Raw genomic sequence first — 72,089 nt, forward strand, 5'->3', positions numbered from 1 at the left:
TATTTCCTTTAACATACGTCAAGGGTTATGCTTGAGTCAATGATAGGTGGTTAAAACACGGATATTGGATTGGGTAGTCAATGTGGTTATGGTGGGAAGAATGGACGTGGTGAATATGGAAAGGAAAAGACAATGGCTAATGGAATTAGGGGAATCCAAAGGGGCTCACCATATAATTAAGTAGGGTATGAACAAGATAAAATAATCGATTCAAAGAAACAAGACCCTCATCATGACATCTACTTTGCCCATGCCATCTTTTGACTCATACTTAAGGATGTACTAGTTTGGTATGTGTGGATGTCGTGATGTAGCGTGTGCAAACATGCAAAAGCATGAGAAAAGTAAGTTGAACAAAGAAAGGCTTGGGATTCTCAGCAAAGTGGTCATTTGAAGAAAAAGGCAAAAAAATAAATGAAGCAGAGCTAAATGGCAAATGTTAACCATCCTAACAAATGGTTAACCATCCCAAGCGTCATCATTCCGCATGCCAAAGCCACTATAACATATTATTTTTCTTGTCATGAAATCTTAATCTTATTTATTAGAGGTAGGATTTGGACTTGTGCTTTTGAATGATTTTTTCCCGCTCCATTCGGAAGAAGGGGAATATAAATGAATATATGTCTTTAGGGGAAGCTTTAGAAAATAGGGAGAAGGGTAGTTTAGGTATTTTTGTTTTTTTATTAAAATAAGAAGGCATTTCGGGAATATAATGTTCCCTTCGGAATTGTGTAGGGACAAACAAGTAGGAAGGGTAGTGTGGAACCTAGGCTCGAAGTGAAGTCTAGGTTCAACCAATCATGTGTAAGGCTAAAAAATAAGGTCTAGCACATAAATTGTCATTGGGCAACAATAGTTAGAAATAGTTGCCATGGGGTCAATAGGCTTATGGTATGCATTCTCTTGGCCTCCATCTTTGATCGAATTGGCTTCATATGAGCAACGTTGTTGTTCATAGTTCTCCTCCTCTTGCTTTTTATAGCTAGGGTTAAGTCAGCCTTAATAAAGGTTCATTTTATTTGTTCAAAGTAGCAACGCTAGTATTTTGAGCAAGATTGACCCTTTACATACATCCACATAATCATATTCACATGTACTTAAATAGTTTTACACTGACACGTATGAGCATGTCCACACACAAGTAAAAAAGCCAAATGTATATGAGAACCCCCTAGACTCATATACATATAATGTATGTGCACAATATAACACAAACACGTAAAAATGTGCACACAATTTTATCTAAAGACTCTTGCACTTGCAACATACGTACATTCACATTACACATAGAGGTGTACGTACATTTTGCCAAACACATACAATATATTTATGCATAAAAAATGCACATGTACATGTGCACCCACAAGTATCGAAGAAGGGAAATCGTCAAACAACAATCATGTGACAATGTACACACTTGGTTGTTGCAAAACTGCATAAGCAATGTGATCAAATCCAATTGCCCTTGTCCAATACCACATTGGTCCTGGTCTCACCTTTCACATTCTTCTCTCTTCACGAACTTGTTTGGCCATCCATGTGTGCTTACTAATTAGTTGAACCCATACGTAATTAGTTTTTACGCTACCATGGGTTTTTTAGACCTTGAAATTTGTAGTCTAGCTCAAGTGTGGCTTCGATCAAATTCGGAATTTGGTACTACAAAGCTTGCATTTCTCACACTGATGGTCATGTTGCATGGTAATCTTTAGTAATATGAAACACTACTCAAGTTGATAAAAAAGTCATTATTCTTCTTTGTGAACTTCCTGCCATGATTTTGGGTTGATTCATTTGGCATGAGGTATGAAAATGTTGATAAACTACAATTATGGATTTCTTCTAATTATTGATAAACTAAATCTACATCAGATTGCCCTGAATGCCTAGTGAATTATGGAGCTGATGATAAACTATGTAATAAGTTTGATTTCTTCTCCTTAGTGACCAACATAACTTATATTGGATTGCCCAATTCCCTTGTAGTTTCATTTATAATCTTAAAGAAAATACATACGTATCTCTATCAGTCTAGATTATTAAAAAATAAAATTATATAATATATATATATATATATAACTATGAAATAAATAGAAAAATCTATACTAACTAAATGTGTTTATGCACACCTTGGGGCACGTGTGTATTAAGGCCGACCATTAACTTTATAAATGGGTGATGCCTTTTCATTAAATGAGCTTGATACCTTATATATCTCACTCAGTCTTTCATGATTACTAACTGTTCCTGACTTCCATGTGTACTGCATAAAAGTTCTGTGTAAACAAAGCTCCCTCTCTCTTGTATCAAGTATTGATTAGCATTTGATTTTGTTGATTGTATAATCTTTCCCAATTTATTAATACAAGTTTTTAAGCTTAAACTCCCTCTTCTATATTAAGCATTGATTAACATATGATTTTTTTTGTATTCTAATATTCCCCAATTTCTTACAGCACACATTTATTTAGTTTTGTAGTGTGATGAATATCTATTTAGTTCGTTAATCTTCGGACGGTGTCAGAAAATTATGGTTATTTATTGGCATAGCCTCTCTGGTTTGTATGTGTTATTCTTGAAGCAATTTTTATATGAAAATTGTGTGCAATACATATGATATGAGAAGAACACAACAAACTTTCACGACATCATTCGGAGTTGATGGGGCTGCAAGTTGTGACACTAATGTTTACACTGATGAGCTCATGGGACACCTTTGCACAATGCTTGGTATGAGTACACGAGTCACTGCCCTATCATGCAAAAATATATGTGGGGCACTTCGTAGTGAAGAGATACATTGAAAGTCAGTAGATGTTGATACATATGCCCATGAAGTTCTTCTATTTGGTGACTTCCTTCGTATGTTCTACTACATTTCTTGAATTGAAGATTTGCACGCAAAAATGTTACATTGCTGGGACGATACCTAATGAGAATGTTTGTGAGATAATGTGGTGGGGAATACGTAGATACATGCATAAGATAGTGAATAAGGGATGAAATATCATGCATTTAATATGAAAGCGTGGTAAATACTAATGAGTACGAATTTTATGAGCTGAGTAGTGTAGTAAAAACTTAAGATTTGCTTTTGTTTTGTTCTTACACAACAGAAACTATGTGATTTGGTCTCTATCACTCGCTTCTCTCTTTATAACATGGATTGTGATGAATGTGGGACCCTAAAACCTACATATTAAGCATGCTTAAAAATATATGAAAATAGGATGTCAATGACTATAAATTATAATATTAAAAATATGATGATGATTATCGCTAGCATATGTATGCTATGATACCTTAATGCTTAGACAACTACAATAGGAAGTCAGGACTACGGTATAGCTCATCACAAATCTTTAGTCTTGACTATGCTTTGAGGTTGATTTGAATAACTAAGGACCATAACATGAGTGCAGATGAAGCCATTAGCCATTCGATAAACGAAAAATGGAAGCTCACTTGTCTCATTGGCATTAGGATCAACATGAATCTTGAACTTTAAGACAAAACACCGTCATTCCTTTATAGACCCCATAATATAAAATAACCTTTACAATTCCTGAAAGTTATTATTATTATATATTCGTCAAGCAACCAAGATTTGGAAGGAGGTTGCCATAGAGCGAATCAATTGTATGTTTAACTACGGTGTGGTATAGGGCTCGAACTGTTGTGTCAAGGAACATGATGGAGTCGGTCCACACGGCATCATCAATTTCTCCATTTGGGTGGACACAAGAGGAGAGAAACATCGTGAAGTCGAGCACGTGCTTCGATTGGCTCAAGCTACTTTGTGATTGATGGATGGGTCGCATGTGCTCCCAGTTTATGCCCTTCGGGCCACAGATTCAAACATAATGTTTATATGTATCCTGTACTTTGGCAACTAATTCAAGCATAATGTTTATATGTATCCTGTCCTTCGGCAACCGATTCAAGCATATGTGTTATGTGAGCTACAATGATAGCTAAAATTTTAAATTAAAGGTGACTCACTCACATTGGATCATCATGAAAATACTGGATCTGAGCCATTGACCTTATATTTTATCCTTAATACCAAAGGATACACTAATGTTCTTCCATCTGTTATTATAATTAGGGTTTGTTTTTTTATTAAAAGAAACCTCTCTTTTTTAGGGTTTAGGGTTTTAGGCATTTGTGAATTTCTTTTTACATATATATATATATATATATATATATATATATATATAGTGATAACTATTTTCTATTGTGTTTGAATTGACTTGACCTCCTTCCTTCCCCCCCTGCTCTCTGTTTTCTTCTTCTGCAGAAGTATGTAGTGTGTAATAAATAATAAATGAAAAAAAACACTTCCCCTGTTTCCTCTTCTTCCTGCTTCTTCCCCTGTTCCAATTCTTCCTTCTTCTTCCCCTGTTCCATATCTCTTTCTTCCTTTCTTCCTTTCTGCAGACAAATGATGACCCAAATCATCAAGTAGCCCACATAATCTACAGAAGGAGAAAAGAAAAAGTATCTTAACAAGAAAACGCTATGGTTTCTCCATCTCTGTTTCTCCATTATCATCATCTGAATCATATTCTTCTTCTCCTAATCTCCATAGCTACATTTGCCACTGCTATTCATCCCACCTACGGAGTTTCCGCTCAATCTCTGTCAGAAGAAGCCATGGCGTTATTGTCACTAAAAGCTTCACTTAGAGACGAGTCAGGAAGCCTGAAGGATTGGGAGGTTCGCGGGGACGAACTCAGCCCCTGCACATGGACAGGTATCACCTGCTCAGCAGGAGAAGGAGAAGGAGAAGACGATTACCTTCATGTAACCTCACTTAATCTCTCCGGTAAGAATCTGTCAGGATACCTCTCCATAGCCATAGCCAAGCTCTCCTCCCTCAAGCACCTCTCTGTTTCTGCCAACAATCTGTCAGGGGATTTCCCTTCTCAGATTCTCACAAACCTCACAAATCTCAGAGTTCTCAACATATCTAATAATTTCTTCAATGGCTTCTTCCCAACGCCATTAGGGTTTCCCTCTTCACTTTCCCAGCACTCCCTGGAGGTCTTCGATGCTTTCAACAACAATTTCACAGGCAAGCTTCCATTAGAGCTCAGTCTACTTGTCAACCTCACCCATCTCCACCTCGGTGGCAACTATTTCAGTGGCACCATACCCCCCCAATATGGAAACCTGCTCAACCTTCAATACCTTGCGTTATCAGGAAACGCCTTATCTGGTAGAATACCTCCCCAATTAGGAAACCTGTTAAACCTCCAAAGGCTGTATTTAGGCTACTTCAATCAATTCCAAGGGGGGATTCCTGTGGAGCTAGGGAGGCTAACTAACCTAGTTAGGCTGGACTTGGCTAGTTGTGGATTAAGTGGGCCAATCCCTCCTATTTTGGGATCTCTAACTAGGCTAGATTCATTATTTTTGCAAACTAATAGTCTAGTTGGCCCTATCCCTATCGAGTTAGGGAACCTAACTAGCCTCAAGTCCCTTGATCTCTCTAACAATAGGCTCACTGGATCCCTCCCAATTCAGTTGGCATCTCTAACCAAGTTAGAGCTACTCAATCTCTTCTTAAACAGTCTTAATGGCTCCATCCCTTCTTATATAGGAGACTTACCAAAGCTTCAAGTCCTCACACTCTGGGAGAATAACTTCAGTGGTTCTGTTCCACAACAACTTGGTAGTAATGGTGAGCTTTTAGAGGTAGACCTTTCTTCTAATTACTTAAGTGGCCCTATCCCTCCTCATCTATGTAAGAGCAGGAAGCTTCACCGGCTTATATTGTTAAGGAATCGATTTGAAGGTCCCATACCGACTGGGCTTGGGCTTTGTCCGAATCTAGTTCGGGTCCGGTTGGGGCAAAATTTGTTAAATGGGTCTATCCCTAATTCTCTCTTATCTCTTCCAAAGCTAGATTTACTTGAGCTTTCTTACAATAATCTTGATGGTTCTTTCCCGAATATGATCCCAATGCACGACACGAGATTGGGTAGTTTAGATTTATCCAACAACAAGATTGGTGGCACAATTCCACCCACAATCGGACTCTTCTCTGCGTTGGTTGATCTCGATCTTTCATCTAACTTCATCATTGGAACCATCCCTAATGAAGTAGGATCTCTGAAACACCTAGCTAAGCTAGACCTTAGTATGAACAAAATGTCGGGAGTTATCCCCAAGGTTATCGGTGAATGTTCGAGCCTCGCTAACCTCGACCTTAGTCACAACTATTTTGAAGGTGGAATTCCACCTGAAATCTCTCATCTTAATGTCCTTGCTTCTTTGAACTTATCAAGGAATCTCTTCAATGGGACAATTCCTGATTCTTTTCAAACCATGGTCACTCTTACTAGTGTTGATTTCTCCTTCAATAACCTCTCAGGCCTGATACCTACACAAGGCCAATTTGCAAACTTCAATTGGACTTCATTCATGGGCAACCCTCAACTTTGCGGGAAACAGATGATGGAGAATTGTAAAATCAATGCAAAGACTACTTCTAGTAGGCAATCAAGGTCTATCATATATGGAATGGGTGGCCTAGTTGTGGGTCTTTTTATACTTACCTTGAGTGCACTTATCTTTGTCTTGAGAAATGACCAAGACAAGAAGTTCCTATGGTCCTTGTTTAGGGCAAATTTCCTCGAGAAGAAGAAGAAGAAGAGTTGGAAATTAACCGCATTCGAGAGGCTTGATTTCTCTGTCTCTGATGTGTTACAGTGCTTATCAAATGAGAATATCATTGGGAAAGGAGGCTCAGGGACAGTGTATAAGGGTCTAATGCCAGATGGTAAAATGGTGGCTATTAAGAGGCTTCCCACAATGCGAAAGACCTCATATACGAAGGATGAGGAAGAAGAGCAGCTCGATGACCATGGATTCTCGGCCGAGATCTTAACACTTGGGAACATCCGGCATCGGCACATTGTACGGCTATTAGGTTGTTGTTCGAATCACGACACAAATCTCTTGATTTATGAGTATATGATCAATGGGAGTTTAGGAGAGCTATTACATGGCCCTCGGGGTTGTTCCCTAAGTTGGGCCTCAAGGTTCCGGATCGCCCTGGAAGCTGCGAAGGGTCTTTGTTATCTACATCACGATTGTTCGCCTCTTATTGTGCATAGGGATGTGAAATCGAATAACATTCTTCTCGATTCGAACTTCGAAGCTCATGTTGCAGACTTTGGATTGGCTCGGCCACTTCCGGATTCGGGGAAATCAGAATCCATGTCCTCAATTGTCGGCTCTTATGGCTACATTGCTCCTGGTAAGAAAACACAAGATATTTCCACTCTTTCTCTTCACAGTTTAAAATAAAACCTGACCCTAAAATTAACCCTTAACCACGAGCACTAGAGGGTGTTTAGTGCTCTCGTGCCTAAACTTAGCCCTAAGCTCCAATACCCCTGATACTAACCCTAGACCATCTGTTTTTAATTATAAATATAACCATGTGATACCAATCTCTCCATGTCTTCTAATCACTTTGTTAATACACCTTCAGAGTATGCCTACACACTCAAGATCAATGAGAAGAGCGACATCTACAGCTTCGGCATCGTTCTCCTCGAGCTTCTAACAGGACGACGGCCCATTGAACCCGAGTATGGAGATTGTATCGATATTGCGAGATGGGTTCGAAAACATGTCCGTGATTCGGCTGGAGTCGAAGTAGCAGGTGGAATGTTGTCGCTGCCACCATCATCATCATTATTAGATGTGTTGGATGGAAGATTAGGTTTAATTGAAGGATCAAGGCATGTACATGAGGCTGTGGTATTGCTTAAAATCGCACTAAGATGTTTGGCTGATGTTCCTGACCAACGCCCTACCATGCGAGATGTTGTTCAACTTCTTTCGGATAGTGTCATTAGTGTGGACAATGTGAAGGACATGTCACTTCCCCTAACAATAGAGCAAGGTGGCCCAGCAAGTCCTCCGCACTTGATATCTATTTGATTTGTTGGAGAGATGTTTTGTGGTTTATGGTTTGGGACTCAAATCTAAGTCTTGTAACCTTAGGCCAACTACCTCTTTTACATGCAAAAAATGTGATGGGTTGTATTCTTTTGCTTGTGGATTAAGCCTTTTTTCTCTTGTGCCAAAGCATTAATAGGCATATTTGATAATGAATGCCCTCACATCCAGAGCTCTAACAATGTCATATTGATTTTTTAACCACAAGAAGATAAGGTTGGCTTTACTTTTTAGTCTTAAACCAATCAACTGAATTTGGTAAAAATACCCTAAATCTTACAAATCAATTCACTGAAGTGTTATCAATTATTTTAACCAATAAGTAAGTTGTTTTAAATTTTATGATTCTTAAGAAGACATTGTTTCCTTAGCCTTAGAAAGGGCCACATATAAATGGTTCAAATAGTACATATAAGCACTTAGGAGGGGGTGATTGACCAAGGTTGTGCGGAGAAAGATTGAATAAGCAAAAGCATTTGAGTAACTATTTTAATTGTAGTGGTATTGAAGGGAAATTTTAAACGTATTTATTTCCAAAACTTACAATGTAAATAACAAAACATTGTTTAGAGTCAATTATATGAAAGTTTTGAACTTCTAATGTAACTTTTTGTAGAGGCACAGTTGATGTTGAAAGTAAATAATAAAACATTGAATGGAAAAAGAGGCAAGTGGACAAATTCAAATTTTAGGCTTTGGAGGGTTTTTGTTCCCGCCACTTGCCAAAAATGTGGCAACATCCAAATCAAAAGCTCTATTGAACAACAAAATCTTTTTGTTGGTTCTTATTTATCAACAATACCACATAACTTTGTGTTACACAAAGTTCATGTTCCTATTGATTATATTTGCTTTCCTAGAATGTGTTGTGCATTACAATGAGCAAACGAAATACATTTATAAGAGATGTAATTCTTTTCTTCACTTTGAAACGTGACATTACAAGTAAAACAATTATTTGTCAACCTAAAAGTGGGCATCATTCTTGTAAAGAAATGCAAATATGATGGATGGACCTTATGTTGACATCGTTGAATTGAACTAATTAGCAATGAGAATGTGGTTCAACTACAACAAATCACCTAATGGCAACCTAATTTAATACTTTGTACACGTTGCTACAATTACAATTGGCCATTCATGAGTGTATTGTTTGGTAATGTTAGGTAGCTATACTTCGCTTATGACAATTCCAATGTCAATGCAACACATTGTGAAGAATAAAAGAAGCTCATAAAAATATTACATTGTCAATGAAGAAGATTAATGTTTTAGTGGGAACACTTGAGATGATGCTAATCAATCATCACATGCTATGAATACCAATTGTTATTGGCCCAATCAATGAATGTAATTTGAAGACTATTTCATAAGAGTAAGAGCAAGAGAAAAATCAATTTTAATCTCTATGAACATTTTACCATTAAGATACATGCTAATACCAAAAGGTGATTAATCAAAGGGGATCGTTCATTATGCGGTTCGTGTTAGGGTTTGGATGTATTGTAAGGATGTGGATTAGATGTGTGATTAAATTAGAAAACCCTCTCTTCATCACCTATTCTGGTCATGTATGGCTACTAAATTGGTTTGGAAAAGGTTTTTACGTCTCTTGCATGATGTATATGGCTCTAGAGTATATACATGGGGGGCAATAATGTGGGTTGATATTAAGGGTGAGGTACAAGATTATGAAAAAGAAAAGGTTAACTTTGCATTATATACAAGAGGTCCATATGTTGAGGAAGGGTCGCCATGTATGCCTATTAATTCAATACAAAATGGGTTGGTTTGGGAGATTATTAGTTTAATAACCTTATTGGTTTTGTGGACTAGTGGATGTCAAAGGATATTTCAGTAAATTCAATGGAATGTTGTGGATGTGGTCGAGGAGATTTGGCTTACCTTCGTGCATACACTAAAAGGAGAACATGATGCTATCAAGGGCGATTCAAATGTAGTCTTTCGAAAAAAAGGGTTTTTAAGAAGAGATGGGAAATTATAAATGTATTCTGCATGGTTAATGGTTGTATATGTTGGAGATATCAGCCACCTCTTTGGGTATTTCCTCCACCAACATGAGGCATGTGGCCATGTATAACTATTCTTGGTAATGCTTTCAAATTGGGAGATATGTATATCTATGGCAGTCTAAGAGCAATTGAAAAGGTAAAAATCTATGTTGAAGTATCATGTAATCTCTTATTGGAAAAACAATAATAATGAATAGATGCAATTAAGACAATCTTCTAATAGTATGCTTAGATAACATAAAGAAATTGCATATCCAAAGTCTAACAAAGCTTGCTCGAAAATATGTTACAGAAGGTACATGGACAATCAAGGGTATTTGAGACACCCTCTACTTCACAAAGAAGATTTTTCGATGAGGTAGACCGAGATATCATTCATGACTTTGTCTAGACACGTATTATTTTGTGATGCTATGCAATCGTTGACACTCTAGATATGTTACTTTACTTTACTAAGGTCGTTGATTTTAAACACATATGATATATCACATATTGCCTATATACATCACTTGATTCCTCTTTGTCTTCCTCTCCTCTATTACTTTTTTTTATGAGATGAAGTACCACAAGATCCATGCCAGATGGATAGATGAGCAATTGCAGGATTGTGATAAGGTAAGCATCACATTGCTCTATTAATAACACTAATGTCTAGTGAGCATAAATACTCGATGTGGGAATAGGCAATTCAAGGTCGAGAGCAATGGCAATGAGAAGATCAAACTGTTTTTTGTGAAGTGTGAGTGAAGCAAGAGGTATACATTTTCTTTTTATCCCATATTCAAATGCAAGTTAAACCTTGGGCTATAAAGAAGAAAATATTATCCCTTGCAAGAGTGTACTATTCTTTCGCCTTTTCCTACCTCAAACACCTTAATCCTAATTTTTTGAATTGGGGAAGCTTGGATTGTCATTAAATTGAGCTTCACATTAGCAAATCTCAAGCACAACAAAATGGCAAACTGGCCATCTTGTATTATGACTTATAAAGCATCATGATGCAAGAGATTTGAAGATTTTTGTTATGATCGTGATGAAAGAGGTTAAATGATTTTTGTTATGATTATGTTGAAAGAGGTTTAATGAAAATTGATTAAATGTATTCGATCTTGCTCACTTTGTGCCTTGTTGTACACGAGATGATTGAAATGAGGTATAAAATGAACAAGAGGATTGGTCACATGCTCTCGGATGTCAAAGTTTCATCCTTGATGTAAAAAGACAATAGTTAACACGAATAGGAAATCAAGGAAAGTGGCATGACGTGGCGATTACAAAAAGGGAAATTGTTGTTTATCCATGAATGAGTTGTAGATATAGTTCTCTCACGTTAGTTTATTCCATATGCAAGCAACAATAGGAAAATGTAGATGGTCTAAAAATACAAATAATAGTTACCCATGAATTTCATTAGGATGGTGTGGCTTAAGCACAACAACCTTTTATTGAAGAATAGCGGGTACTAATCCTTCCAATGATCTAACCCTAAGATTCAAATGGTGAAAGTTGTTCCTCGTTTCTAAGATGCAACTTCCCACTATATAAAGGCTACTACCACATTTAATTGGTACCCTAGACTTGTGAGGTTATAACTTGGTTGAGCCATTTGAAAACATGAACATGTATTGACATGATGATGAGCCTTTGCACTAGGTACCTAGGATATAACAAGAAAAAAGTTCCTCAATGGACATGTTTGACGAAACAACACTTTTGAACCTCAATGGACATGTTTGGATCATGTTGGGATTAGTTGTCGTGGACCATTGCAACCCACGAGATGGGTAAGGTAGATTTTCTATTTGATCACTTGTACCTTAAGATTTGTAGCCCATATATATGTATATAAAGATGAAGGTGATATAGCCAAGTTTGTGTGTGGACTGGACGGGTTTCAGATATCGGAATGTGGAAATGAATCTAAAAAAAGGCTATTATGAGAAAAGGAAAGGAGTCATTTCTTTTGGTTTATCCCACATACAAGGGATTAAAGACCCGTGGGATATAAATAGGAGATATCAAATTCATCTCAAACCATCGGGATGGCGTGGGTTGAGCACAGAGCGAACTATTCTTTCGCCTTTTACTAAAGAATACCGTGTGCTCCTCCTACCTCAAACGCCCTAACCCTAATTTTTGGGATTGGAATTTCTTACGAGGTTCCACATACAAAAAAAACCAATGCAAGTCAATGTCGCTGCTGAGGGTTGTATCCCTCGCTGGCTAAGGGTGAAGTAGTGTCCCAGGAATTCTTTATTGGGTGTTTACCTGTATATTATTCCAATTAAGTTTGTTGAAGAAGCTCCCACATTGAATGAGCTTGCTTGCTACTGCAGAGTTTGGCTAGTTTATGGAAAACAATGTTCAGTAGTTTAGCGGATGTATACTTATTTAGGTTAGGGAAAACAGCAAAGGTTAAATAATGTATACTATATGCATAGCATGTCCAAGAAATCAAATTTGTTCTACAAGGAATAAGATGTTTCAGGCATGTCGACAATTGTTGGATGTGATTGATGAGTTCTCGGTACGTAGATGAGACTTGGGTGTTAAATGTCCATCGTATATACGACAATTTTACCGCCTACACTTGATTGAAAATAAGGAAATATGCAACGCTTCCTAGAGTTTAAAGTTATACGAAAGAGTGAAGGTTAAACACCATGATAGGATAGAAGTTTGCACAAAACACATCTCCTATAATGAATTAGTGTATCTTAAAACTTAACTTTTCAAATATATTAGATGGTTAACATAACCAATGTTGTACTTTTTCAATCAAAGTTCAAAATGGCGAGACTATTGTGTGAGAAGAGAGAGACAGAGATAACATGAATTTGAGTTGTTTTTTGTGGAGATTTTAAAGTAGGAGATCAATTCAGTTACGTATCAAAACCACATTTTTACCGAGAGATGTAATAAACAATATATTCTTGCATATTGACTGAATCACTAAAGGGAACACATAGGTTGGGTATTTGTTACAAAGAGCCACAAAGGTTGATAAAACAAATACTTTTCTCTCTTTGATTCATGAGGAATTGAAAACATATTGGGACAAGAATGGTTGGTATTAAGAATTGCAAGAAATCTTGGTAAAAGATTTTCCATTAAGGGGAGAAAATGTTCCCTTAATTTTTTTGACTATTTTTATGGATTAGTAGCTACTAGCTAGCTAGCATCTCTTATGGATGTAGTATTAGTTGGGTGGGAGGACTCCGTTGGTGAAACAAGAATTGCAATTGGAGAGCATAGACATTTTACCTTTCAAATTGAAAACTATAGGGATTTTCTAGTCAAATGCGTGTGTATTCCTATATAGCACGAACTATTGTCATATACTCCTTTTCTAGCATTCGGTGAACGGTTTTGATTGCATGTGGTAAGATTCCTCACACTCTAGTCTTTATCTATCATGTTGCATAAACAAAAAACATATTGGCTAGTGTGTCTCATAATACCTAAAGAAAAAACAGACAATCTCTGATATAACACTAGGGAAATAGAGGGATGATAGGGCATGAGGTGGTGATGCAAAGAAGAGATGGTATGTAATTAAACTATTGGTCATGCACCAAGGAAATAATGAAGGAGAACTGGTCTATTTCAAACGCTCTCTTGCAAATGGAGGTTGTGAGTTCGAATCCTTCTAAGAAGTCTCTTTCCCTATTTTATTTTATTTTTAATTTTGATGAATGGCCAAATACCCCATTTTTATTGTAAACCAATTGTCTCATGGGCCAATTTTGGTCTTAGAAGATGTTAATCTCTCTCTCATGTTTGTTGTTTATATATCCCACATGCAAAAAGACAATGTACTCTATAAAAAGCAATTCAGAGCTACGATCATTCTTTATCGGGATGGCGTGGGTTGAGCACAAAGTGAATTGTTCTTTCGCCCTTTACTAATGAATACCGTGTGGTCCTCTTGCCTCAAACGCCCTAACCCTACTTTTTTGGATTGGAATCTCTTACAAGCTTCCATTTACAAATCAATTTGAGTATATGATGTTTTACAGGTAAAGGAAGACTAATTATCTTTAACAGGAAATTTGTTACTTTTTACTTTCTAGGATTGATTCTTCACATTTGCCTTAAGGGTCTCATGTTGTGCGAGACGACAAAGGAATCAATTTTTTACCATCATCCATGTATGAGATTAGGAACTGATCCATCATATTCATGCCCAACACCAGAAAATAAATTAACTTTGATCAGACAAGTGTGCAATATGTTCATTAACAACCTGATCAATATACATTGAAAGTGATACTAACTTTCCTCGCTTTATTAGGATTTGGAAGGTGAGAATTTGATGACTAAGTAGCTATAATACGATGCTTACCAATGTACTATATAGCGAGATGGAATGCTCACCAATGCTAACTTTGGACTGGTCACTGTAATTTTCATGTAGTCAATCTATACCTAAGAAGATGGATTTTAGGACTAAATAGAAATCAAGAACATATCAATTTTGCATTAACTTGCCTATTCTCTTTCAAAACCTTGTTGGATACCATTGATCATATATTTAGTGCCTAAATGGAGAGGAAAAACTCTGATAGAGGACAAAAAACACATAAACAATGGTTGCAATAGTTCCACCTATACTCAGTAGAAATTCTCACCCTATAGTTAGAAAAGAAAAAATAATGCAAAACAAGGGCACAAGCCATTTTGGCCTTTTCACAATGCGTACATGTATCTATGTACATATGACAATCTCCCACTAAAAGGCCTAAACTAAGAGTACAAACAATAGAAGGTTGAACTATACAAGGCCTATACCTCCCACTTGATGGGCATGTTACGTAAGGCACTAGGTGATCCCCATCAAGTGACAACAATGCCCTAATGCATCTCGTGGTAAGGCCTTGGTCAATGCATATGCGACATTTTCTCAAGAAACAAGCTAATGCAACCATTAGCTAAGCATTCACGAATGAAATGGTATCACACTCCAATGTGCTTGGTCTTTGCATGATATACTAGGTTCTTAGCCAAAGCAATGGCACTCAGATTTATCACAAAACAATTTGGGTACATGTTGAGGTATACCCATGTCACTGGCTAATCGAGACAGCCAAATTGCTTCCTTACATGCCTCGCTGGTTGCAACATACTCTGCCTTTGTAGTTGACACTGCGACACATTCTTAAAGATGAGATCTCCAAGCAATGACACCACCCATAATTTGAAAAATGTACTATGAAGTATATTTCCTACTGTCAACACATCCAGCATAATCTGAATCTGTGTATCCGATGATAGAGACATCACCTCTACCCAAACATATACACTTATCTTTAGTGCCACTCAGATATCTCAATATCAACTTGATTGCATCCCAATGTTTCTTACCAAGATTTGACATGAATCGACTTAGTGCTCCCACTACAAATGCAATGTCTGGTCTAATAGCTGTTATGGCGTACATAAGACTACCAATAATAGATTGATAAGGAACCTTGGTCATGAATTCCTTGTCCTCATCATATGTGGGGCAATCATACGTGCTCAGCTTTACATATGTGGGCAATGGAGTGCTCAACGGCTTTGCATTCTCCATATTAAACCTCTTGAGTACTTTGGATATGTACTCAACCTCAGACAAGTAAATGCATCGTTTACTCCTATCACGAGTAATACACATACCAAGAATATGTTTTGCGTCTCCCAAATCATTCATGTCAAAAGTCTAACTCAAGTTTTTCTTCAACGAGGATAACTATCCTTGTTTTTACCAAGGATAAGCATGTAATCAACATAGAGTATCAAGGATCCCCATTGCTTGTAGTGCTCCCCTGAGTCTTCATAAAAGCATCAAACTTTTGGTACCAGAATCTTGGGGACTGCCTAAGCCCGTACAAGTTCGTACAAGCTCTTCTTGAGTTTACATACCAAGTGTTCTTTGCTTGAGACTTCATAACCTTCTAGTTGTTCCATATAGATCTCCTCATCAAGATCCCCATGCAAGAAAGCAATCTTTACATACATGAGTAGATCGTCTCACTAGTTGCTGAACCGGAGTTGGAATGTTCTTAGGTTGTACACATGTGTCATCCTTTTGAACATCCTCATATGGGTGAACATATGTAGGACTACCTAGCATAGGTGTTGGATTATTCTTTTGCACACTAATAGAGGGTGTAACATCTTGAAACACCACTATCCTCACTTCCACATTCTTAATTGGCTGCTTATGCATAATCTTGTCATTGAAAATGACATCATCGCTTCTTACTATAGTGTGTGTTCAGGGTCCCATGAGCGATATCCAAACTGACCATCTATACCATAGCCAAGAAAAATACATTTTTTTGCTTTTGAAATCTAGTTTTTACCTTAACTGTTTTGGAACATGAGCATATGCTTCACATCCAAACACTCTAAGATGATCATGTTGAGGGGGTTTTCCAGTCCACAACTCTTGTGCCACTTTCAAGCCTTTGGCAGTACTAGGTGATAAATTAATCACATGAACAACAATTAGAACTGCTTCTGCCCAAAAACCTTGTGGAAGGTTTGCATGATGCAACATAGAAACAACTCTGTCCTGGATGGTTCTACTCATTCTTTCTACTACACCATTTTGTACAAGAGTGTAGGGGGTAGTGTACTCTCTACGAATGCCTCTAGACTCGCAAAAAATCCTAAACTCATTAGAGATATACTCACCTCCATTATCGGAACGTAAAGCCTTAAGCTTTATTCCTTTTTCAGCTTCAGCCACGAGGCACCATTCTCCAACCTAGCTACTACAATCTTCCAAGCTCCACAATAGGGTTTCCCAACGCTCGGATACCACTGTTGTAAGTCGGTGGAGCAGAAAACTGCAGTTCTTCTCAAGGGTATGAATGCAAAGACAAAAAAAATGGAGAGTTTTTCTCAAGGGTATGAATGCAGAGACAGAAAAATGGAGAGGAAAAACTCGGATAGAAGGCAAAAAACACATAAACGATGGCTGCAATAGTTCTGCCTATACTCAGCAGAGATTCTCACCCTATAGCTAGAAAAGAAAAAATAAAGCAAAACAAGAGCACAGGCCATTTTTGGTCTTTTCACATTGTTATAGAGTGGCCTTGTTAGAAGGATGTACACGTTTCCACTGCATATTTTTTATGAACTGAAGAATACCTAGGATGGATTCTTGAGTTTTTACTGCGAAATAAGAAATCTTTTGTGAGGCTTTACGAAAATTTCGATTATTGTTGACCACAAAAATCTATGATCTCAGATGGTCAGAAAGATCTGCTATTGAAACTGTGGTAATGGAAGATAGATGAAAGTTCCCTGATCGAACTAAATGAAAACAAAGACCTGAGTAAAGACAATAAAGAACACAAAAGAAAAGCTTGCCGATCCTCTACTAGCCACAGACAAGGGACGGAAAAATCTGAATTTAGCACAAGTTTCTTTCTACTTCTCAAAAAACGAATGGCAGGATATTTATACTATACATGTAAATGTTTCTTTCATGAAAACAGTTAAATTGATTCAGAAAAAACAAGTTATCAGAAGGTAATTTAGAAAAAAGAAACTGGTTCTTGAATGCAGTAGTTCATCGTATGTATAAGCTATATGGTTTATCAATTGCAACCCGATGGATGAACATGATTCACAACTTTTTAACTTCAACATGACATTTTGCCGAGAGGGAGATGATGAGGTGTTGCGGCAGCAGATTGCATTCGCAAATCTTCAGGGAACTTGGTTGAAGGTTGTGTTTAGAGATATATGAAATTGCTCATACTGACACTAATGTTAAGGGTAAGGTGAGCCTGCCTACAGTCGATTAAGCAAACATTAAAGGAGGAACTGGCTTGAAATGGCATGGATCAAAGCTTCAAAATAACATTAGATAAACAGACGCGAGCTTCATCAGTTTGAAAAATCGGCTACTACAAAAGACAAACTTTCTATTTGCTTTTATTCGCATTTGCAGGTGGGAAGCTCCGCCTATGATGATAGAGAGAGCTTCCCCGGTTTAAAAATTAGGGTTAGGGCGATTGAGGTAGGAGGAGCACACGGTATTCTTTAGTAAAAGGCGAAAGAATAATTCGCTCTGTGCTCAACCCACGCCATCCCGATGAAGTGTAATTGCAGCTCTGATTTGGTTTTTATAGAGTACCTGCATTTTCTTTTTGCATGTGGGATATGTCTAACAACAAACATGAGAGACGTGCAGAGAACCATGATAGTTCATTTACAAAGTTGAAGGAGAGAACCATGATGGCTCATTTACAAAGTTAACGGATGATGGGTGTCAATTACAATTACGAGAACAATTCCCTAAAATCCATCGAGAGTGTATTGAGTATAATTGTGAGATTAAGTTCCTTGATTGGATGTGTTACATGGCTTATTGATCCATTTTTGTAATCCTCTTCTCTGGAGTCTGAACATACAAAATGCGCAGCTATGACGAATGAATGTGTTGCAATTTGAGAGAGAGAGAGAGAGAGAGATCATGAAGATTGCACAAAGTGTTGTCGAGCACAGAAAACATACAAAAATCCTCTTCTCTGGAGTCTGAACATACAAAATGCGCAGCTATGACGAATGAATGTGTTGCAATTTGAGAGAGAGAGAGAGAGAGAGATCATGAAGATTGCACAAAGTGTTGTCGAGCACAGAAAACATACAAAAATCCTCTTCTCTGGAGTCTGAACATACAAAATGCGCAGCTATGACGAATGAATGTGTTGCAATTTGAGAGAGAGAGAGAGAGAGAGATCATGAAGATTGCACAAAGTGTTGTCGAGCACAGAAAACATACATTGGCGATCAACTATAACGATTGTTTTGAGGTATAAATCCATTGGCCATCAATCACTAAGAATGCCCAATGTTGACATGGGTGGGGATAATGGCTGTTTTTATCCAACATGGTATAGAAAAGGTGGTCGTGGACCTTGGCTACGATAGTAAAATATCACTTTAGCCATTTGAGCATATAGGCAGAATTTCCATTTCCATTTTACTAAAAAATATTGTGTTCTTTCCCTACACAAATGCCCTAGTCCTAATGTTTTAAATTGTGGAATCTCATATTTCATTAGGTAGAGTTTCCCACATTACAAATACAAGAAACACAAAATGTATTTCTATTTGTAATTGCTCTTGTATTGATGCTTCTTTAATTCTTATTTTGGGTTGATTTCCAAACAATTGAGCTCTTATTATGCTAGAATGTAGAATTAACAAGCCTTTCGGGGACCCCCAATGATCATGTGTGCATGTCTTGAGGGTGTAGAATAAACCGGCATTTTTGAGATAACAAGGGATAATGTGTCTTTACATCTATTTTTAAACCAAAAATAAAGACACATCAAGATCAATATGTATCTATCTTTTCGAGAGCACAAAGGATTTAAATTTTGCATATTTTATTTGTTAAGAACACAACATATTAATATTTGTGCTAATGTAGATCCCTCTAGTAATGCAACATTTGTTGTAGAAAAGAACGATGTAATATATGTGGTGTATTATGTATATCACAAAAAACTAGGAAAAACGGTATGCATGGAAGTGTTTCTTTAGGTACATATATACATAATATCAAATGATTCTAACTATGAATTTGTTGATGAGGGTATAATGTATTTGAAGATGCTTGAGAATAATTGTATTCGAGATATAGGATATGAATAATCATTAGGGATATAATACTTGTCAAAATGCAAGCTTGATAGGAAGAGAGATGAGGGTGAGTTATCATTCAAGAGGAAGAAGTTAATCAAAAGGGGGAGAAAAAACACAATTTATTTTGGGTTTCTCATATGTTATGGTATCCAAGTTGTATGGTCTCAAAGAACACATGATGTTTTTATCTTTGCTCTTTAAATTTTGAACACATATTTTTGTGATGATTTAGAACATCAATTTTAGTCTTCAACAAGTTGGAAAAGATTGTGAATGCCATGAAAGTGAGTCTAAAGGATTTCTTTCTTCAATCAACTTAATATTGTGTAGCTAGGTGTGGTTTCGAGGTCAATGTTTTCTTCTTAAATGGAATATCTTAGTATATTCATTTTTCATATGCGAATGAACACAAGGTTAATAAATATTGACGGCGTGAATTTGATCGGTGCATTCACTCCCTTTATTTGTTAAGGATGATGCAAATGCAGAATAAGCAGGCATTCCTTCCAACACACACTATAAATTTACAAGAAGATTGGTTACTTCAATAAACGATATTGTGCTCTATGATGTTCATCGGGCAAAGCTTGAAAAACCAAAGAGCAATCTTGAACAAGAAAACAGTAGGGAATAAGAGGGAGTGACATGAGTTAGGCATGGCACGACATTCATTGGTGATGTGAAGAAGAAATGGGCAACTATCTTTGCTCATGAACCATGAGGTCTCTCTCTCTCACACACACACAAGTTTGTTGATTCATATCCCACATACAAAAGCAAATTGTTGCTGCTCTATAAAAATCACATCAGTCGCAGTGAGCTTCATCGGGATGGTGTGGGTTGAGCATAGAGGAAACTATTCTTTCGCCTTTTACTAAAGAATACCATGTGCTCCTCCTACCTCAAACGCCCTAACCCTAATTTTTTGGAGGGGAATCTCTCGCGAGGTTCCACATACAAATCAACAACAAAAGATTGAATTATATACATAGTTAAGTATGTACTTCTTTAAGTATGTACTTCATTTTAGCAAATCAATTTATCGCCATTTAGTTTCTGCTTGTTATATATTAACCATGAAAGAAATCCGATTACCCAATTTCTCGCCATTATCCGATACATGAGAACCCAATCCATCATATAATCATATCGGCCTAGCACCAAAAAAGAAACCAAGACCGAGCATTTAGATGTTCTCCTTTAGAATTTTTACAAAGCCCTTTGTAACACACACTCATCAACAAACTAATAAATGCATACTTTTCAAGTGATTAACACAAACTTTCTTCGCTTTATTAGAGGATTTGAAGGTGGGACGCTCTATTTGAAGTCAAGACATTAATTATGCAACATATGATGATAGAAAATGTGCAAACCTTATAAATGTAGAATTAACTTTCCTGGGTTTACTAGAGGATTTGTAGGGTGTCAAGGTCTCTTATTTGGTGACAGATTTCAATAATGCTTTAATATGATGCTTGCAAAACAGTAGAGACTCACAATACAAATTTTCAACCAACAAGATGAATTTCTTGGCTTTTATTATGAGCATTACCATTTGGAAGGAGGGAAGCTCAATCTGACAATAGAAAGAGTTTCCTTGTTCAAAAAATTAGGGTTAGGGCGTTTGAGGTAGGAGGAGCACACGATATTCTTTAGTAAAAGGCGAAAGAATAGTTCGCATTGTGCTCAACCCAAGCCATCCCAATGACGAAAGGTAAGTGAACGAATTAGTTATATTTATAAGCCAAGAGTTCCAGTGTATTGTGCACGTGGGATACATACACGATAATAGTGCGGCCATTTAGTTAGTATTCACACCCTAAGAATGTTCATAGTTCAATGCCAACGTCTGTTTTGATAAGAACGATTCAAGGGTAGGTTCACCAACCATCTCCATGTTCATTTGTTTTTAGAGTTTACGATTTACGGTTTATGTATCAATAAATCACAACACCCATCCATCCATCTTCGAATCCTTTGTCCTGTGTACGGATCAAGTGAGGAAAGAATAGAGATATTGCGTCAGCAATGTAGCACACGCAATAACGAAGAATTGCCTTCCAATTATACATAGAACGTTACACATACACACACGCAATCCATTTTAGTAAGGGTAGTGTTGTCCTCTTGAGTGATGCCATCATCCTTCAACGTTTAGGATTTGCTGCTAACAAATATGCTATTCATCATCTCACTTACTTCGTGCAAATATTCCAAGGGGCTTGGTGCGTTCACGTCTTCTTGAAAGTGTATGTTGTTTCTAATAACATTTTGATGATATGGGTTGCATGCGTGTGAATCTAATGATAACTTCTGAATGCCACCTCTATCACATTCAAACACGATAAACAATGTTCAAATCATACCCAATATAACGATTAAATTTATTGGCGATGGTATATAAATGATGCATTATAAGGGCTCTATTTTCTCCGTTAGTTTAGCTACTTCATCTTTAATGGCTAAAGGAATCACATGCAGATTGATTTCCATGACTTGCATAGGGATTATGTTCATGTTATCATTGATGAAGTATGGTTGTATGCATCGTGTTATCAACAAATACACACATGTTTATGGATTGTAGAACCCACTAGGAGTAAAGGGGTGCCATCATACAACTTTTTTGTCATACCAAAGACAAAAAAACAACAAATATGTTTTTGTATTACAACTTCACGATGTGAGAGAGTTGCTTCCTTACCAAGGACAACTGGACCAAGGTGGGAATTGGGTTGGGGTAGGTGGGGCCTAACAAAGAGAATGCCCCCTTGGGCTCCTCAAGGTTGAAAACTTGAACCATGATGATACAATGTCAACCCTACCAAAAGAATAAGTCTTCAGATTTTCACACTCTACACATGCACACACACACACACACACACACACACACCAAACCAAACCGTTTAAGCCTTAAACTAGCTTGAGAGTTTTCAAACTTGAATCGAATCGGTTCCTATATTAGTTAAGGCTGAAATGCCCTAAATGGTTCGGTTCGACTTGAGCCTTGCCAAGCCAAGCTTGAGAGTTTTCAAACTTGAACCGAACCGATTACTAAACTATAAGCCTAAAATGGTTTGGACAAACCGGTTTGACCCTAAATGGTTCGGTTCGGTTTGAGCATTGCCAAGCCGAGCTCAAACCAGTTAAGGAGGTTGAAGCTTGAACCAAGCCGAACCAAACCTACAAACCGTTTAAAAACGGTTTAACGGCTTGGTTAAAGCTTGAGCCGAGCCATTGTTGAGCTTGAACCGAGCCATTGTTGGCTCCTACACACACATACATACATGCATACCTATCTATCCATCTACCTCTCTCTTTGTCTACAAGACTACATTATATACTCATGTATTTCATGACAGGACGCGGAAGAGAATGAGCGAATGAATCCAATCTGACTAGACGAACAGAGAGTGAGAGAGAGAGCGAGCGAGCGAGCGAGAGAGACCGATATATGTCAACTGTGATTGTACCTGATCGGGTGCCTGAAGCTAACGAAGATTGCATAGTGCTTCGCGAAGCCTTTGCAGGTAAAGGAAAGGATGATCAATGTGTGTGTATGTATGTACACATCTAAATGTGTATATTACATATATGCATGCATATATATGTTGATGTATCTTCTGTATACATTTATATAGAGATGGAGCTTGATCCGAGAATATATACACACACACATCTATACATGTGTGTGTGTGTGTGTGTGTGTGTGTGTGTATAACATATATGCATATATGTGTTTGCGTATGTTCTATATACGTATACACAGAGATGGAGGTTGATCCGAGAATATATATGTGTGTTAAAGAAGATGGAGCTTGATAAGGGAAATTCATAAATACAGATATTATATTCACGGGATCAATCTCCAATCCTATATGTATGAATGTATCCTCAGAAGACTTCGTCTGTATATATGTATGTCTGTATTTTAGAATTTAAGTGACATCGCTGAATATTTGTATGTATACAGTATGTATGCTCAGAAGGTATGTATGTATTTATGTAAGTCTGTGTATGTAGAAGTGACATATTTTGAAGGGTTTTCTTTGCTTGTTTTTGCAAGATATTGGATGTGACAAGCAGGCCGTGATTGATGTGGTCTGTCACAGAAATCAGGAGCAGCGTAGCAGAATACGCCGCATATACCAATCGAAATATGAAGAAAACCTTCTCCGACGGCTGAAATCAGAGCTTCATGGATACCTTGAGGTTTGTTACTTCCTTTAATATTTTTATCCTAACACCGATCAGTGTTTGGGAAAAATCTCTTCACTAATAGACCAACTTTTCTTTTCTGTATGAATAAAACACAGGCATCATGCGATAATATTGCCATTTATGAGACTTTAGCAAGAAAATTTATATATTTCTGTTGGTGTATGTTCTTTTCATAATATATTTCCAACCTGCAAGTTGAATTTGGCTCCCTTTATAGAGATTCCAACCATCAAAGTTATAACATCATTCCATCCATGAAGTAAGGAGAATATCCCACACATTCGTATGGATCAAGTAGAAATTCTATACCTTTCCTTCCAATTTCTGCCCGTTCATAAATATTTCCAATCTACAAGCATAATGAGGGAAGGCCACAGATTCGTAGAAATTTCAAAATTTTTTGATTGGAAAGTTCAAAATTTCTTTTCATAAATGGAATAATAAGAAAATATCATGATAGTTTCTAGAATCTAATAAGGAATTGGTATTTTTGTGCTGGTTTTTGTTTCATTTACAAGTAATTTCAATGGTAAATTCAGAAATTTGACCTGAGTTTTTGTGAGTGGGCCAGAATGCTGGCTTTGATTGATTAATCTGAAGTGCACTAAATTTCCCGCTAACTAAATGTCTATTTCTGGTCTTATACCACATTATATCTGTTTCAACACACATATATACCTTATATAACTGCATAGTATTTATGCATGTACAAACCAGCTCATATTATACACATACATAATATGAGTTTTTTTGTACATGGGTAAATACTACGAGAATCTGGTTTTATCTTGAGAGAAATGTATAATGTTCTAAGTGGTTTAAGGATAAAGAATTTCCTTACTTATAATACAGTTTGAACAAGTATTACCTTGAAAACATGTTTAAGTGCATTTTCTTTTGATGCATTTGAATGCTGGGCTCCAGTAAATCACATTCTTTTGAAAGTATCAGGTTTAATCAGTTTGTAGACAGAAGTTTTATGGTAATGGAACGCTGCTGTCTACTTTGGTTAACAAGTTTTGCTGATAGTATTTGTTCACATGTGTGACATATTAGGAATCCAGACCTGGGGATTAATGCATCATAGACATGGTTGTAGTTATGAAGTGGCGTATGTGCTCTTTAATGATGTCATTTTGGTCATGTTTTATACAGAAAGCAGTTGTGCTTTGGATGTGTGATCCAGCCGAGAGAGATGCCACAATTGTCTATGATGCATTAAAAGGTTTATCTAAAGATACAGCAGCAATTACTGAGGTTCTATATCCACGAACATCATCACAAATTGTGGAGATTATACAGGCATACAATTCTATGTTTGGACAATCTCTAGAGGAGGATATTGCTCTCAAAACAAGCGGTGACAATAAAAAGGTAACTTTTAGACAAAAACTAATTCACCACTTTGCCTTATTGTTCACAACATATGAATATTTTCACAAATTTCAGAGGTTTTAAGAATTTTTTTTCATCATTCAGATTCTGTTAGGGTTTCTACGTCAAGACAGATCAGATGTCTTAGAACCTGACATGTCAATTGCAGAAGCTGATGCCAGAGACCTTGTCAGTGCCTTTGTAAATAGGAATGCTATTGATAGAACTCCGATCATCAGAATTTTCAGCACAAGGAATTCAGTGCAGTTGACAGCTGCATTAGATACTTTAAGGCAAACGTATGGCCATAGTGCTGGGAAGGTGGATTTTCTTTATTATGAACATGAGATCAATATATGTAGAAGATTTCTGTCTCATGGATAGTGGATTTTCTTTTATTATCAGGTTATAAAGCAAACACTGCAAGGCAGTTTTCGAAGTTCTTTGATGGTTGCCATGAAGTATGCAAAAAATTCTGTGAACTACTTTGCAAAGGTAACTAAAGCATGAAAAAGCGATAGAGTTCACTATTTTGATGTGCCCCTTTCCTCTTGCATTATAAGAACTGAACCATTCATGAAACATTTTTGGGTTTTTTGCTATTCTATGTATGTAGTGTTTTTTCATATCTCTATTTATTCTTAAATGTTTTAATTAAAGCTGCTGGAAGATATGTGTTAGCATACTAATAATTTCTGAACGGCTTGCTTGAAAGTCCATAGTACAGCCACTTATGGATTAACAAGTCCATAATACAATGTAGGGAGGCGCCTTAAAATCTCTACATGGCGTTTCCTCTTCTCCCACCTTGACACTATTATAGATATGTTTCTTAATTGGTGACATCTTAAATGTTTGAATTTAAGAATAGCAAATTGCACTAACACAAATCCAACATGTTTTGATGCCTACAAGAAAATGATGGAACACACCTGACCACTTGTTATCAACCCCATGCCATTTAAAGGTAGAAGGGAAATCACTTTCCACCAGTTTTAGTTATGAATTTGAAATAGAATGGAGCTTAGTGAGGCCTCAGCTAGTGCAGATTGCATCTGTACACCCTGTTCCAATCAGGAGATAAAGGATGAGAACTTCTGACACTATGGTGTGAAGCATTCACGGTCATCTGACAATGCTTCTTACCATAAATTACTGATGCACCAAGTTAGCAACACCTACCCCACCTTTTGTGCACATATAAATAATATCTAATTAAGATTAGGAGTGATGTTAAGAAAATTTCATGTGGCTACACATAACACCATCTGCACCATGTAGCGCTCTTTTTGGGTTCATTGGGTTCTTTTCTGGGTAGGACAGGTTCCATGAGGTGTTAATCAATCATGTCTCTCCCTTTCCCATACCACCTTCTTATCACGATAGAGTTGATTCCTAATCTTGTACATGAGATATTTAGATGTATTACTAATTCATGTCATTTTGCCATTTAGACTCGTACATTTTGTTGTGCCAAGCTACCACACAAGCATTCCGCTCTATCTTGCTCTGGGAAAAGGTGTTTCTTGAATCTTAACACATCTGAGTACAGTTATTTTGTTCCCTACTCTACAATTCATATAAGCCCTTTTATAGTTAGATGTTAAATTCATCAAAATTCAGTGGTACCATCTCTACGGATTGTCCCTGTTTCTATGCTGTTTCTGCAATTCTTTCAGAAACTTTGGCTCAATTTTAATGCTAAATTGAGAGTTTGAAATTGTTGTATTTTGTATTCATCAAAATTCTTTCAGAAACTGTTTCTATGCTGTTTGTGCAATTCTTTCAGAAACTTTGGCCCTTTTATAGTCAGATGTTAAATTCATCAAAATTCAGTGGTACCATCTCAACTGATTGTCCCTGTTTCTATGCTGTTTTCTGCAATTCTTTCAGAAACTTTTGGCTCGATTTAAATGTTAAATTGAGAGTTTGAAATTGCTGTATTTTAAAGGTAATTTTTGTATTCAGTTACAGAATTTAATGTTTATCACATAACTCATGGGTAAATTTATACCTATTAACTTGGAAAGTATTTAACATTCTGAACCTGTTCCCATTTTCTGGGAACGTTCTGAGCATCAAAATACTCAAATAGCTTATCTAATGAAGAAAAAGGGGATGAGTTAACAATATAATTTGCTTAAATAGCACATATAATTGGGATTGCTGAAAGAATGCTGAAATGACATTTTTTGCAAGTCATGTAATACAAATAAATCTTGACTTCCTTGATACTGCTGTATTCAAATGAACAGACATTGTACCTGTCAATGAAGGGCCTTGGAACGGATGACTCAACATTGACACGAATAATTGTCAGAAGAGCAGACATTGACATGAGAGATATTAAGGCACATTTCGCTCGCAAGTATGGAAAGTCTTTACAACAAACAATCACTTCGGATACTAGTGGTTATTACAAGACTTTCCTCCTCCTAGTTATTGGAACACAACAACATGAGATCCAATCTGGAAGTCTCATTCATCGGTTAAGTTTAATACGGAAGTAAATGTCACGAAAACTCTCTTATGCAGTCGGAAGCCTAAAATTTTCTTGTGTTCTATATATTCTTTTATATGGTATTCCTGTATAGTTATAAATAATCCGTCTACTTCATGGGTCACATGCAATAGAAGGAAGCATTCTTGTAAGAACTTGAAGCCAGCAGAATTAGTGTATAATTTATTTAATTGATTTCAGTCTTATGCAGTTTTGAATGACAATTGTTGACATGCTATTTGTACATATATACTTCACATTATGGTTTATGCTATGTTGACATGCTATTATTTTGTAACATTTCTTGATCGAACAAACCATCAACAGTTACAGTTGAATAGGTTTGTATGGTCACTTATACTCTGGTTTTACTTTGTTTGTTTTGAGTTGGAGTTTCACCTCACTGCACAAAAGTCTGTTCTAGTAGTATTTGTAGTTTGGATATGAAATACAAATGGAAAAATTAGTGGAAACATTGTTTTGCCTTGTTGCCGTTCAACTCTACAAATGGATGCGATATTGCTACTAATTGATTCCATTCATCCATTTGAGAGTATGTCCGTATGACCTTCTAGGATTGGTGTTATCAACAAGATGAGAAGAGCAACAATGTTAGATGTGCTAAAGAATCATCTAGGAGTTTAGAACTTTTACTTCCTTAATCCTTCATCTCCAAGACATCAGATGTTCTAATTGTTGTTTCTTTGGAAATACATATTTTAGATGGGTAACGTGAGAAGGTTATTTGATGTTGGATTGACATTTTTTCAGATATGTACTATTGGAATGAACTCATAACTAATATAACAAACCTCTAAAAAGTGGATTGAAAGTAGAAGCTATAGAATCTATACCCCATTCAACCATCTTGCATGGAGTCCAAAAACCTAGATTGCACAAATCACCCCTAGGCTATCAACATATCCATACGATTTATGACTATTAATCACTATTGAGAGAGAAACATATACCTCAACTAAGCTTTGGTTGAGGATAATGATCAATACTTCACATTTTGTTCATGGCAATTGCATCAAATGCCTAGAGTTCAGTGTTATATTTCTTATTTCTAGCTTCTTACAAGCCCTCACAACCTCGTGTGCTTGTAATAGACACTCTTTTATCGGGTAATTTTAATACATGGCTATAATGGATGGAATAGATGTGCACTTAGTTAGCTTCTTACTAGCATGCTTGATGGTTAGTTAGTGTGCAACATTTCCAAAGGCAAAGAGAGTAAAGTGCTTGATTGTATACAAACAACTACTTGAAGGCCACTTCGTGGGTGTGCCTGAATGTTCATGACAAAATATAATGAAATAAATGGTCGGACATTGTGTACCTTGAACATATGGAGATTGATGGTAGTGTGGTGTTGACCTAATTTTAGAGGTGCTATATTGCTTGAAGTAAATGGCTTGGGCCATATTACCGATATCACTCGGCCAACTCAATATTTCATTTGGAAGTCAAGAGTATGCATATTCTCCCTTTAAACGTATAAAATACGCAATGGTAGTTATAATCACACCAAAAATACGACTCAAAAGATACCGTATGTATACGCTGAGAATGTATATTCTGCCTTAATTAAAACGTATGAAATACATGCCGGTAAGGTAAAAATAACAAACACTCCAAAACATACGACTCAAACGATACTGTATGTGTGTGTATACGTCTTTCTTAAAAAATACGAAATTCCGTATATACGGTTTTTAGGGGTTCTCTGACGTTTTTCTTCGTCTTCTTCTTCACGGCGCGAAGAGAAGAGAAGAAGCTCTTGTCGTGCAGAGCTCTGCGTTCTCCCAGGTACTTCCCCACTGCGTTCTGTTGCTCATACATATAAGTATTTGTGTCTGTGTGCCTCAGAAAGCTTTGTCACAAAGCTGATGGCTTTAGCAGAACCTTTTCCTGGTCGCTGTTATCAATGATGACTAACAGGTGCAAGAAAGATATATTTCTAAATATTTAGAGGGGTTTTGTGGTATCGGCGAGTTTATAATGATCAATCGATGGTAGAAAGACCTTGAGAAAAACAGATCGATTCGTTGCAATGAATCGTCAGCTTCTTCTTCTTCGCAGAGCGCCATTGTTAATGCTAAACCATGTCAATAAGCATTCACCATTTCCGTCATTATTATTACCATTAGAATCAGAATGCCAAGTCAAAGCATCCTCATTGTATGCATTTCGGCATTTTCATGGCACTCTACTGGCAAATGGAGTCGCATCAAAGCTTAATGAAGCTCAATCCGATGTATCAGAAGAGATTGTAGATCAATCAAGGAAACAAAAAGACAAAATAGAGAAACCAAGAAAACAAGAAGATAATGTTGACACATCAAAACCAGCCGATTTTAATCCTTCCACATTTGATCCTTCAGAGTCACGAAGTATTCCTTCTGAAAAAATTCTTCAAATTGTTGACGAAATTGCAAATTTGACTCTGCTTGAAGCCTCAGATTTATCTTATCTTTTGAAGAAGAAACTTGGTCTTCCTGATTCAGCTATGCCTTATTATGGAGGTATGGGCGGAGGTCAAGGAGGAGGAGGCCCTACTTCTTCTTCTGCTGCTGAAGAAGAAGAGAAAAAACCTGAAAAGACCAACTTTGACATTAGACTCGAGAAATTTGATGCTTCTTCGAAGATCAAAGTTATCAAAGAAGTTCGAACTTTTACTTCTCTCGGATTGAAAGAAGCCAAAGAATTAGTTGAGAAACTTCCAGCAATACTTAAGAAAGGTGTCTTGAAAGAAGAAGCTGATCAAATCATCGAGAAGCTAAAGGCTATTGGAGCTTCGGCTGTTCTAGAGTAGCAACATGGAATCAAGTACTTTGAGAAATCATAAGAGAACCGTAAGCAAGTCTTGAGAGATAAAAAGGGTTTTGGAATGATCGATGATCAAAATTCTGGATTAGGTTAGTAAGACATCATTTAATTGTTGAGGTTTTTCATGGATGCTTTTATGTAACATGTTTTCTACTCATTATGATGATCATTGATGAGTAGTTTTTACTTAGCCTTTCATGTTAGCAGTGGAAATTACATAAATTGTGTGTTCCTTGTGCGGAGGGGATCGGATCCTTTGGAAATGATTTGGATCCAGTTTTGCCATTAATAAAATTGCAAATATTAGCAAAATTTGTTTTGCTTCCTCTTACAATTCGATTTGATTTTTTCTTTACAATGTATTATGCATTTGAATATAATGGGTATGAAATAAATCCATCATTCTTATACAAGGTATGACAATGATATAGTGTAATGTAGATGAAATGCCCAGAGAAGAAACTAGTTATTCTGTTTTGTTCTATGTTCGTTTTTTGTTCTCTGATTGGATCTATGTGAAGTTTTATGGGGAGCCTACATTTTGATTACGTGTGTTACATTTTTTATTTAAATACTGGCTGTTGGTAAAATGGAAATTTTAAAGTTATCATTTGTCTTATGGTCTTACAACACTGGAAGGGATTTGGTGAGTTTTGTTTTTTTCAAGTATCTTTATATGATCTGGCTTGGATTTGTGTCTTTCTGATATTTATGATTTATGAATTTGGGGATATGCCACATGTGGCAATTATATTTGCCATTCATAGGCAGTGCTTTGTAGAGCTTTCGACTCTGATATCTGGTTTGAACTTAAAAGATGATGTATTTATTCAATTGATAATGATAAACATAAAAAGCAAAAGCTTTCAAGCAGCAATTTAGGATTTGCTTTCAAGCAGCAATTTAGGAGTATTTTGTTAACTCATCTCTCTTTTGACAGCTTTCAAAAGAGAGATGATTAAACTTATAATTGATGAAATAGCACATTCATATTAAAAGTGGACAAAATAACCATATAATTGCTCAAATAACTTTTTTTTAGGGTTGATAAAGGGCATTTGTGGAGATAGCAAAAACTAGGGAATAAACTAAAGCCCTGGGTAATTCTTGTGGATTTCTTTTCAAATAATACAAGCACATTAAATTTGCACAGTTGTAGACGATCTTTTAGGTATGTTTTTTAATGGGGTTTCACATGTCATGTAGTTATAAACAACACATGACTGTCTTTGGCTTTGTATCTGCAGTGAGGAATTGTTGATAAGACAAAGAAATAGCCAACATTAGTGAATGAGTTCTCTTTACATTGCAAAAAAAAATCTTCATGTCATCCTCTTGAGTCTTGTTACATTATAGAAAATCAAAATATAACCAAAATTTATGCATTTTAGTTTCATTCTGAATTGTAATTGATTCCTGAGTGATTATATTCTGTTAGTAGCATATGATGTGTTTTGGTGGGTTTATTTTTGCATTTCCAAAACATACGCATTTTAATTTCATTTTGAATTGTAATTGATTCCTGAGTGATTATATTCTGTTAGCAGCGTATGATGTGTATTGGTGGGTTTATTATTGCATTTGTATTTTACATCTGCCATTTGGATGTGTTTTGCAGCTTATTCTGACAATGAAGAAAATGTTCAGATCATGAGGGAATATCATTGCCTTCATATTTTAGCTTGGAGCATACTTGAATTGAATTGATTTCTAGTAAAACGTACCTAAAGTGGTCATTTGACTATTTACATCTTTCCCTCACTACATTTAGTGTAAGTATCGTCTTACAAGTAATTGTAGTGAGTGTTATTTCAGATGATAAATGATATACATGAACTCAAAATACTTTTAAGTTTTGACAATTAAAGTGTCTTTAGAACAATCAATTAAATTTTTTTCACCGCCCTTACAAATCAGAGAATTTAGATTTTGGTTTGAGGTCACAAACATATAAGTTGCTTCTGATTATAAAAAAATGGATCATGACCTACAATACAATGCAATCAAATGAATTTACTAATGATGCCTTAGCCAAAAAAATGATACTCAATTTCATATAATGGGATAAAGGTCAAAAGTCTCTCGGGTGTTTTTTACTCAAACCATGTTTACATGAAGCTTTCAAAAGACAAATCATTAAATGCATGAAGATGGGATTCTTCAAGATCCATAACTGATAAGAAACAATAGGATATTATTTATAACTGATGAAAATATGACAAATGGGGTGCTAAAAAAGATGATATGAAGATTTAATGCAAATTATCACATCATGAAGAATGGTATGATATCTGGTAGAAATAGGGATTATTTAAAGATGTTGCTTATATTCAATTATATGAGGCTTGGAGAGGTCATAAATTGTAGGGATATCAATGATTGTGAGAATAAGTTTTGATAAACACGTATATGTATAAATGACATGAAGATTTGACACATAGGGATGATGAATAAGGGTACTACAAAGACCACTTCTTTCATTCAAATTATATACTTATGAAGCTTACAAAAGACATGAGGCTAGATGGAATGGTTTAGTTAGATACATACCGAAGAATGTGGTGATATAGGGATGATGAATAAGGGTACTACAAAGACCACTTCTTTCATTCAAATTATATACTTATGAAGCTTACAAAAGACATGAGGCTAGATGGAATGGTTTAGTTAGATACATACTGAATAATGTGGTGATCAAAACTCATGTTCCGATAGAATCCGGCAAAGGGAACTGAGATGTGATACAAAATGGGGGGATTCTGATGACAAAAGATCATTTAAGTTTGCAAGTGAAGTTACGGGGTGTGCGGATAGCACAAGTGGAGACATAGTTCCGAACAAGCGAAGAGGTGGAGGTACCGCCCACGGATATGAGTATCTGGCACATGCATGAAAGTGAGAGAGAAGTAACTAGGGACCTCATGCCTGAGCAACATAGTGCCGAAGGCTTGGATTGAAGACTGCCAGATGTCACACAAGGAAGAACAAAAGTGAGAGCTTGGTTTTGATCACTACAATAGCTTCCACTTGTCGGCATCGACAATGACCAAGGAAGGCTCCTTCTTTCGGAGCTCTTCGAGATAGAGCCAAGTGATCTCCTCCAATTACTACCACTAGTAGTGATAATGTGTGGAGATGATTTAGATGCCTCTTCACTTGAAGAAATTGGTACTGCATTTAAGACTAGTGGCCCTTTGTCACTACCATAATGGGTTAAATCGATGGTCGAGATCGAAGCAACATCACTGTCGATCAAACGGTTGGTTTCTTCGCGGACAGATGAGGCCCCTTCTACCACAACCATCACCATCACGAAGATCCACTGCTTGATAAACATTGTTGTTATCCTTTGTACCTTTAAGGAGTTACTTGCACACCTTCACTAGAACCCCAACTAGTAGAAAAGAAAGAGAGCTGTCCTTTTCTTCCTTTCTTTGTTTTTGGTATTTATGTTTCTTCAGCCCACAGTTTTAGTAGAAGAGAGAGAGAGAGAGAGAGAGAGAGAGAGAGAGAGAGAGACTGTGTTTTGTTTGTGATGTTCATATGGTATATGTAGTGTATGAAGGCATTTCATTTTCCATCCTAGACCTTACCTACCACTCAACAAACCCTGCATATGCATTTCTATCTATCTAACCTATCCTATCCATATCTCCTAGATTTGGGTCTACAACCCTCCATAGATAAATATAGATATAGATAGATAGATGGTTTGCTATAGACGTGTCATGGCTCGTCACAAGCTTCACGAGTTTGTGAAAATAAATCACTTACATGTTTGCACGACAACTTTCCGAGCTTGTTACGGGAATCTCTGTGAAGGGATGCCGTTTCGACCATGAAACACACAAACACACACAAAAGATACACATTAGGAAAGAGTTTTAACAAACAAGTGCCACGTTGCCCCCACTAAACTTTGTGCACGTATTGATGATTGACTTGCTAATATTCATTGCTACCCTTAGCATTTTTCAATATCATCATAGTATACCTTGGGTAAAAACAAAATATTGGATTTACGGTACTTGGTTTTGCATACTTTTATTGTTTTGCAAAATCATATTTCCTTGTGTATTTTGATTCTATGTTAATTAAGAATGCATATTAATGATCGGATAATTAGTTCACTAATCACAAGAATAATAACATTGGTGCTAACATGGTGCTAAAACTAATTCAAATAGAGATGTCTTGCACTTTGGTCTCATTACACATCGTGTCATACGTATTCTTCCACTTGTTTCTTGTGTACATCAAATTAATTAAATACTCAAAATGCGGAACTTTTTTCAACCAGTCTTAAGCTTATGAGCTTTTTGTAGATTAAAAATGAAGAATTAGAAGCGTATAATAGTTCTTCTTTCTTTCTTTCATAATTTGCTTAGTGGCTCCACTTTACCTCCAAGAGCCCAACCTTGTTCAAGCTAGATTTTTATTTTATTTTATTTATAAAAGATTTTCTTCAATAGTATTAAGAACAAAACGCCTGAAGGCTACAACTTGAACCTAGCTACCAAGAAGGTTACAACTTTCTTTATACACTGATATAAAATACGAGGATGTTTACATTTGTTGATATTCAAAGAGTCCATGGAAGTCGATATTGTCATTGAGGCTCTTGAGCTACCATTGTAAACAGGGGCACCTTTTTCCATAAGTAGAGAAGCTTTTTCCTTTTCTTGATCATAGTATCTGGGGAACCCTGCATATTGTCATACTGACCGCGGACTACAGTTAGCAAGTTCTCCCATAACTCAAACAACACATTGGAGAGATGAATGTCTACCCCATCATAAAGTCATTTACTTCGATATTTCCATAATACCCATAATGTTATTGTGGACATAGTTTTCCAAATTTGGACGGATCACACCTGCTTTCGAGGTTGCTGGAAAGGACTAACTAATATCAATCTTCCATTATGTATTGTTATTGCCACATGAACATCGTTTGCCTCATACAACATTAAACTTGAGTGTAATACTCCCCACATCGTTGATCCCCATGATAATAAGCAACCTACATTTATTGTTAGGAATAAAGACACGACTTTCTTCCATACTTGTTGAGCAAAAGAACAAGACCATAAGACATGCTTGGTAGTCTCTTGAGGTTCATGGCAAATGGCTCATTGCCGCAAATTGGGTGTCACATTCCCTTTCAATGCATGACCAACTGGTAGAGCCATATGCACTAATAACCATCGAAAGAGAATAAATTTAGTTGGCCCCTTGAATGACCATATCCATTTCCAATAGGTTCTCAAATGCAAAGTGGAAACACCCCAATTGGTCCAATGTTTTTGAGCCGTTGGTATCTTTCCATTATGAGAGAGCAGTAATGATCTTCCAAGTTTTACTGAGTACTGAAAAAAGGGGACCTTTACGATCTTTTTCCCCAAGGAGTGTGACCAAAGCCAACCCCCTGGATCCCATGTTAATCTTGCAACAGGATCTTTTGAATATAACCACATGATATCACACATATGAGCAATTGATGGATAAGGATCAAGGATCCATTTCTTTCCGGTTTTAGCAACCACTCTAACTGGTGCACTTTGTAAGTCCTGTAGATAATTGCAATCAACGGTATAAGATTGCAATCTATTGTTGTCTAGGACCTGAAAATAAGACACGCGCCCATTAGGTGAAACACCCTTAACAACCATCAATCTATCATTTGCGAAGCATCCAAACCATAGATGTTCCTGCCTTGGTTGGAAGGTTGTTAAAAATGAAGAATATGTTATTGATAAGGTAGCTGTCATTATCTTGGCACCATGAACTGATTGTAGATGTACAAGTCGATCTTCTTGTGACATTCGTTGAAACCGAGTCCACGTTCTTACAGATGCAGCTATGTTCAAGCTAGATTTAGTAGTGTTAACAAAATTATATTTCATAATATAGCCAAAGTTCCCACCCCAATTAAAATTATCAATATAAATCGTTTGAATTGGAAAAAGTTCCACCTTTCCCTCCAAGTTCCTAAAACCTTGTCAAACTTTTAACATTTAGGTCCATTAGCAAATTGAAAGGTCATCCATCATGTTGGTTGGTATCACACACATGCCTCGACATGACCATGGTTTCTATGGTTAAATCCAACGCTATACGAGTTTGTTATGCAGTTTTTCATCATTGACCAATGTGATATGGTGTCAATGCATCATTCTCTCACTAACCGAATCTTTGAAAATGTATAAACGAACAATTTATGCTTGAAATGTTAGAAAGTGATATGTTCATGACTTACATTTGGGTATAGTAGTTAAAGGTTGTTGAACAACCTAATGGGTGGTTCTTGTTCTAGTGTTTGATTCATTCTTCACATAAGTTAAGATTTTTATAAGTTTCTATTGACCAACAATATACATCAATATTTAGGTGCATTTGCAAATTGGACATGCCCCACCACAACCATTGTTTTTGTTGGTCAAGCCAATGCTACACGACGTTGTCTTGCAAATGTTCATCATTGATAAATAAACACGGTACAATGTTAACACACTATGCTCTCAATAACCTAAACGTCGGAATATATACATATACAATTCATGCTTGAAATTTCAGAAATCGATAAATTCATGACCCACATTTTGGGATAGCATTAAAAGGTTGTCGAACAACCTAATAGGTGATTGTCACCTTCAATCTAAAGGCATTCTAGTGTTTGATTGAGTCTTCATATAAGTTAAGAATTGTAAGTTTCCATACACTAGCAATGTGGACACCCTTTTACACTATGTACAACTTGAGTTTAAATCATTCATTTTGTGTGAGCCATTGGCTCTTAAGATGTATGCACTATTGTTTGGTTATGTATGCATTGTTGTTTAGTAGTTAGAGAAATTCCTGCAATTCTATTTAAATTACATACATTATGTGTTCAATGTAGGAGCTTGGATTCATAGGATTGCACTTCTAAATGCTAAAAAGCTCTTAGACCACATGCACATAAAACAAATGGAAAAGAACCATCTAAGCTAGTGTCTCAAGATCTTTTTATATAATATAGAAATGGTTTTTACCGAAGTACTACCATTAGAGGTCTCCTTGGTTTGTCCTTTGGAATGATCTTAGTTTATGGCAACGACATGGTATATGTATTTGCTTTTTTGAATGCTAGCAACATAGCAAACTTTGTACTATGATGGATTCTTGTAATAGATGTGTTATTTTTTCGACACTTATTTTGTGGGTTGATTTCTAACATCATTCCATTACCTTGGGATTAGACACCGTAATTGGCAATGGGATCACACAACATGTAAAAGTAGCCTTATGTTAACTTCCCATAAGCAGTATGTAAAGATGTTCGTGCCAAGTGATAAGTTGTTGTATAAGTAACATTTCATATTATGAAGGTTGTGGTGCACAACATTATGTTTGATGGGTAGTGATATTGTGAGTTTGAACAAGCCTTTGGTCACTTTAAATGATGACCTCTTCAAAACTTCCCATCCAAGGAGGAATATCTTCAATACCATACATAAAGAAATCATCCTCATATATAAACTTTTGAGAAAGACATGCCATGAAGTATTTAAAGAAGATGTATTGATGTGTAGTAGGGCCCCCTTTTTGGCGTTAGTCCTTAACTAGTGAGAGCAACAACAATGACCTTGACTTTTTGCAAGTCACCACCTACTTCGTTTACAAATCTTAATATGTCTAGAGACTTTATGCTAAAAAAATTCAAGGCCTTTTTATCCTAAAAGTCTCAAAATTTAGCTTCTCAACCTCTCTACCCTCCCATTTCAAAATTGCAAAGGTGATTTTCAAATAAAGCAATTGCAAATGATGGAAATTACGCTCATATACAATTATGGTAATTGTTGAAAAAACAAAAAAACAAATCACTCGTTCTAATGAATCTTAGGAAAATAAAACTTCCCCTGGTAAAAACTTAATAAGCAAATTGTCCAATAAAAAAAGAAAAGGAAAAACACAAAATGCATAAGAAAAAAAGAAACCAAACAAATTAGGAATAATAAAATTTATGCTCGATATGGGAAAAAATCCAACATGGCCTAGGGGTTTTCTTTGTTTCCCAAGGGTCTACATGTCTTCGCAATCCTCTCTCCAACAATTAAATGGTTCCTTCCTATCTCTTTGGGGATTTGCTAGGGTTATTTGGGGAATGACAAAAACATAGTGGCATTGGAGAAAATATCAAAGACTCATTGGCACTTCATAGTTTTTTTTGTTTGTGTGCGCGCGCTGGTGTGTGGTGATGTTTGTATATGAATTATTGCTTGGTGTTAATTTGTCTATCACTTTCCATTTTTCCAATATATATCAAGACACCTCTTTAAGTGTTTGAGAGGACTTAGGAATTGACGTGAACACAAAATAGTGACATTTCATGTTAATGTTTGGGTAGATACACCCAAAGATGCATATATAAATGAAAGGCCGATAAAATTTCCATAAGGAAAGATCATAAGTAGGAACCCATGGAGGAGGTAAATTATTCTCTCTTTTGACAAGTGTATAATAGGAAGGAACACAATGTGTATCAATATCTTTTTTGACATTGGTAAAAGCATATGCAAGACAATGTTAATGTAACTTCATAAACTAAGTCTCCCTAAGATTGTTATTAAACCAAGAGTTGTTCAAATGGGTAAATATTAGAAGTAGCCATAGTTGTTGATATGGACAATATAAAAAATGTGCCCAATGAAGAAATAATACAATACTTCTTGTTTAGATTGTTAAAACCGAGAGTTGTTTAGAAAACGGTAATATGCCCAATATAAAAGTTAATACCAATCTTGAGAGTTTAAAGATTAACATAACTTGATAATCAACTTTGTAAAGACCATTTACGTTGAGTTAGCATTGTTCACTATACATGGTGCAATTAACTACATATGATCCACACATATAATGGAACAATTTTCAATCTACTTTAACTTCTACCCTTTTAACAAGGGCAATGACGATATATCGGCAAAAAGACAAGGTTGGGGTCCAGATATAAAATATGCATGTCCAGTAATAATAGTGGGAATTGTCATTGATCTTTCCTCACGACCAAACCATGTCCTTTACAAGAAAGAGCAATTTTATGTATGTAAGGAAACATGAAGTCACTCATATCTATTTGACGTATTTAGAAGACAATCCCAATGACTTAGGTTGACAAAAAGTTTCTATTTATTTTATTTGATCAATTCTTGGAACAGTAAAGGTCTACTGACCTTATGTGAGCGTGTGCGCGTTTCCTTGAATATGTGTCGCAATTTTTTCTCAACAACCTTTTCCTCATGATTTGACCTTTACGTGCTGAAGAGATGATCGCCCAATGTGATTGACTTCATTGACACTGCGTAGGCTTATGAGGCATTCTCTTGAGTCCAACATGTTATTAATGCCACTTGAGTCAAACGTGTTATTAGGGGAGGTTTAATAGCCTCTCTTAATTCAATTGGTGACACGGTTCCCCTTAGTAGTGACTTCCTATCAGCTTCATGCTCATACATGCGCCAATATGCAATTGACATGGCAATGTGTCTTATTACTGTCTTGTATTACATTGTCTATTATATTGGTTTTTTTTCACGAGCATTCTTAGTCTTAAAATCTTTTCGTAGGGTGAACCTAATGTGATGGCATACCCACTCGATGAAGTCCATTTTGTATCTTCCATATCTGTTATTTCTGTGCCGACATAAACAAATTTTTCGTTATAGTACTTTCTAATCGTGCATTAAGCAAATTTATTGTAGTTGTTTCTAATCACGCATTCAATTATACTTTGGCTCTCTATATTTATGTGGGCAACTACATGCGTACCACTTCCCCTAGTCGAAGGCCATGCATTGCCACATTTTGTTGCTTGTGTACATAAGTGATGCGCTTCTCAGATTAGAAGTACATTATACGGTGATCACGACGAGTTGTGGATCGTCGTCATGGGCTAGGGCCTGTGAAGTGGATAAACAACTCGTCTTTTGCGCACATTAAAAATAAGCAGATCTATCTAGTGTCAAAGCAACAAGCAAGCACTATATCATGATACAGATATTGTGGTAGTCGATTCTAGTGTGGAACGGATGGGGGGGAAAAAATGGTGCCCTTACTAGTCCCTCGGGTGCTCGCCAATGGCATGGACATGTCATTTGCCGTGAGGGTAACACACAAACCATTACAATAATATGTATGCAAAGCACATGAAAGAACACCTAAAGAGAATCCTATTCCAACCGAGTGAGAATCTGGTCTCTAGCGAGAGAGAGAGAGAGAGAGAGAGAGAGAGAGAGAGAGAGAGAGATTTTGTGTGAAAGTCAAGCCAAGACTAATCGCCCCTATGGGCCCTGCCCAATCGATCATTAATGAATGTATGGATGCATGTATGTGTATTATGTATGTATGTATGTATGAATGTATCTATATGTATGTATGTGTGTGTATGTATGAATGTATGGGTGTATGTGTGTATATGTATGCATGTATGTATAGATATTATATATATATGTATGTATGCGTATAAGACTTTAACAGAGAGGAAGGGAGACACAGAGAAGCAGACCTTAACGTTCTTTTTCTAGTGCTGCAGTGGAGAGTGAAGAACCATCATAATAATAATAATAATAATAATCTGCGGTACTATGGCCAACCCTAGCCCTAATAATCAAGATGTGAAGAATAAAGACAAGAAGCCACCAGGTACACTCAAGATTCATTCATTTGGATCGATCCATCATCGATTTCTTTCACCTCTTCTAATCACTCATATTAATGCCATTCAATTCAACAATCGATGTATTAATAGGTTATGTAATGCCATTCAATTGAGCCTGAAACAAAAGTGTAACTCACCTTCTGAAATCATTGATCCATCCCATATTTGTATGTCCTTTCTTTCATGAATGTTATGTACTTACTGGCATTTAATCATATTGGTTGGATTTGTGGAGGTTCATCGGTCGCTAAGGAGGGGACGAAAAGTACAACAAAGCCAAATTTACCTCAAAAAAATGTGGGCTCGTCTGGATCGAAACCAAACCCCAAGGATATGGCAAAAGCAACCACTGATATTAAAAACACTGGCGGTAGTGGGAGCACTTCGAATCCACCTAATGGCTCCAAAAAGAATGATAAGGGACGAGGCCACATACTATCTGGTTTACCTAAGAAGGGCGGTACCAATCTTTAATCGAACTTAGCAGGAGCTCTTGGTCACACTCCATCTTCATCAATGTCTACGCAGAAACATTTTTTATATCCTCAATTCTTTCACGGAGTCCATTTTATTCTGCTCAATTCATTCCTGTATTACGACAGGATCTCCTGTTTTTTTTGTTGTTATAAAAAAAACATCTGCAGATTTGCATAACAATTAGTGGATCCCATATATTAGAAATAAGCGTCTCAAAATAAGCTTCTCCTTGTTATGTTTGTTTGGGATGTTGATAAGGTTATAAGGTTTTCTTCAATTCTGTTTATATATCTGTGTTTTGTTAGAAGATATACATGTATATGTACATATATACATATACATATACATATACATATACAAACATACATACATACATACATTTATATTTCTGTGTTTCAGTAGAAGATATCCATATGCGTATATGTAATAATGTATATAAACATACATGTATTTGATTTATTTAGTAAGGTCATTTGATTTTTCCTGATTTTGATGGTCGTTCTTTGATGTCTTTATATGCCTAACATTTGTTGTTGTTTTTTAAATAGATACTGTTCTTCGTTTGTTTTTATATATAACATCGTTGGCAATGCTTTACCAAAAAACTCTTCATAATCTCTGAAAACTGTCTCTACAAAATAAAAGTGGATAGATGTGGTGCAACCAAACCACTCGTCGAAAATGATAACTTTGCCCTTTAAAAGGCGATGCAAGTCCACGCCTATGTGCCAATACACAAATGATCGCCCACAATTTGCTAAGTAGAAAATGAATGCATGCGTTAGAACAAATCATCAACATTATACACCGAAAATTCATACTTCGGACACTAATCCCTTGTTATCCCTACCAAACTAACGATGATCGCATTGTAAGGTTTAGCTCTCAATTGTGATCGAAGACTAAGTAAGTGATTCACTCCTTCAAGCTGTGCAAGGTGGCCTAAGAGCACGGTCGCAAAGTTCCATTCGCCTAGTCTACCTACTTGTGATAGAGACCATCAAACAAAACTTAGGACCCATTAATTCTCATACTTCAATTCTACCTTAGCCCCATTATCCCCATTAAGGAAAATCCGACATAACCTTAGCCTCATTAGGGGTGAAGAACTCTCTCTCTCTCTCTCTCACACACACACACACGCACACACACACCCAAAAAAAGAATGAGGGATATTTTTGTTTTTCCTCCGTCGAAATTCTTCTAAATTGTACCATTAATAACTAAAGAATAACAATAACAACAACAAACAAGAAGAAGAAGAATTAAACAAAGGTGATTCATTATGATCTTGACAAGTGGTTGATGATCTCCCAACCTTTCCATGTGCACTGCATGCACATGTAGAGGCAAGCATAGGATGATTATTACTACAACAAAATCCCATTGGTTATCTATATCTGTATGCTACATATATTGATAAAGTTATTCTGTATTGCAGTTGGGGTGTGGATTCTTCAAATGATCTTTTTTTTCTGTTAGTAGGAAAAAGAAAGAGGAGAGAGAATTATTAATGCAGAGGAGGGTGGGATTATTAGTGAGCGCTTATTCTAATACCTGTATTATTACACAACCCAATACAAGTAGTCTTCATAATCTGGCTAAATTTAGTACTGCTCATTATCATCTTCTTAATACAAGTTATAAAGCTATCAATCCCCTAGTTAGCAATCTAATACCTTATCCTAATTACCATCATAACTACTCGTCTTATTGGGTTGCATTAATCAGAAGAAGCAATCAGAGTTTTATTAATAGCAGAAGTATGTCTTCATCATCGTCAAAGCATTTCCCACCTCAACAACAAGAGGGGCAACCGGGTCGTGAACATGAGATGCAACCCTCGCCCGAGTTTGTCCGCCCATCCTACAAACCTTCTGATAAGCTTCTGGTAATCAATTAGCTAGTGTTAGATTCATAGTACTACTGGATTTCCGAGTATAATCGATTTATCTTCGTGATCATGCATAAGTATCAATTTTAATAATGGCATATGATCTAATATATTAAATGAATTAATTTAGGGCAAAGTTGCTATTGTAACTGGATTTATCTTCATGATCATGCATAAGTATCAATATTAGTAATGGGAAATGATGTAACATATTATGAATTAATTTAGGGTAATGTTGTTAATTGTAACTGGATTTATCAGACTTCATGATCATGCATAAGTATCAATATTTATAATGGCATATGATATTATGAATTAATTTAGGGAAAAGTTGCTATTGTAACTGGCGGTGACTCTGGCATAGGACGATCCATCGCATGCCACTATGCCATGGAGGGTGCCACGGTTGCCATCACATATGTGGACACGATAGAAGAGAAAGACGCATCCGAAACCTTGGACCTAATCAAGAATAAGTATAAGTGTAGCTTGGGTCATGGCAAAGATCCGATTAAGATTGGTGTGGACCTTGGTGTGGAGGAGAATTGCCAGAGAGTAATCGAGCAAGTGATGGATGCATACGGGAAGATCGATATCATAGTGAACAACGCAGCTGAGCAACATGTGGTCCAAATTGAGAAGATATCGTCGGAGCAACTCGAGCGCGTGTTCCGAACCAACATATTCTCTCAGTTCTTTTTAACCAAGTAACCCTATATTATTAAACCATGAAAACTTAATCCATTTGGAAGTGATTAACAAAATAAATCAAATGGGTTCTTGCCGTTTTTATATTTGTGGGTCTTAAAAACTGTCATAATGCATTCAACTTTTGACGCACATGAAGGACGGAAAGTGATTAACAAAATGAATAAATGGGCTCTTTGCTTTTCTTTTTTTCAATTGTGAGAACTTTCATAATGCATTGAACTTTTGAAGCACATGAAGGAAGGGAAGTGATTAGCAAAATAAATTAAATGGGCTCTTACCTTTCTTTTGTTTTAATTGTGAGTAAATAATGAGTGTGGGTCTTTGAAACTTTTATAATGATGATGGCAAAAAGGCATGCATTGAAGCACATGAAGGAAGGGAGTTGCATAATCAACACCACATCGGTCAATGCCTACAAAGGAAACGCAAGCCTATTGGACTACACGGCTACGAAAGGGGCAATCGTGGCATTTACAAGGGGTCTTGCGCTCCAGTTGGTCGGCCGTGGGATCCGAGTAAATGGTACATTATCAAATACTATATATATATATGTGTGTGTGTGTGTGTGTGTGTGTGTGTGTATGTATGTAATGTATGTGTGAGCATAGCAAGTGTGGTTCTAGTGAATGTTTTTGAATATGTGGATTGGGATTTTCTTTGTTCGATTCGTGTTTGTCGGGGTTTTGAGCGAGATACATAGTAGCATAGAATGAATTACTCCGTATTCGTCAACAATGAACATATTCCCCCTTGAGGATATTCCCAAAAGGAAAAAGTCATGAAGAATGAAAAAGAAAAAAACATGAAACATATGGTTTGTTGAATGTTTATTTGTTTTCAAATAAACAAATAAAGATAAAATAGTTAAATAAGCTGATTCAGAGTAGAAGTGCAATAAATGAAAATGTTGTGAAGATGGGGCTTGAACTCTATGATTTTATAATTAAATGATAAGGACTTATGATTAAAGCCACTGAGCTATAGCTTTTAACCAAGATTACATGCATGAATCGGATGCGATTTCTATCTATCCATATTCTAGTATTTTGTGAGGATGGAGTCAGATCATGAGGTCCACATGTTTTGACCCCCAAGGATCACAACAACATAATTATACTACAACCTCTTTGTCACCATCAATTATTGATATATATATATATATACACACATATTAAATTGTAGGTGTGGCGCCTGGGCCGGTTTGGACGCCTCTCATCCCAGCATCTTTCCCAGAGGAGAAAGTGGAACAATTCGGGGAACAAGTGCCGATGAAGAGGGCCGCCCAGCCCTCCGAGATTGGTCCCTCGTATGTTTTCTTGGCCTCGGACGATTCATCGTACTACACCGGCCAAGTCCTCCATCCCAATGGTTTTTCTTATAAACTCTTCTTTTATAATTCTTTTCAATACTCTTCCCCACCTGGAGTAGCTTCATGGGGTGCTGCTATTTATCTAATGTTACTTTTTGTTTCTAATGTTATATTTATTTTTGTTTCATGAGACTTGATTCTACTTAGCATTTAGTTCAATTCCTTAATATGCATCATAATATCCCATCTAGGTTTGCCCCAATAGCTGCAGGAACACGATATTTCTATCGTTGGGCGAAAAACAATTCACGTTATGATTGTCGATAATGCAGGTGGAGTCATTGTGAATGCTTAGGAGGAAAGGATTTTATTCAGATTCAGACCAGACCACCAGAATTAATGGTTTTGGAACTATGGAACTAGGAAGACTATAAAAAAAAAATGTTAAATTTATGTGTGGAATATATATATATATATATATATATATATGTATATGTACATTATATGTGGGTGTGTGAAGAGGTTGTAGGAGGTGAGAACGTTCAGTTTTATGAAATGGACCGATAAATTGGCAGTTCTTTTTCTTTAATTTTTTGTCTTTTTAGTACTAGTTGTAGATAATAGTGCATATCCATGGCTTTCTCAATGGGCGGACAATAATCAAAAGCCAATAATCAAATTGCCTGGAAACTTCGTCTCTTTATTTGACTATGTCTTTGTTTTACTTTTCGTTATCGCTTTGACTGGTCTCTCTCTCTCTTGCTCGCTTTACCAATGCAAGTTTTGATGATGTCTTCTCTTCAACAAAATATTAAGAGTTCTCATGACTAAAATGATCAGATCCCTCACTCCAAAAACTATGAACCATCAATTATCTCGATTTGCTTAATTTACGTACATAATATTATAGAAAATACCATGTATTGCTTGTAACACCTACTAGATCACAACCGCTTCTAAATTGGGCTGCCTTATATCAATAGAAAACCCATCATATCCGGAATTGATTGGTGCAACCATGTATAGAAGGTATCATGGAATAGATCAAGTGCATGTGGGTTTTCTTGTGTGGATCAAACATGGTTATGGAGTTCATCAATTCCATGTGGAACATGACTATGATGATGGTTAAATTTACATCTGCAAAAAAATATCATATTGGGTCAAGTTGGATTGGTGCAATCAAGCAAGTCTACGATGAAGTTTACCAAGTGCCTCCAGGTGGATCTGACGTGGTGAGCAATGACTATATGTCTTATATGCCTTGTATCTTGATACTCTTGTTGGTCTCTTGTCCTTGAAATTCCGCTACTTAGTCTATGGTGATTCCTTAGCACATCATCATGGAAATGTGGTCCTATGGAGGAAGGTAGTGTTGTGTGATCAATTCCGTGTGATTGTTGCATCATGTGTACAAATATTTAGGAATTGAATCTCAATGTTTTCAAACTTGGTCAAAGATCATTTTGCTAAATGTTAGTGAGTTAACATAGAAGGTACCATTAGAAGGTACTTATCCCTTATGTGGTTATTATAAGTCAAGCATTTGCGCAAAAAATGTTCCTCACTCTTGACCTCTAATTCATATAATTTATACAATCTTTTGGCTTTAGGAGTGCCATGTCCACTTCCAATGTCTAGGTGGTGGCACGAAACATTGAGTTTGCATATTGCTTTGTGAGAACTAAGGGCCATATTCATGATTGTATCTCAATCTCCGTATGAATCCATATTGTGAAAGATCATGAAATGGTCTTTTTCTTGGGCCATTTTCGGGAGTACCCTCAGTCTCTTGGCTATAGAGAGTTATAGGCCTTGGAGAAATACCTTGTTCTCTTCATAATTTTGGAGAGGTATATGATATTATAATAGGGGCATGGTAATAATATGTGGTTTAGCTTTACAGATTTGCCACAAATAATCTAGATAGGGATGAAGGAAAGACATCAACTTGTATGTCCCCCCCATGTTTTTTAAAACACCAATGTGTTAACACAATAGACCATGAATAATCTAGATAGGGATCAAGGAAAGACATCAACTTGTATCCCCCCGATGGTTTTTAAAACACCAATGTGTTACCACATCATGACTATTGAAAACCATGTTATATGTCGATCATTTCTTACTTATCCTTTCTTTCCATGAATAATTCAAACACAATCTCTTTATGAAGACTAAATATTGTTAATTTCTCTTAGTTGTGCCAATGCTAAAATAAATGGTTGCAACATGGATCATGATGCTAGACTATCTTGGCAATCAAAACTAAATGTAGCACACTAATTTTTGAATGGAGGCATGTTTCACTCAAATAAAATAATTCCCTTAATATGACCTTACAACAAAAGAATGCTAACAAGTACACCTAATATTTGATTCTCATTAATACATATACCTAATATCTTGATTCCCTTTGACAATGGATGTGCCCCGAAAGGGAAAGGGTAAATGTTGTTAATTTCTCTTAGTTGTGCCAATGCTAAAATAAATGGTTGCAACATGGATCACGATGCTAGACTATCTTGGCAATCAAAACTAAATCTAGCACACTAATTTTTGAATGGAGGCATGTTTCACTCAAATAAAATAATTCCCTTAATATGACCTTACAACAAAAGAATGCTAACAAGTACACCTAATATTTGATTCTCATTAATACATATACCTAATATCTTGATTCCCTTTGACCATAGATTGAGCCATGCGTGATATTCTTGAGATTCGACATCCGTAATATTCGTGGTATTCGAGAATAGAAAATGGCCCTAAGAATATTATAAAACCATCCGTTTACATATACATATACACACATACATACATACACATACATATATACACACATACACAAACATATATATACATATACACACACATACATAGATACATATATACACATACATAGATACATATACACACACATACATAGATACATATATACACATACATAGATACATATACACACACATACATATATGTGTACACAGACATACATCAATAATTAATTAACTCATTAATATAATGATTAATTTACTATTAACTAATTAATTCACTTAAACATTAATTGATTCACTAATACATTAATTAATTTACAAATACATATCTTAATTCATTAACACATTAATTAATTCATTGGAAAATATTAGTTAATTAATTAATAATCAATTAATGCATTAATAATTATTTAATTAGGGCTTTGGCAAAACTTAGGGTTTCAGTGAAACTCTGAATTTGTAGCGGACAACAGGATGTAGGATTAGGTAGAGCATGAGAGGGAGTCGATGACGCAGGCCGAAAAGAAGAAATTTTGTCGAAATTAGGATTATGACAGAAATTAGGGTTTTCTGTCGAAACCCTAATTTCTGGCCGAGAACAGGATATAGAGGGAAGCGAGGGTGTAAGTAGCACGCAGAGGGAGTAGGGTGAGGTGTCTTTGCTTCCTGTTGGCCACTGTTCACTCGCTCGTAAATAAAACACAATTTTTTTTATTTTTTATTTTTTTTTATTTCAAAAAAAAGAAGAAAACGAATATATTTACGTGTATTCGTATTCCTATTCGTATGGATTCGTGGGGCAGGCCCCACAAATGCGAATATTTCAATGGATGTGCCCCGAAAGGGAAAGGGAGAGTGGGCACATTGATACTTTTTATGTCCTTTAATAGTCTAAACACCAATGTCAATCTTAACATGTGCTCAAATAGTGCATATATCTCCCACATTATGCTAATGGGAATTTTTGAGTGCTTGGAATCTTTGTAGGAACAATATTCCCTTCACATTATGAGAGATGTGAAGAGAGGTTAATGTATATGGCTAGGTTTGTCTTGAACCTTTCCACAAATTTAGGTGAGGGTCACGATATTCTAATTCATCCTTGGTTGGATGGAATTCCATTAGTTATGCTAAGACATAAATGTGTGGATCATTGTGCATTAGGAAGGTGTGTGTGTGTGTGTGCATGGGTGTGTGTGCATGGGTGTGTGTGCGCACATGTGAAAAAGATTCCATTTTGAAGGTGCATGATGGCTTGCTAAGCCTTGCATGAAGTGGAAGAGGTTGATGATTGTGATATAGGGTGTCAGTTGTGAGGGACATAATACAAGCTTGTCTCATAAGATTGCCATATTTGTGTATCTGTGATGAAGGTTGGGGTCACAATTATCTGATATATTGTGAGACATTGGCAAAGTATGGAAAGAATTTGATGTTTGTGATATAGTGCTGGTTGTCTCATAAGATTGCCATATTTGTGTATCTGTGATGAAGGTTGGGGTCACAATTATCTGATATATTGTGAGACATTGGCAAAGTATGGAAAGAATTTGATGTTTGTGATATAGTGCTGGTTGTGAGGGACATAATACAAGCTTGTCGCATAAGATTGCCATATTTGTGGATCTATGGTGAAGGTTGGGGTCACAATTCTCTGATATATTGTGAGACAACTCTTGTGTGATCGGAAAAGCTTCTATTTTGAAGGTGCATGATGGCTTGCTAAACCTTGTATGAAGTGGAAGAGGTGGAAGTAATATAGGTATGGGAAGAATTTTATGGTTGTGATATAGGGTGTCGGTTGTGAGGGACATAATACAAGCTTGTCGCATAAGATTGCCATATTTGCATATCTATGATGAAGGCTGGCATTACAATTCTTTGATATATTATGAGACATTGGCAAAGTATGGGAAGAATTTGATGGTTGTGATATAGGGTGTTGGCTGTGAGGAACATAATACAAGCTTGTTGCATAACATTGCCACATTTGTGGATCTATGGTGAAGGTTTCCAAGAATATGGTATTCCATCTTATGTTGTAAAGGAGCCTATTGGTGGCAAGGATATGTAGTATGTAGAGAGTTAGGAGGTGATAGATAAAGAGTGGTTTGGTTTGGTTCTTTGCTTTTTGTGTTGTAAAGTACAACAAAACATTTTACACAAATAGTGAGAAAATAGAAAGACACATACGGATGTAATTGGATCCGTTTCTTTCTTTTATTGTACAATACAATATATTTCATGTAGAAAATATATATTAACATCTATGAGAGTCCAAAATCAGAATGCACAATGGGATTACTGCTCCCTTTCTGGAGGTGACAGACAAAGAGTTGTTTGGTTGGGTCTTTTGCTTTTTGTAATGTACAATACAATACGTTTTACACAAATAGTGAGAAAATAGAAAGAGACATAGGGATGTGGTTGGGTGCTTTTCTTTCTTGTATTGTACAATAGAATACATTTCTCGCAGAAAATATATATCAACATCTATGAGAGGCCAAAATCAGAATCCAAAATTGGATTACAACTCCCTTTATGAGCTTCATGTTTGTACATGTGGTATTTCGGTTACTTGACAATGTGTTTGACATATTGTATTATGTTGTGATCATCTTGGTATATCCATTTTGGTATGTTCATATAATCTTTTCACAGGGTGAACCTAATGTGATGCCCAACCATGTGGTCGACCTAGTTTCCATCCTTTTCGAGCTTCAAACGATGTACTTATGGATTCAAACAATGGCAATAGCCATCCCTTTCTAAACTCTTCTCTTTTCAATTTCTCATAAATAACTTACCCTAGTGGTAATTTTTTAAACTACCACAAAGGGATTATAGGTATAGCTATCTTAAGGACCAATTTGTTTGCTAAATTTAACTAGTGAAGGGTTGGATAGTTGGGAAACCAGTTACCCCAAGAACATGGAATAACCCATAAGGATATGTATCCTTCATTATGGTATCTTGAGACATTGACTACTCTCTCTCTCTCTACATCCTTCCCTTTGTATGTCTTTACCTTTCAACATAGACTTGGTCTAGTTTACAAGTTAAATTACAATAGTCAAATGTGCTTGAATGTTCTTGTCTAAAGAAGATGTCGAGGCATTGACATTGGGTGATCAATTCAAAGGTAGTTTACTGATATATTTTTCTAATAATAATCAACATTAATCACCTCTCTTTATTTATTTTATAATCAATTCACTCAATTTAATTCAATATTCCTTCAACAAATACATGTAGTATAATGTGTTGTATATATGCGATAAATGTTATGTGTATTGTGCATGTATATGCATGTGTACCTATGTATGTGGGTATGTATACACAAAGTGTGAGTTTGTATATATATGTATATTTAAAATTATTTATATTATCGTTGTAATGATTTCAAATTTCAATTATTTTCTAGTGTCTTCCAACTCTCTTTCTATGCATATATGATGAATGATTTCTATCATTGATAGTCGATTCATATATCACATGACTCCCCTCAGAACAAGGATGGACAAAATACCTAAAGCCAAATCCAATTTAGAGTTATAATGGGAATCGATTTTAATTGTAGCCTAAACAAGCCTCTATTATGAAGAAGAAAAACAAACTTAATCCTTTCGATGTATTTCATAAAAGCTATTTGTAGTGATAACTGTTTGTTTTACTTAACATGTTTGTAGTTTCTAAAGTGGGGAGGAACATGGATAAAAACGATGCTATTTCCTATTAAGAGCAATGTGAGCCTTTCAAATACTTCCCCAAGACATGCTAATGCTAATGGTAAGGATAATGTTTAAATTAGTTTAATGGTAATATATATGTTTAATTATCTTCTATTGATAAAAAGTAATTTTTTTTACCAAAACAAAACAGTTCATTTTATGTGTGTTTACATGAGAATGTGATCATTCATTCATGATGGATTATTGCGTGCAATGCTTTGCAAAATAACACTCATAATCTATAAAAAAAATGTGTCCTCACAAAATTATTATTAACTTGACAAGGTCACTTGCAAAGTCCCCTTTCACTCTCATCTACCTATTTGTGATACTTGATGGAGAAAAGAACCCATTTCTTCTTCTTCTTCAATTTTACCATGGACAATTCGAGAATACCATGTTCCCATAGGGGTTACATGAGGGTAAACTACTCTCTCATAAAAATGAATTGAGGGGTATTTTTTCAGCTTTTAAAATTCCTCTAAATGTGTTGACTCTATGTATTCTCACCAAGTGCACACACTTTTCTTAGTGGAATTATATTTCCATTTTGAGATTGTTTTGTTGGGTAGATGTCCCACCCGTCGTATACCCTATAAATGGTGAGTGGCTTAGATTGTTTATCAAGCACTCTCAAGCAAATAATCTTGTATAACTAGATTAAGGGAGCACTAATTCTCCTCTGTTACAAAGCTATCTTCACCATGAAGCTCACTCTTGCCTTAGTAACCCTTAAGCTATAAATGAGCACTTTGCAACAAAATTTAGAGATGCCTAAATATTGTATTAGGTCATAAAGGTAGTATTTACTATAAAGGACGCAACATTTATACTCCAAAATATGAAAGGACATTTATAATTACCTTAAGAAGCTATAAAGATGAAACTATAAACCTTTTGTCTTTCTCCCTGGCCAAGGTTAACTATCTCTCTCTTTTTATCATAATTAGCTTACTTTAATTGTAAGTTGTTACTCTATTAGCCCTATGTCCTAGGCTCGAAACCCAATTTTTATCAAACATATATATCTAGATTCACTAGATGCCATTGTGGAATGTAGGGGTTGAACCCATGAGCTTCTAGTCTCCATTGGGCAACCTTACCAACCGAGTTACATCCATTTGGGCTAAATAATAGTTTTCATTACGAAAGAAAAAACACCACCATGACTAACTTACTACAAAGTATAGAACCATTTTGGTGAACTAAATTCTACTACGACTACAAACTCAATGCCACCCTACACACCAATTCCAATTACGAATACGATGATGTGTGACCTTGCAAAGTTCTCTCTCTACATTGTTGAGATTTCGTGATGTCTCTAGCATTGTCAATTGTCACAACAGAAGTCCTTTTAACTTTACAAAATATTTTCTCACCCCAACTTGTGAATCAAAAGTGAAGGCATTTTGCATTCTCCAATTGAACCATACCCTCCAATACCTCAAGAACTCAAAAATAACTTGGAAATGAGGCATCATTTCATTGTTGTCCATATGTGCAAAAACCTAATTGAAGGAAGATAGTTAGAGACATCTACACTAAATTGATACACCTCCAAACCATCCTAGCCATCGGACATGAAATAAATTGATGTCTGCTATGTTCCAATTCCACCAAACAAAAGAAACACGTTCCTCTAGCAATATTTCTTTTTTTAATGCATTCCCCAATGGTAAAGCTCTAACCATAAGTCTCCAAATGAAGGCCTTCGCTTGTGGCATCAATCAAGAACACCAACTTGCCTTGATCACATGAAACCACCAGAAAATGGGCTTACGAAAACCTCGTATCTTTATAACCTCTCTCTCTCTCGGGAAGGAAGGAGACGCATCAAGATAACTTTTGTACTTAGGTTCCATGGGTCAACATTAACCTCTCTATTGATGCTAAAAATATCTATCTCTATTACGCTCTCCCTCTCCCTCCATCTTCAAGCATCAAGCATAATCATCACACAAGCTTTGTTTCTTTAAGTCTATAGATATTCCCTCTCCATCTCTATTTTCATTTTTCATTGTCAAAGGAAAAGTTCAATGTAGCAACAAGATAGTTTGACTCTATTGTTACATATTCTAGAAATTGAGGTCAAGACAATAGTTTTGAGTACTTGTATGCTTAAATTAGACATCTGAGATAAAAGATATGAGTAAAACAAGCTAAAGTGGCATCAAGACACCAATAACTTAGATACTAAACATTGCGAATAGAAATTTGAGATAGCTTCCAACATGGCTTGAAGGGTATCAAATGTAATTGTTGAGGCACTCAAGGATGTTAATTATGGAAGCCCATATTCCTTGTCTATTGAAACAATTGCAACATGTGTCTTTCAAGAAGCAATGATACATTTGTGCAATGAAGTACATGTTCATAATGATCGGGAAAGGATGCTTAAACATATGATGGACCTACAAGAAATGTAGATTAAATATATGACGGAGTTACTTGCTTTGAAGAAAATAACATTAGCATTTTAAATCCTTGATATTTGCATTTATGAACTAGAGAACAAAATGAAAATTTTAGATGGTGAGAAAGAATCACTAATCAAAGCAAATATTGAAATGAAAATCTAGACTTGAGGCTAAAGAAGATGCAATCATGAGAAAATGGAGAGATGTACCCATTAAGAGTTCACACAAAAAGTAAATGCCAATGAAGTTTGTGCATCACAATCTTTTCAAAGAATGTATTGGATGACAAAGAGAGAAATGAAGCAAAATGTTGTTACTAGAGAGATGCAAAAAGAAGAATCAAATAATGCACTCTCCTTGGACTGTAACATCATAAAATTCTTTGAATATGATTTTACTATGTGCGATATTATGGTATGTGGAGCACATAGAGTTGGTCGGAAGAGGCTAAAGGGGAAATTTGCATGTGTTTCCATTGTTTTGACAATCTTAAATGATAGGAAAAGAAGTATCATTTTAGATAGTAGCAAGGTGTACCTAAAAGGTACAAATTTTTTATATGAGAAGATACAACCCAAAAAGAGCAAGACTTAGTTTATTGTTAACATTTTTTCGTGCATAAACTATTCATGATGCAAACAAATATGGTTGAGCCTCGGGGAGCCGTCATGGAAAAAATCGATATAGAGATCAGGGAAAGACATGAATTTGTTACCCCCATGGTTTTTAAAACACCTTTGTGTTACCATAGTTACCTGATCTTGAACTTTATCTCATACGTCTAGAGGGGTATTGACGTGAGATCATGATATCGATTAATGTTTGCCCATGATATGTTTATATCACGACATTATGTTTGCCCATGTTTATTTGTCTAACCTCATCCTATTTATTTGCTAGACATTATATTTTCATGGCTCATAATAATGACCCAATGGCATCCTGCCAAGCCGAGGGGATTCAAGGAAATACTCCTGGGGCAATCCCAATTGAGTCGTATTTTTTACAAATACAAAATTTCCTATATCTACCTTGAACAAGATTTTCGAACTTTGGCAATCTCATGGTGCTCTAGACGCACGTGTCATTAGTATGTAACAAGATACTAATAGACTAGATGAACGTCAAGGTCAACCATCATTTGTCTTCAAGTCATTTACAAGAGAAAAAAAATGAAGAACCGAAGAAGCAAGTTGCACATGGCTTGACTTATGGGAGTCTCATTTTGAGCTCTATCCCAAGCCATTTGTCGTTCTTTTCGCCTCTCTGTCTCTGTCGTCAATGTCTCCATCTCCTATGTTGTTTGTCGTCTTCCGATCCATTCTGACTGCCTATCCAACCGCATCTTTCCGACATCTCCATCTATGTGCTTAGTCATTGTTCGGCCGTCGGTTGTCTAGCCACCGTAGCTATTGAGGGTTTTTGGCCGCCTCTATGCATTATGGTCGTTGGTTTGTCCGCTCACGTCTCCGTTTGCGTCTCCTTCTCTGTCTACTTTGGCCCTACTGGCTTTCTTTTGCTGGTTCTGATTCCGGTTATCCCTATGTTGCGCCTTTTAGAACCGTCTCTTGTGCATTCTCAACACTTTGTGCCGGCATCCACTCCACACACTACTTCTTCCTCCGCAATCTCCTGGTGGGCTTCTCTTTCAGTCGTGCTGGCATCGGTTCCCTCTTTGTTACTTGTATCCAAAGTTTATTTGCCGGTTCCTTCTCTTTCACTGTTTGTCCGGCTGTGCATCTTGCACCAAGCTTTCGGAAACACGCACATTGTTGCTAACCACACCCTTGCACAAATGTTGTTGCCATTCTCGAACTCTTGCATAGCGTCATCATTTCCTGCACTCGCACACAAATGTCGTTGTCATTTCTCCTTCACTCACACATACTTCCACCATTTCTCGTTCACTTGCACATACTTCCGCCGCATATCATTCCGTCATTAGATGCCCACCGTGGATTAGATTTTTCATTCTCTCGTATACTTTCACCACATCTATCCATCGACTTCTTCCAAACATCGTCACCATCATTTGCACGTTTCTACCATTTCTCACACATCGTGTCACCACGTATTCTTCTTGGACTTCTTCTTCAAAGGGGGTTCGCCATTGTGGTCGCCAAAATAGTGTTATAGGTTTTAGGGTTATGGTTAATAATAATACTGAAGATAGAAATAGGGTTAACGGTGATGATGATAATGAATGTTGACAGTGATGGAGATGATGAGGATTGTGGGATGTGCATTGAGAATCTTTGCGAGGTGGGGGGTGGTGCCTAGAATGGCTCCACCCCCCTCCCAAGGGGGTTCAACGTGGGAGAGAAGGAAGAGAGAGAAAAAGAGATGACAACAGAGAAAGATTGAGTCTAGAGAACTATTCCTTGTTCATCCATTCCCCATAAAGGGTTAAGTAGTTGCAAAAGGGTAGATACATAGGGTGCAAGCCCCATTGGCCATTCACACTAATCACTCACTCACACCTCTTCTTATTTGTCCACATGCACACACGTGTGCATGTGTTCACATACACAACTACTCACACTCACAATTACACCTGTACACATTTACACATATACATCAACACTTTAATCTTTCACACTCAACTCTCTATACATCTCATACGGTAACACATCTTATACTGAGGCAACACAAGCATTAATGAACCTCTCTAGCTGGAAATTTTCCCATTGGAGGATTATGTTCACCATACTAGAACCCAAATTCAAAATCAAGTCTAGAGGGGGAATTTTGGTTAATTGCTTGTTTTGTCAATGACATTCCTTATTTAGACTATCATTAGATAGTGCACGATAAGGACCCAAAATCCTTTGAAGATGTCATTGAAATTGTCATTCGTCATCAATGCACTTCGAAGAATGACCATAACAAACTTGAAGTGCCAGGGATTAGAAGCGGTCGCAATTTGTTGGGAAACGCAAGACACCCAATAAATTCCTAGATCGTGATTTCAAGGGTCACACGAAAGACCAATGTCGGAAGCTCCAATGCAAAGAGCATGACAACAGAAACAAAGTTGCCGACCATAAAGGTTAGATTCTCGAAGGGGTAGACCCGTTCTCTTAGTAAAAAAGAAAGAGGGCACACGTATGTGTACTAATTACTGATGCTTGAATAAAGTGACGATCAAGAATGCATATCCATTGTCCTGGGTAGACAATTTGATTGACCATCTCTAGGGATCTTGATAAATTTCAAAACTTGATCTCCGTATGACCTACCATCAAATTCGTATAAATGGGGGGAATGTTCCTAAAATGACATTACATGTTATGAACATTATGAGTTTTTAGTCATGCCTTTTGGTTTGGCCAATGATCTAGTCATTTTCAATAAGAAATGAAGGACATCTTCTGAGAACAACTTGGAAAATTTGTCATTATTTTCGTGGATGATATAATTCTAGTTTATCACCTCCATTGTCGTGAAGATCCGTCACTACGCGCGGATCGTGAGGCGGAACCGCCGGGGTTCTGGACCAGAAGGATTTAGAGTCGATACAAGCTTTGGCGAGAAAGTACTTAAGATAGATTGGGAAAGAGAGAAGATGAGATTACACGATTGATTTCAAAACGAATTTCTTCCTCTTAATTTTCATAAAAAAAACCATGTTTTTCTCCTCCCCCTTCCCTCTTTTATAGATGCTCTCATGTATATGATGCATGTGAGGGTACAAGACATGCATAAATTGCATGTTTGCCATTTGGCGCTTAAGTATTACATGTGGTGCATGCTAACCATGTCACTCATTTTAGCACTCATGGATGAGAATTTACATGTAAAAGTACAATTATAGAAATATAATTTCAACTAAATACCATGGCTTAATGGTAAGTCATTTGACTCCTAACTTGGAGGTGCAAGGTTCGAATCCATACTTGCCCTCCTTGTATATGTAAATATGTATATATTTTTATATATTTATTTTATCTAGTCGCCGGTTCGCCGTATGCCATCGCCGAATACCGGTGCCGCCGCCAGATGCCGGTGCCGACGCCGGATGCCGCCGTCGTCACCGGGTGCCGCCGCCGGATACCGGTGCCGCCATCGTCGGATGCCGCCGTCGGATACCGGTGCCGCCGCCGGGTGCCGCTGCTGGATACCGACACCGACGCCGGATTGCGGTCGGATGCCGTCGGATCACCAGCTCCATCGCCGGTCCGGTTTTGGTTGGCCAAAACCCTTTTCGAGTAGCTATCCACCTCCACTCTAAGTTCAAGTTACCTTGAACTCTCTATGCTCCACACATAGACACAAAGATAATATCTTTTGCTCCACCTTATATATGATGAGAGCCGTATTTGTCGTGCCTATGTGGGATATCTCACAATTTTCTCTTTTCTTTTCACAAACTTTATACCCTCATATCTTGACATTTAGCTGTCCATTTCTCGTGTAATAAAGTGCATTCGAAACCTCCATCATTTTGTACTTAGATATTAAAAATGTTATCTTCACAATTATTGTATTACGTGATTCATACTCGATTTTGTATGTTTTATGGGATTTTCACACTATTGCCGAAAATCTTCACGACACTGTGCCGGTCGTTGTCGCCATCCAAGTCGTTTGGGTCCGGTTTAGCCTCATGCCGCTTTTTGAAATGCTTTGATCCTCTTCCCCGCCACTAGTACCGGCATCCTTGTCCCGTCGAGCTCTGCGAGATGGTAGGTCCCGTTGTCATTGGCGCTCATCACCGCATAAGGCCTGAACCACCTTCTCGCAAACTTCCGTGTTGCTCGGTGCTATTTGTCGAGGTTGCTGTCATACACTAGAACCCAGTCGCCTTCCTCGATCTTCTTCGGTCTCAGTCGGTGAGTCCGGTCGAACCGTCCTTTGTTCTTTACCCTCGCCACCCGTAGCTTCTCCGCGGCGTGGTCCACGTCCTCCGGTCTTCGCTCCAGCTACCGAATCTGTGCCGCTAACAGGTCCTCCCGGCTCATCTTGTCTTTCCAGTCCACCGTCGCCCATGAGGAGATTGTCCGCTCCATTGGCATGAACGGCTTCTGCCCGTACATTAGCTCTGTCGGCATAACCCGGTTACCGAACTGTACGTAGTTCGGTCCGCCCACAACGTGTAGGGTAAGACCCACGACCAGTTCCCGACTTGACCTCCACATGCCTGTACTAACGATTTGACGATCCTCCTGTGTCCGCGTTCCACCTTCCCGTTAGCCTTCGGATTGTACGTCGTGGTGAGCGAAAGTTTAATTCCTAGCCGGTCAAACAGCTCTTCCGCCTCTTGCGCGTCCAATTCCCCGCGGTCGGCCACGATCTTACCTACGCACCCATACCGGCATACCACATCTTCGATCAGAAATCGGCACACGGCTGTGGTCGTTTTGCTCTGCAACGCTCGACCTTCCACCTGGTTCGTCAGGTCCTCTTAAGCCAGCACCAGATACTGCATCTGCCCTACCCCCATCGGCATTGTCACAAGATCCACCATCCATTTGAAGTGGACGGTCGGAGGGTAGGTCGGGTGAAGCTCGTCCCGATGTCGGACTATGGAGTGCACCTGACAACTTTCGCAAGTCGTCACGAACCGATGCATGTCCCGGTATAGCCCCAGCCACCAGTACTTCCCCTTTAGCTTCTCGAATGTGGCCCACGTCCCGCGGTGTCCGGCCCAGGGACTCTCGTGGTACGCCGTCAACAATTCTTCCTGTTCCTCTTTCTTCGCCACCACTTAGAGCGGGATGTCGTTTCTCTTTTTTGGGTGCTTCCATATGCTCCCGTCCCGTAGGAAGAATCGATACGCTTTCTTCCGAAACCGGTTGGCCTCTTCCTTCATCCATGCCACATCCAGTGTCATTGTCTTCAGGAACCTCCCCGTTGTACTTGTTCTCGTCGAATTCGTTAAGCGCCGGAGTGCTCCACTTTCTTGTTGTTACGTTAGCTGATCCGAAGAAGTCCTCGCCGACTTCTTCATTATCTGAAACCATGTCGTCCTCGTCGTTGAACCTTGCCCTTGAAAGCATATCGGCCATGGCGTTATCGTTTCCGGAGATGTGCCGTATCTCCGGGTTTATGGACTTGATGTACGCGATCCACCTGAGCATCGCCAGGTCCGGACTTGCGCATCCGGAACCATACCCAGAATCGGTAGGCAGTCTGTCTCGATGATCATGTCCGTCCCGATCAGATAGTTCTTGTCGGCCTTAACTGCCGAAACGATACCCCATAGCTCGCGCTTGATTTGGGCGTATCCTCACTGCCGCTCGCTGAATACCTTTGCCCCGAACCGGATCGGGAACTGTACGCCGTCTTCGTCTTCCTGATTGATCACCCACCCGATCTCGGTCGGGCTCGTGTCCATCGTTACGTAAATGGGGACTTCCTTACCGTAAACCGCTTTTCGGAGAGCCGGTGCCGCGGCGAGAGCCTCCTTCAGTCTCTGGACCGACTCCGTGTGCTCATCTCTCCACTCGAATTTTCGCCCTTTCTTCAGCAACCCGTAAAGCGGTTCCACGACATGCGCATAGTGCAGAATCTAGATGTGATAGAATGCACATACCCCAAGGATCCTTCGCACCTCGGTGACCATCCCGCAATCATCCTTCATTGCGGAGATGGCTTCTACCTTTGCCGGTGACGGCTTTCGGCCAAAAGGCCCGCACAGGTGTCCGACTACCAGGATCTCCGGTTATCCGAAGGCTGACTTCTCTCGTGAGAAGGTGAGCCGCGCGCTCTCAAGTCTTTGTAGCACCTTCTCACAGTCGCGGATGTGATACGTTACGAACCTCCAACAACCGTCGGCCCTGATCGACTCGTCCTTGTCCTCCACCGAACCCCCTTTGATCGGGATGTCATCCAGAAACGGCATGGTGATGTATGGGATGTAGTCCCTCAACACCTTGTTCATCGCATTCACCATGTGCGCTACCGAGTTCCATCCTCCTTGCGGCAGGGTACACATCCGAACTAGGTCGAGAGGAGTCCACATCATTGTGACATCCCTGCTCTCTACGGCTAGTTGGAACTGATCGTACCCTTAGTACACGTCCCCAACCAAGTAGATCGACCTCCCTGCGAAGGCCTCCGCGAACTCATCGATGGTCGGTCCGATACCTGTGTTTCGAATGGTCACCTTGTTGACCGGTTGCAGAACTTGTATGAAGCGCAGTGTGTCGTTCTTCTTCGGCACAGTAAACCACCGATTCGAATATGGGGCACTCGATGGTTCGAGGATGCCCATCTCCACCTTCTGTTTCAGAAGCTCCATCAGCTTCGGGATGTGAGCTCTGGGTACCGGAATCGGTTTGAGATTCCACGGCACATGCGATACCGTGAATATAACCATTGGTTCCACAACTTTCGGGTCTACGCACCCGATCTCCTCCGGTGAGAATGTGAAAGCCTTCCCATGCCTCCCGAGCATTCTCCGAAACCGGTCCTCTTCCTCCGGCAGTAGAAAACCACCCCCACCGATCTTGAGCTCTCGTAGCATTATGTTGGTGAATGTGTGTCCTATGTTGGCCGGATCTCGTAAACTTGGGTCCGATGCGACCCCCTTTATCCGTAACTCGTTGTCCTCCGGCAAGGGTGCCGCGACTGGCCTTACCTTCCAGTCCACAGTCTTGTACTTCGTATCCACTCGGGCCGTCTGATCCGACTCGAGTCCACTACCGAAGTCAGCGATGACTTCGTACATCCCTTTTGAACATAACGGAATCGTCCGGTCCTCATTAAGGCCTTCTTTGAACACCTCCCGTAACTTTCCCAAGGTGTCGTCGAAAGAAACCGCTTCCATGACTCCATTGATTTCCTCTTCAGGGCCGAGGACTCCCCATCGCTCCTCCACCCACTTCTTTTCCCGGCCAACTACGCCGGCTATTGTACAACCTCCGCTATCGGAGAACCAAAATGTTCTACCTATGGTACAAGTCTTTTCTCCTATAATACATCTGTGGGGTTTTTCCGGGGTGTCCAAACTATAGCGGCCCCACACCTTGATAGCCCTCTCTAAAAATCGCCTCGGTTTCCGACACCGAGGGTCTCGCGGTTACGCTCATGGTTCGGTCGCACCGTTAGGAACTGGACCAAGTGACGCCCATCCTGGCTCTTGACTCGTGCATATGCTGAACCTTTGTCCAGCACCTTTGTCTCCATGCGCACCGCTGTGATGTACGATTCTCCGAGTATCACTGGATGCGAGGACTTCTCTTCCACGAAGAAGTGTTGGTCGATCTCGACATCGCCGATTTTCACTCGCACATTCGGGCAAGCTCTGTGTAGCTCCTCCGTGGCGCGCGTTGCTGCCCGTATTTTCCACCCATGCTTGGTGTTGATCGGCCACTTTCCCTTCTTGTAGAAGTCCATGGACATCAAGTTGATCTCTGAACCGTGGTCTACCAACGCTACCACTGGATCTTGAATGTCCCCAATCTGAACAGGGGTTTCCGTAGTGGCCCTAGCCCAATGTAGCCTCGAGTAGTGACTTTCTGCCAATTCATCCTCCAGGGCCATGTCTTGTAGGTGCGTCATTCGCACCTGCACCGGCTTCTCCAGCTCCGGCTCCGTTGAAAGCCTTTTCCGCTTCACCAAGTCTACAATGGAGTCGTGGAACTCCTTCTTGGCAATACTGAGCACTTCCCTCAGTGACAACTCCACTTTGCTATCGAGGATTTGTTCCTCTAGGACCTTTCGTAGGTCTGTGGTCCTTTCAATCTCCGTGCTCAACCGATAACTTGCCTTCTGGGCCTTGTCCGGTGCGCCGGATGCACCTACATCACTCTCCTTCGGCCCGAACCAGGTCTCATACCGTTGTGAGGGTCCGGCCCCCCCGGTCTTTTCCGCTCGCTTGTCTTCCACCAGAACCTCGTAGTTCTGGCACGCGGCTTCCACGAAGCCCGTCTTCTCTTCAACCGGGTCACTCCACCCGATTACCTCCCGGACCCGTCTTTCTGTGCGGTTCGCTTCCTCTTTCTTCAGCCTTACGCCAGCGAGGCCTTCCAGCATCACCGGCCAGAATCCGGCTTCCTTCGTCTTCCGGTCTTCATCGCTTCCGACCCGGATTCCAGCCGATGCCGAGTAGTGGACGGGCTCCGCGTGATGAGTCGTCGCTTCTTCCATCAACCGTTTCATACCCCCTCGTCTGACAATCAGATCCAGAGCCCTCCGGGTCTCGCTAGCGTGCACCCGACCGTTCCATAGGTACACCACGTTAGCCCTCATTGCTTCGGCGAAGTCCCCGCAGTCCTTTCGGGCGTGGCCGACCGCGTCGCACCACAAGCACCGGCTCCCAGCCGTAGGCCTTCGGACTTCTTCGTCGCCGTCCCTCCTCGCTTGCGCGATCTGGAGGTCCAGCACCATCTGAGTCAGCTCCTCCAGAGCCGCTCCTCCGGACAAGCCTTTGACCATGCCGGTCGAAGTCGAACTGGTCTCGAGCTAGTCTTGGGTTTCTTCCCTTCACGCCGGTGGGGGTACCTCGACCTTCCTTGTTGCAACAGAACCCACCCCCGCCAAGCCTTTATCGACCCACTCACGCTGTTTGTCAAAACGGCCGCAGACTCTCTTTACCACGGCCTAGTCCGTTGTTAGGCTGTCATCGGTCTCCACCAGGAAGCCCACTTGCTCCCGGTTCCTTGCGTCCACTGATTTAACGAACAATAGGACACAACTTGTGTCCAGCACGGTCCGGTCCATTGCCAAAAGTCGTGCGAAGCGTTTTTCGAACTCCCGAAGGAGCACCGACGCGTTTCTCCCCTTTTCGGGGGTCTCCACCCATTCCATGAAGTCTCGCTTCGACAGCCGAAGAGTGTCATCAAGTCCGTATTTTTCAAGGATCCGACCTTCAAACTCTTCCCAGGTCCAACTCTTAGCCCGTACCTCAAGCACCTCCGCGTGGATGCCCGGCATCGCCACCCAAGGGAATCTAGTCAGTCGCCTGTCCTCCGGGATGTCCCTCATCACCAATTTGGCTCGATAGGCCTCCAAATAGCTCGTGGCATCCTTCCCACCGAATCGGCCTATCGTGCCAACGACCGCTTCAATAGCCCTATCGAGGGCGCCTATGCCTTCACGCACACTCACTATCCGATCCACAGCCGAAACCATGGCTTCTGCAAGATCCGACCCTGTTATCTTTCTATTCCTCTGCCGCCTGTTTCACGTTGGGTTCACCAAATAGATGTCACGTTGTTACGCGCATGTGTGGAGAACGAGGCGGGACCACCAGGGGCTCGGACCGAGAAATAACCGAATGAGGGAAGGGGGAGGAAACTAACGAAGGAATTCACACGCACACGGACCCACAGAATCACAGGAATTGCAACTAGCTACAGAACGTGAGATGGAGACAGAACAAATGTTTATGTATATATAAATCAAGGTGTTACAACCGGCGAGCCGGCGAGTGATGGGCTCGGATGCCGGCGCGCACGCACCCACACACACACACAGAACGCGAGATGGAGACACTGCCGAGAGCACTCAGGCGTCCCGCGGAGTAGAGTCAGTCTCCCGAAAACCTACACAGAACGATTATGGAGACGACAGAGGATAGGAGAAGCGCTCTGTTCCTGTATGGCAACACTTCGTCATCCACAAAACGCGATACTTTTTCAATACCTCTCCCTCTCTTTTATAGCCCAAGGAGGGAGGTCGTTACTACCAGTTACATCACATTTATTCCCTGTCCTTTCGGACAGGGATACGCCTCGATTTTCTCCCTACTGAATGCGATCTACCTAGGATCTCACCTCAACCTCCTTGTACCTATCTACGCACTACACAACAAACTTGTGCCCACGTGTAAGGGCCGGTTTACGCACGTTATACACGGTTTCCGCCTAGGGACAATTTTCTCCACGACAACATTCATTTCTTTTAGGTTAATGAGTTTTCGAAATTTCGTAGGTGCCCTTGATTTTTTTAAATTCTATCATGTACCCTCATGTTTTAAAATTTTGTTGGTCTACACTCATGTTTCCGAAATTCTTCGAATACCCCTATGTTTTTTTTTTCTTTTTTCCTTCTCTTTTCAATTTTATTTTAGGTTTTTTTTTTTCTTCCTTCTTCTGCGCTTTCTTGCATCTTCATCTCCTCCTTTGGTTCCTTTTCCTCTTCGGTGTTGTTTCTGATTTTCTTCTTCTTCTTCTCGCGTGCTTTCTTCTTCCTTCTGCCACTTCTTCTTTTTCTTCTCTGTTATGGTACCACTGCTTCTCTTTCCTCTTTGTTTCATCGTTTCTCTTCTTTCTTTTCTTTGCGATTTATTCTTGTTCGATGTCTTCTGCAAATCTTCTCTCTTTCTTCCTTTGTTTCTTCCACTTCTTCCTGTTCTGTTTTGGCGTTTCGGAGTAGGGAGGAAACGCGACCTTCACTCTCCCTTTGCTTGCACGTCATCTCCTTCTTTGTGCTGCCGCCGCCGTTTACGCCGTTTCGGTTGTCCTCTCTGTCCGGTCCTTCTGCTTGCTACCGCATCATCCGGCCGCTCCGGTCGATGATGTTCAGCCCGTCCGTTCTTCCCGGCTGTCTACCTGTGTCTCCGACTCCGTCCGGTCAGTCAGGCAGATCTGGCCGTTATTGTCTGTCCAGCCCTCTAGCCACTGTTCGGCTGTCCGACCCGTCGTTTCAACGTCATCGCCGTTCCGGCCATCGGCTGTCCGGCCATTCTTATCGCTTTTCAGTGTGGTGCCGCCATTCCGGTTGCTATCCAGCCACTTCTCGGGCTGCTCCGACTGTTGTCCGGTTGCACTTCAGCAATTGTGCTCTTCAACCATTAGCTAGCCATTCTGACCGCTCTCCGGCCGCACTTGTTCGATCACTCTCCGGCCTATCCGACCGCTCGAACTGCCGTCGTCGCTCCAGCCCCTATCCGACCGTTTGGATGTTGTTCGACCACTCCGGCCACTTCTTGGCCGTTGGTATGTGGCCACCGTCGTTCGATCATCGTCCCGGCCTCGTCCCGGCGGTGTCTTTTCAGTCTGTCGTGTTTTTCCAACCGTCTCTGTCTACTTTTTGGCCGGTCTTTGGCCGTCGGCTGTTCTTGGCTGCTGTCTGTCGCTTGGTCCGGCTATCTGTCTCTAACCATATCTTTCCGGTCCTTCGTTCATTCTTCCGTCCATCCGTTCGGCCTTTTCCGACCATCAAGTCGTTCTTCAGGGGTCTTTGTCTCCTCGCATATATGTCGCTGTCGACCTTGTCCGACTGTCTTCGTTCATCCCGACCGTCGTCCCTGGTCATTTCTGTTGTTATTCGGCACGAACGGCCATGTCTTTCCAGCTGTCCGGTTGTCGTCTTGCTCATCTTCGGTCCGGCCATCGTTGTTGTCGATCTCTGTCATTTCGGTTGTCGCTATGATTGGTTTTTTTTTTTCCCATTATCATGGACATTTCCAACACATTGTGGTCACCATTTCTTGCACATTACCAATTCGATTTGCTACTCATCATAAATTCGATTTCTCGCACATCATCATCAACATTATCGCACATTTCGTCGTTGTTGTCTCTGCCATGTATTAGTCTTCGACTTCGTCTCTAAAGGGGGGTCACTTTAGTGGCCGCCAAAAGGTGTTGTAGGTTTTAGGGTTAGGGTTAACATTTATGATAATCATGATGATTGATGATAAAAATAGACATGGTGGGTGTGATGATGATGGATAGTATGATGGTGAGAGAGATCATGACGATCTTGACAAGTGATTGAGAAGCATTACGGGGTGGGGGGTGGTGCCTAGAATGGCTCCACCCCCCTCCCAAGGGGGTTCAACGTAAGGGGGAAGAGAGAGAGAGAGAAAGAGATGACAAGAGAAAGATTGAGAGAGAAATGGTTATTGTTCCATTCATTCATTACCCATAAGGGGTTAAATAGGTACAAAGGGGTAGATCCACAAGGGTGTAAGCCCCTTGGGCATTCACACCTAGTCACTCACTCACACCTCTTTGTATCCACCACACTCACACTCATAATCGTATAAGATTACATATACATATCAACACATTACACCTTTCACCCTCACTTATCACACTTATCCATCACACGTACGTCTTGTACGGTAACACATGTCTATCGGTAAGTGTGCTGAGTTAGCCCCATGGTATTGTGGACTTTTCATAGTTCTCAAATGTATTGGTTCATCGACTTATCATCTCGCTCTTCCTAATGGTATCGAAATCCATCCAGTTTTTCATTTAGGTGATCTAAAAGAACTTCTTGGTTCTTGCGATAATACACTTCAAACTGAAACTCTAGTTACTTTTGAAGATTTAGCTTCTAAACCATATGTACCAAAGAAAATTATTGTCAAATAAACTTGCCTAACTGACAACTTTCACGTAAGTATTGTTGGCTTACTTGGAGACCATCTTTATTTGAGAGATTGATGTCATTGATTTTGTTAAGTTTGTCGAAATTGACATCATGGTTGAACTAGTTATGCCATTGTATGCTTCCTTCTTTAGTTGCAACATTTGCTGAATGACGATGAATGTTTATCTCTAATCTATATCATTCGTGCTCTTCCTTTGCTTCAAAGAGAAGTATGTCTCTCCTCTCCATAATTTTCAGAATCCTTTTGAGAAAACAACCTTTATACTGTGAAATGCTCAAGATGTGAAATGCTCTCAAGAATAGCCTTCCTTTCATTATGTCTCAAGTTACATTTTATAGACTCTCTCTTAGCGTGGAGGGTGTTCTCCCGCTCCAATTAGCTCTACTAATTATGGGGCTTGGTGGGGGCCTAGTTTGGGTGTGGTGCATGAGGCTTGGTAGGGGCCTAATTTGGGTGTGGTCTATGTGTGGTGCATGGGGCTTGGTAGGGGCCTAATCTAGGTGTGGTGCATGTGACCACCACAATACAACAATGTGTAATGCATCAAAAAACAATAAGTTTTTCTTTATGGTTTGGAAATCAATAAAAAAGAAAGAGGGAAGTTGTGAGGAAGTTTCCTATCTCGAGGTTTTTTTATTTTGTCAAACAGGATTTTGGCCATTGGCCAACCTTCGTCTTAGGCTACAGTGAGGTGTCTTTGGCCATTTATATAATGCAACCTTCGTCTTACTGTAACCTAAGAGACGCCGGCAATTAGGGTTCTGTTTTTACATCGTCGTGCAGAAGCTCTCTGCATCACCAAGAAGGTAAACCTTTCTCCATCTTCCTCTTCTCTTTCTTCTTCTTCTTCTTCTTCTTCTTCTGCATCAACGACGAGACTTAGATCGCGAGTTAGAAATAATAATAAAAAAGCTTGGGCTTGGAAAGTGGTTGTTTTATTAGCGTTTAATAGAGATCTATGGTAGCAACGTAGAGATCTGTGGAGAAGCTTTGTGTCAAATCAAACTGAAGGTACTACTACTAGCATTTCTCCATCCTTCTCTTCTTCTCTGCCTCCTCCTCCTCCGACTCCTCCTCCTCCTCCCTTCCTTCCCCTCCTCTTCGGCTTAGCGTTTCTCCTCCTACAATTAATGTATTTTTCCATTCAATTCATGAGCGAACATATTTCTCCGTCCTATCATGTCATATAATTCTTTCAAACTCGTTCCTAGAATTCCTTTTATTATGTCATATATAATTCTTCATCTCTAACGCTGGGAGATGTAAATCCTCTACCTTGTCTGTTTCCCTTCTCTTTTCTTTTCTGAAGCACCTTTTTGCCGTGGATGATGATGCTTACATCCCAACATTAAGGGGTGTGCATAAATCATAAATCATAAATCATAGCCCTCAATTAGCTTTTCTTTCTCCCTTTCCTTTTTCGTCCAAGTTGCATAAAGGTATAAAAGGGCGGTTTATGAACACCAAAAAAGAAGGCAGAACCGTGCCTTGCAAATGCTCTCTCTGTGCATCCAGTAGTGAATCCCCCTTCTAGTTCATATAGGCATATCTTCTACTACCATACCAAGTTAGAAATTAACATAGCCATACCATATCATATTATACCATACCATATACCATACTACCATACCCATAGCTCATCTCTTCTTATTGCAGAAAACTTCATTCGCAGGTATGGTAGTATGGTAGGTATGGTATATGGTATGGTAGGTATGGTATATGGTATGCTTTATAACCTACATTTTGAGATAGGTGCAGGAGGGAAATTGTAAGGAGGAAGGTTCCACTGATCTTTGCGTTATAACTAATTGCCTAGTAATTTAAATAGAATAAACTTAAAAGAAATAAATAAAAAAATATATATAAATTGAAAACAATATAGATATATAAAAATAAATAGCAGTACTTTTATTTTTAACTAAGTAAATAAAGAAATTATTTTAAGCAATGAAATAGTGGAAGAAAATTTAGAAAATGTGAGAACCCCTCCATTAATAGTTTCCAGGCCATGTAGTTATCATTCTTAATGTAGTTATCGATTAATGGAGAGAGGGGTGCTAACCCCTCCATTAATGTATTTATCACTCTTAATTGAGTCTTCTTGGCCTCTTCTCTGTGTTGTTGATTCTACTTTATCTCGTAAATTAACATTTGATTGCTGACACGCACATGCTCACTGTAAGACCACTAAATGCTTCATTTGCGGAACAATTCATCTAATCTGCCCCAGCAAGACGCCATCAAGTACTCAAATTAAATCATTCGGATCGGTGATCATCAATTTCTTTCGCTCCTTTCATCATTTGTAATCACTCATAGTAATTTATGGCCTTCCTAAATCAATCCATTCGATTACTCTGGGAAAATTTATTCTCAGAATTGAATATATGATTCAATTCAACAAGCCATGTTTTATCTCAATGCTTTTCAATTGTATGTCCTTCTTTCATCAGTGTTATGTCCTTACTGGAAATGATTTTTTTGATGTTCATCAACTAATCTGCAGATGGGGAGTAGAGAATGCTCAACGCAAAATCAAATTAATGGGAATCCACTTCAGTCGTATCCTTCCCAAGCAGCTACTCCACTCCTATGAGATGGACTAATGCTTGCTGTTTACCTTGTCATTAGATCTGTTTCTAAAGATGGACCTTTTGTTCTACTTAATACAATGTAGATCCGAATTAAAAACAGTAGCAACGACTATGATTCCTCCAAAATCTGGCAGCTCAGATCATTCCATTCATCGCACTTCCAATACAGCTAATGAGATGACAAAGGATTCTAAGCAACGAGCTATGACAGCAAATGTTAACAACAGATAATCTAACTCAGCAGGAGCTCTTGATCAGACTTAATCTTCGATGTCTAGGCAGAAAGATTTTATACTCCGAGAACCATCATTTATTTTCACAGAAGATATTTTATTCTGCCCAATTTATTTTTGTATCAAGTTATGACTTCCATTTTGTTATATAAACATGTGCATATTGCATATGCTTTCATAAATAATAAAGATGGATACAGGGTTTAGCTTACGTTGTTCACGAAATATTGTGTGGGACAAGAAATATTGATTGCATATGCCACGTCTGATCATGTACTTAAGGAAATTTTTCTTTACGTTTGCCTTTTAAAAAGATGAAAATATATAATTTAGTGTTTGGTTCTACATAGAAATGTGGCCATGGATCAAGCTATCCTGAAGGTTTTCCAGAAGATTGGCTACTGAATTGGATGACATATATCGACAGAGTTCTTCTGTATCGCAGTTGGGTGTGGAATCTTCATGTGATGTTTTTTTTAAGTAGGAAAAGAACAGAGGAGAAAGAATTATTAATGCAGAAGAGGCTGGGATTAATAGTGAGTGGGTATTCTAATACCAGTAGTAATAATATAGGTTTCAATCATGTAATATAATATAGTAATAATATACCAGTCGTATGTTGTCTAGATGTAAGGTTTTTCTTTCTTTGTTTTGTGTTACTGTTAATGTATCCGATCACTATTTTGTCTTTTCTTTTTTTAATAATGTTTATTATTATTATTATTAGATAGTAATATAAAACAAAACGAAAGTTTTGTTTCTTTAGAAATTATTACCCTTACTTTATTTCTTTAAAAGGGTAAATGTAAGTTACGTTTTTTAGTGAGTAAAGAAAGAAAATAATAATAATAATAATAATAAAGAGGAAAACAAAACAAAACGACCGTTTTTGTTTTTGAGAGAGACAAAGAGAAGAGAGGGTGGAAAGGAGATATATATATATATATATATATATGTGGGAAGAGGTGAAAAAAAAAGAGAGGGAGAGGTATGAGGAGTGTGAAGCATACTGAAGCATAGAGAAGCTTGGTGAAGCTTGGAGAAGCTTGGTGAAGCTTGGTGCTCAACTCATCTACTCTCAATCTCCTTTCCATCTCCACTACTCAACGTGAGATCTACACGGCTACTACTTCGACTTGTGGACATTCTTATCCGGGTTTTCTTCTCTCTTCTTTTCTCTTATATGCTTGAGAGATAATCTTATCCCTTTGGATTATTGTACCATCTTTGTCGGTAGTACTATGCTACATATCTCTACTTATTTCTAGTATATCTAGAAGTAGAATTTGTACTTGTTGTATCTCTTTGGCGATAGTGGATTGGTTTTGGACTTTTGTCCCATGGTTGTTTCCCTCATTGAGGG

General features: G+C 38.4%; 3 protein-coding genes, 1 long non-coding RNA gene, 3 other non-coding genes and 2 pseudogenes across 7 annotated transcripts; 7 read left to right on the forward strand and 2 right to left on the reverse strand.

Moving 5' to 3' along the window:
* The first annotated feature begins 4,341 nt into the window (after positions 1-4,341).
* Positions 4,342-8,105, forward strand: LOC147859816 (uncharacterized). Its single transcript, XM_087324469.1, has 2 exons — positions 4,342-7,270; positions 7,508-8,105. Exons 1-2 carry the CDS (start codon positions 4,525-4,527, stop codon positions 7,960-7,962), a joined length of 3,201 nt encoding a protein of 1,066 aa, XP_087180595.1. The 5' UTR covers positions 4,342-4,524; the 3' UTR covers positions 7,963-8,105.
* A 3,950-nt stretch (positions 8,106-12,055) lies between these two features.
* On the forward strand, positions 12,056-12,172 carry LOC147859817 (U5 spliceosomal RNA; annotated as a pseudogene).
* A 1,702-nt stretch (positions 12,173-13,874) lies between these two features.
* On the forward strand, positions 13,875-13,991 carry LOC147859818 (U5 spliceosomal RNA; annotated as a pseudogene).
* A 3,992-nt stretch (positions 13,992-17,983) lies between these two features.
* On the reverse strand, positions 17,984-18,101 carry LOC147859819 (U5 spliceosomal RNA). The gene has a single exon (XR_015530291.1). It is a non-coding gene; the product is annotated as a U5 spliceosomal RNA (small nuclear RNA).
* Positions 18,102-20,494: 2,393 nt separating this feature from the next.
* On the forward strand, positions 20,495-20,615 carry LOC147859820 (U5 spliceosomal RNA). The gene has a single exon (XR_015530293.1). It is a non-coding gene; the product is annotated as a U5 spliceosomal RNA (small nuclear RNA).
* A 633-nt stretch (positions 20,616-21,248) lies between these two features.
* Positions 21,249-21,367, reverse strand: LOC147859821 (U5 spliceosomal RNA). The gene has a single exon (XR_015530292.1). It is a non-coding gene; the product is annotated as a U5 spliceosomal RNA (small nuclear RNA).
* A 1,637-nt stretch (positions 21,368-23,004) lies between these two features.
* On the forward strand, positions 23,005-27,966 carry LOC147859822 (annexin D5-like). The gene is made up of 6 exons (XM_087324311.1): positions 23,005-23,197; positions 23,734-23,879; positions 25,044-25,262; positions 25,368-25,583; positions 25,668-25,757; positions 27,518-27,966. The coding sequence occupies exons 1-6, from the start codon at positions 23,122-23,124 to the stop codon at positions 27,770-27,772; spliced, it is 1,002 nt and encodes a 333-aa protein (XP_087180437.1). The 5' UTR covers positions 23,005-23,121; the 3' UTR covers positions 27,773-27,966.
* A 13,159-nt stretch (positions 27,967-41,125) lies between these two features.
* Positions 41,126-41,946, forward strand: LOC147859823 (uncharacterized). Its single transcript, XR_015530205.1, has 2 exons — positions 41,126-41,273; positions 41,525-41,946. It is a non-coding gene; the product is annotated as an uncharacterized LOC147859823 (long non-coding RNA).
* A 1,436-nt stretch (positions 41,947-43,382) lies between these two features.
* LOC147859824 (glucose and ribitol dehydrogenase-like) lies at positions 43,383-46,109 on the forward strand. Its single transcript, XM_087324666.1, has 5 exons — positions 43,383-43,657; positions 43,985-44,367; positions 44,724-44,893; positions 45,554-45,739; positions 46,013-46,109. The coding sequence occupies exons 1-5, from the start codon at positions 43,532-43,534 to the stop codon at positions 46,033-46,035; spliced, it is 888 nt and encodes a 295-aa protein (XP_087180792.1). The 5' UTR covers positions 43,383-43,531; the 3' UTR covers positions 46,036-46,109.
* The last annotated feature ends 25,980 nt before the right edge of the window (positions 46,110-72,089 follow it).

Source organism: Azolla caroliniana, unplaced genomic scaffold (genome assembly GCF_043228905.1).
Source record: "Azolla caroliniana isolate FFs.n. ecotype wild unplaced genomic scaffold, voAzoCaro1.0.p SCAF_9, whole genome shotgun sequence".
NCBI classification, from domain to species: domain Eukaryota; kingdom Viridiplantae; phylum Streptophyta; class Polypodiopsida; order Salviniales; family Salviniaceae; genus Azolla; species Azolla caroliniana.

Coding starts and splice junctions, on each gene's coding strand:
- LOC147859822 (XM_087324311.1), top strand. CDS start 23,122: ATGTCAACTGTGATTGTACCTGATCGGGTGCCTGAAGCTAACGAAGAT. Junction 23,880..25,043: donor AGCTTCATGGATACCTTGAG/GTTTGTTACTTC, acceptor TGTTTTATACAG/AAAGCAGTTGTGCTTTGGAT. Junction 25,263..25,367: donor CAAGCGGTGACAATAAAAAG/GTAACTTTTAGA, acceptor TTCATCATTCAG/ATTCTGTTAGGGTTTCTACG.
- LOC147859824 (XM_087324666.1), top strand. CDS start 43,532: ATGTCTTCATCATCGTCAAAGCATTTCCCACCTCAACAACAAGAGGGG. Junction 44,368..44,723: donor TCTCAGTTCTTTTTAACCAA/GTAACCCTATAT, acceptor GATGGCAAAAAG/GCATGCATTGAAGCACATGA. Junction 45,740..46,012: donor CCAAGTCCTCCATCCCAATG/GTTTTTCTTATA, acceptor TCGATAATGCAG/GTGGAGTCATTGTGAATGCT.
- LOC147859816 (XM_087324469.1), top strand. CDS start 4,525: ATGGTTTCTCCATCTCTGTTTCTCCATTATCATCATCTGAATCATATT. Junction 7,271..7,507: donor TTATGGCTACATTGCTCCTG/GTAAGAAAACAC, acceptor ATACACCTTCAG/AGTATGCCTACACACTCAAG.